General features: G+C 51.5%; 2 protein-coding genes across 2 annotated transcripts; one reads left to right on the forward strand and one right to left on the reverse strand.

Moving 5' to 3' along the window:
- The first annotated feature begins 17701 nt into the window (after positions 1-17701).
- EPHB4 (EPH receptor B4) lies at positions 17702-33869 on the forward strand. Its single transcript, XM_008141422.3, has 17 exons — positions 17702-18199; positions 20837-20907; positions 21143-21430; positions 22068-22464; positions 23458-23613; positions 23790-24122; positions 24445-24569; positions 24922-25087; positions 26170-26272; positions 26463-26527; positions 26640-26753; positions 26855-27102; positions 30023-30238; positions 30515-30664; positions 31055-31248; positions 31441-31596; positions 32802-33869. The coding sequence occupies exons 1-17, from the start codon at positions 18148-18150 to the stop codon at positions 32929-32931; spliced, it is 2964 nt and encodes a 987-aa protein (XP_008139644.1). The 5' UTR covers positions 17702-18147; the 3' UTR covers positions 32932-33869.
- A 2074-nt stretch (positions 33870-35943) lies between these two features.
- ZAN (zonadhesin) lies at positions 35944-59904 on the reverse strand. Its single transcript, XM_054714170.1, has 35 exons — positions 59829-59904; positions 58519-58658; positions 56385-56526; positions 56103-56219; positions 54583-54707; positions 54211-54356; positions 53251-53394; positions 52845-52991; positions 52409-52513; positions 52126-52295; positions 50991-51193; positions 49647-49788; positions 49100-49347; positions 48680-48860; positions 48230-48341; positions 47775-47869; positions 47293-47469; positions 46061-46269; positions 45687-45828; positions 45014-45261; positions 44751-44915; positions 44426-44550; positions 43783-44093; positions 41943-42154; positions 41290-41431; positions 40718-40965; positions 40087-40216; positions 39731-39902; positions 39324-39494; positions 38888-39027; positions 38274-38473; positions 38046-38184; positions 37459-37599; positions 36187-36283; positions 35944-36094 (listed from the first exon to the last, which is right to left on the reverse strand). Exons 1-35 carry the CDS (start codon positions 59902-59904, stop codon positions 35944-35946), a joined length of 5613 nt encoding a protein of 1870 aa, XP_054570145.1.
- Between the last annotated feature and the right edge of the window lie 1044 nt (positions 59905-60948).

Raw genomic sequence — 60948 nt, forward strand, 5'->3', positions numbered from 1 at the left:
AGGTTGAGGTTTGATTCCCTGTTGTGGGGCACGATCACCAGTGGGGGGCCTGTGGGAGGCAGCCCATCGATGATTCTCTCATCATTGATGTTTCTACTCTCTCTCCCTCTTCCTTCCTCTCTGAAATCAATACAAATATACAATATATTTTTTAATTAAAAAAAATGATATCAGATATCTCTCTAAATTGGGCTGGGCAGGCCCAGCAAGGATGGGGGAACGGGGGAGCAGCCAAGGTCAAGACCTAGTCCAGAAGAGGGTTCAGAGGAACCTGACTGAAATTTGGTTAAGGAGAGGTCAGTCCTCGACTTCACTGAATTCCCAATCCATTGATCCTGCCCTCTTTCCACTCTCCCACTCACTTCCTTTTTTGCCCAGCCTAAAGGTCACAGTCAGTGAAAAGCACTCCCTTGCCTCTCTCTCACTTAGTTACACCTCCTGGCAAAACCACAGCCCTGGTAAACAGTGTTTCGTCTACCCTGATCCTGCCCAAGCAGCTGAATGTAGCTGGTGAAAACACCCAACTATGGCAGCCAGTCTCATGTCAAATTCATGACCATGAAACATAACTGGGTCCTTAATGCTGCCCAGCACTCAGACAGGATTTCCCTAGTCCATTTACTCTCCCACACTCCTACATGGCTGTTAAATCTTCACCTCTCTCCTCAACCATCCAGTGCTTCCCCCACTGTTCTCACTCTCAGCTCACTGCCTTCTTTCCCAATTGAGAAAACAGAAGCCATCAGATGATACTCTAAGAGCTCCTATCTGCCCTCCCTCCTGTTACTAAGGATGAACTCATCATACTCCCAGTTAAGGATAACCAGCCACTAGGTCCCATGTCATCATTTTGTTTTCCCTTTCCATTTAGTCATTCCCACTAGTATAAATATGCTTTTATTTGTCTTAAAAGAAAACAAATTTTCTTGAATCTACTACACTCCCCCATCATCACTCTATTTCTTTGTTGTTAATTCCTTATAGCAAAACTTCTTATGAGCTGCCTATACTAGTCATTCCCAATCCCCTCCTCTGTTTCTTCTTAAAATCACTACACTTAGGCTTTTGCCCCCCGCACCCCCCAGCAAAAGGGAAACTGCTCATCAAGTCAACAGTGACTTCCAGTTGGCCAGTCCTCATTTTACTAAACTACCAGCATCATTTGACATACTTCATTACTACCTTCTCCAACACCTTCTCATGTGGCTCATAGATTTCCTCCTGTTCTCTCTCTTATGCTGGTTCTTCCTCAACTCTCCTCCTTTTTAAAAATAAAATAAGGTTTTTAAAAACATATATATATACATATATATTTTTTATTTCAGAGGAAGGGAAAGGGAGAGAGAAAATAGAAACATCAATGAGGAGAGAGAATCATTGATTGGCTGCCTCCTGCATGCCCTCTACTGGGGATCTAGCAGCAACCCAGGCATGTGCCCTTGACCTGAATTGAACCTGGGACCCTTTAGTCCCCAGGCTGAGCCACTGAGCCAAACCAGCCAGGGTAAAAAGCTGAAAGCTTTTCTTCTATCCACTGAGCCAAACCAGCCAGGGTAAAAAGCTGAAAGCTTTTCTTCTAAGACCAGGAACAAGACAAGGATGTCCAGTCTCACTACTCTTATTCAACACTAGAGGCCCAGTGCATGATTGAATCATGCACGTGTAGGGTCCCCTACACGCTTTCCCTTTCGATCACGGGGAGCCGGGTGCCTGTCCGCTGGTGCACCAGGCGCCAGAGGCTTCTGAAAGGCCTGGTGCCTGAGTGGACAGGCACCCAGCTCCCATGCTTTCCTTTCGATCGCTGGTGCACCAGGATCAAAAGGAAAGCGTGGGAGCTGGGTGCCTGTCCACTCAGGCACCAGGCCTTTCAGAAGCCTCCGACACTTTTGCTTTCGATTGGTGTAGTCTTTAGGGTTTTCTATATAAAGGATCATTTGTCTGCAAAAAGTGAGTTTTACTTCTTCATTTCCTACTGGGATGCCTTTTATTTATTTCTCTTGCCTCATTCTTCTGGCTAGGACTTCCAGCACCATCCTACCTATCCGGCGTGGCGGAGGCTTCTGAAAGGCCTGGTGCCTGAGCGGACAGGCACCCAGCTCCCACACTTTTGCTTTCGATTGCGGGGGAGCTGAGTGCCTGTCCGCTCAGGCACTCAGCTCCCCCGCTTTTGATGGTCCGCGCTGCGGGACGTCAGCTCGCTGCCCCAGAGGCCCCTTCTGTGCCGCAGCACAGCCATGGTGCAGACGCTGAGCTCGTGCCGCTGCTGGCAACGCAGCTCAGTGTCCCGCCGGCCCAATCAGCTACCCCGGCCACCCCGAGTCCCGCCCCCCCGTGCCTCCTGGCCAATCATGGGCATAGCGAAGGTACGGTCAATTTGCATATTTGTCTATTATTAGGTAGGATAGTGCTGGAAGTCCTAGCCAGAAGAATGAGGCAAGAGAAATAAATAAAAGGCATCCCAGTAGGAAATGAAGAAGTAAAACTCACTTTTTGCAGACAAATGATCCTTTATATAGAAAACCCTAAAGACTACACCAAAAAAATTATTAGAAACAATAAACAAATCAAGTTGCAGGATACAAAATCAATGTGCAAAAATCCATTGCCTTTCTGTATACTAACAACAAAACTTCAGAAAAAGAAATGGGAGAAAAAATTCCTTTTGCAACTGCAACCAAAAGAATAAAATACCTAGGAATAAATTTAACAAGGAACATGAAAAACCTATACACTGAAAATTATAAAGCATTATTAAAAGAGATTGAAAAAGACACAACAAAATGGAAAAATATCCCATCTTCATGGATTGGAAGAATCAACATAGTTAAAATGGCCATATTACCCAAAGCAATATATAGATGTAATGCAATCCCCATCAAAATCCCAATATCATCTTTTAAAGAAATAGAATGAGAAATCATCAGATTTGGCCTGGGCCAGTGTGGCTCAGTTGGTTGGAGTGTCAACCTGTACACCAAAAGGTGGCAGGTTCGATTCCCAGTCAAGGCATGTGCGGGAGGCAACCGATCAATGTTTCTCTCTCACATTGATGTTTCTTTCTCACACTTCCTCTCTCTAAAAACCAATAAAAAAAAAAAAAAAAAAAGAGGAGCTTGTTTTGCCCTAGCTGGTTTGACTCAGTGGCTAGAGCATTGGCCTGTAGCTTGAAGGATCCCGAGTTGAATTCCGGTCAATGGCACATGCCCGGGTTGCAGGCTCAATCCCCAGTAGGGGTTGTGCAGGAGGCAGCTGATCAATGATTCTCTATCGTTGATGTTTCTTTCTCTCTCCCTCTCCATTCCTCTCTGAAATCAATAAAAATACATTTTTTTTTTTTTTGCTGTACAAAAATATTTTTATTTTTATTTTTTTTAATTTTTTTTTTAATTTCTTTATTGATTAAGGTGTCACATATTTGTCCTCATCCCCCCATTCCCATCCCACACCCCACCCCACGGATGCCCCAACCCCTGTTGAACTTAACCATTGGTTAGGCTCATATGCATGCACACAAGTCCTTTGGTTGATCTCTCCCCCCTCCCCCCACCCTCCCTTATCCTCCCTCTGAGGCCCGATAGTCCGATCGATGCCTCCTTGTTTCTGGTTCTGTTCTTGTTCATCAGTCTATGTTGTTCATCATTTCCCCTAGATGAGCGAGATCATGTGTCACTAGAGATATAAGAACTGAATGTGAGACGAGCAATAATAGTTATGCTGACAGGCAAATGGATCAGTCTGTAGTGAGTTTCTTTCTGGACCAACAGTTCTTTTGAGACCCAATTTCAATGTCCACCAGTTCCTTATGTGTACATGTCAGCACTGACCCCTCAGCTCTGGATGGTGGACAAATGGTGGTAACGGAGGTCCGACTCCCTCTGGTTTGGTCTCAGCCGGACCCAGGGGCATGGCTTCACCCGGACTCAGGGGCACGTGGCCTCACCCAGACCCAGGGGGCACGTGGCCTCACCCGGGCCCGGGACCCAGCCTCACCCGGATCCAGGGGCACACGGCCTCACCCGGACCCAGGATCCAGCTTCACCCGGACCCAGGGTCGCGTGGCCTCACCCGGACCCAGGGTCGCGTGGCCTCACCCGGACCAAGGGTCGAGTGGCCTCACCCAGATCCAGGGGCGCACGGCCTCACCCGGACCTGGGACCCAGCCTCACCCGAATCCAGGGGCACACGGCCTCGCCTGGACCAAAAATACATTTAAAAAAAAAAGAAAGAAAAGAGAAATTATCATATTTCTTCACAAAAGACCCCAAATAGCCAAAGCAATCCTGAGAAAAAAAGAACAAAGCTGGAGGTAATATGCTACCTGATTTCAAATTATACTACAGAGCTACGATAATCAAATCAGTGTGGTATTGGCAGAGAAACAGACACACAGATCAATGGAACAGAACAGCGAGCCCAGCCATAAAACCACATGTATAGGGACAGATCGTTTTCGACAAAGGAGCCAGAAACACGCAAAGGAGTAGACAGTCTCTTCAATAAATGATGCTGGAGCCCTAGCTGGTTTGGCGCAGTGGATAGAGTGTCGGTCTCTGAACTGAAGGATCCTTGGTTCGATGTTGGTTAAGGGCACATGCCCCGGTTGCGGACTTGATCCCCAGTGGGGGGCGCGCAGGAGGCAGCCAATCAATGATTATCACTCATCATTGATGTTTCTATCTCTCCCTCTCCCTTCCTCTCTGAAATCAATAAAAATATATTTTTTAAAAATAAATATAATAATAAATGGTGCTGGGAAAACTGGAAAACCACATGCAAGTGAATGAAATTGGACTGCAGTTTGTTCCCACGTACAAAAGTTAATTCAAAATGGATCAAAAACCTAAATATAAGACCCAAAATAATAAATTATATAGAAGAAAATATAGATACCAAACTTATGGACCTTGGTCATAGAGAACATTTTATGAATTTGACCCCAAAGGCAGGGGAAGTAAAGGCAAACATAAATGAATGGGCTATAACAAACTGAAAAACTTCTGCACAGCAAAAGAAACGGTCAACAAAACAAAGAGGCAGCCAACCAGATGGGAGATGACATTTTCAAGCAGTCGTAGCTCTGACAAAAGTTTTCAATTTCCAAAATATATAAAGAATTCATAAAACTCAACACCAAACAAACAACCCATTCAAAAAGTGGACAGAGGACCTGAAAATACACCTCTCCCAAGAAGACATACAGCCAATAGGTATATGGAAAGATGTTCAGCCTCACTAGCAATCAGGGAAATGCAAATCAAAACTACAATGAGCTACAACCTCACACCTGTTAGAGTGCCCATTATCAACAAGACAAGCAACAACAAGTGTTGGAGAGGTACAACCACTATGGAAAGCAGTCTGGCGATTCCTCAAAAAATTAAGAATAGAGCATAAGACCCAGCAATTCCTCTTCTGGTTATAAATCCAAAAACCGCGAAACATCGTATTTGCAAAGATATGTACACCCCTATGTTCACTGCAGCATTATTCACTGTGGCCAAGGCATGCAAACAACCAAAGTGCCCTGAGATAGAGGACTGGATAAAGAAGTGGTAGCCCTAGCCAGTTTGGCTCAGTGGATAGAGTGTCAGCCTGCAAACTGAAGGGTCCCAGGTTGTGGGCTCCATCCCCAGGAGGGGGCGTGCAGGAGGCAGCTGATCAATGATTCTCTCTCATCATTGATGTTTCTATCTATCCCTCTCCCTTTCCTCTCTGAAATCAATAAAAAAATATTTTTAAAAAAGAGAGAAGAAGCTAAGAACCATATGATTTCACTCATATACCGGATATAAAACTGAAACTCATGAACACAAACCTCAGTGTGGTGGCTGCCAGAGGGAAGGGGTGGGGGGAGAAGTGGGTCATAATATATGGTGACAGGAGAAGATCTGACCTTGGGTGGTGGGCACACAGTGCAATATACTGGTACAGATCTTACACCATAGAAACCCACACCTGAAACCTATATGTTCATGTTGACCAATGTCACCCCAATAAATTTAATTTTTTTAAAAAGCACAACCTTGATCTGCTGCCTCCTGCATGCTCCCTACTGGGGATCAAGCTCACAATCCCAGCATGTGCCCTGACTGGGAACTGAACTGATAACCTTTTAGGTGCATGGGATAATGCACAACCAACTGGCTCACACAGGCCAGGGCCCATCTCTCCTCTTTAACTCAGGAGCACCCCAAGGTGTTGTTGGAGAAATAGTCAAGAGGTCACTGTAGACTGGCAGCTCTATTGAGGACTGAAGCTCAATCCTCAGATTTCTTTTCACCATTTATGCCAAGCATGTCAAACTCAAAGGCTAACACAGGCCAAATAAAAAAGGTTTAAGTTTATGTGGGCTGCAAAAAAACAAAAGCTTCAATTTTCATATAAACATAGTTTTATTTTGATAGAGACATGCTGAATACAAAGGGCTGAAATAAATGAGTAATCATTAACATAAAATAATAGAACATTTTACTAATAAAAATTAATTTTTCTTGAACATTAATTTGCCAGACACTGAATAACTGCACAAATTAATAAGCATAATGCAAATAAACCTATTTTTCTTGTTCTCTGAAAGCAAATACTTCCTGTTGCACACATCAAACAAGTCAGTCCAAGACTAATCGTTTTCTGCTAGTATTAGTGGAGAGAAATGGTGTGCCTGCACATAAGGCGTGTAAGAGAAATGAATGCAACACAATTACTAGTATAGTAATCAGTCATTAGTGAACATTGTAGTTCATTATTAATAATTATGTATAACAGGATATTGTAAAAATTAAGTTACAAATTTTTTATTAAAACATTTCTTACATACCATTATATTGGCTGAGCCACAAAAATATTCGTTGTGGGCCACATGCAGCCCAAGGGCACGAGTTTGACATGCTTGATTTACATCACTTCTGATGATCTCATTCAATCTTATAGTTTTAAATGCTATCTATCTAAATATATAAAAGCCTAAGCGACCATCGCAACCAAATGGACGACTGAACAGGCTGCATGAGGTGACCAGGCCCGCAGGGGGCAGTTGGAGGCGACCAGTCTGGCAGAGGAGGGCAGTGAGGGGTGACCAGGCTGGTGTGGGGGCAGTTGGGGGCGACCAGTCTGGCAGAGGAGGGCAGTGAGGGGTGACCAGGCTGGTGTGGGGGCAGTTGGGGGCGACCAGGCTGGCATGGGGGGCAGTAAGGGGCAACCAGGCCAGCAAGGGGGGGCAATAAGGGGTGAACAGGCTGGCGGGGGGCTGTTAGGGGTGACCAGGCCGGTGGGGGGAGCAGTTGGGGGCACCCAGGCTGGCAGGGGAGCAGTAAGGGGTGACCAGGCTGGCAGGGGGGGGCAGTTTGGGGTGACCAGGCCAGCAGGGGGGCCAGTTAGGGGTGACCAGGCCAGCAGAGGGGCCAGTTAGGGGTGATCAGGCAGGCAGGCAGGTGAGCAGTTAGGAGCCAGTGGTCCTGGATTGTGAGAGGGATGTCCCGGATTGGAAAGGGTGCAGGCTGGGCTGAGGGCCCCACCCCCACCCCCATGCACGAATTTCATGCACTGGGCCTCTAGTCTATATATAGAAAAGCCTAATATGCAAAGTGTCCCCTTGGGAGTTGGACTGACCTAAAGTTCGATCGCTCACTATGACATGCGCTGACCACCAGGGGGCAGCGTGGAATGAAGGAAGGCCCCAGACGGCAGTCGGGGAAAGGAGGACCCGGCCGGTAGCCACTAGGGACTCTACCCATGCACGAATTTTGTGCACTGGGCCTCTAGTCTCTATAATAATGTCCCCAAGAGTATAACTCCAGCCCAGATCTCTACTTTGAATTTCAGACTCTAAGTCCAACTACATACTAACTTCTCTGCTTGGACATCAAACAGGCAACTCAAACTCGGTATGTCCAAAATCAAATGCTTAAACTTATCCCCACAACCTGCTCCTTTTCTGATCCTCCCACCTTAGTTGTGGTTGAATGTTCTTTCTCATGCCCAACATCCAACTCATTAGCAATTCCTTTGCCTCTACTTTTAAAATATAAGCAGTATCCAATATCAAACCACATCCTACCACCCTACTACAAGCCACCATCATCTCTTTTTTTTAATATATATCTTTATTGATTTCAGAGAGGAAGGGAGAGGGAGAGAGAGAGATGGAAACATCAATGATGAGAATCATTGATAGGCTGCCTCCTGCACGTCCCCCAACCAGGGGGATGGAGTCCGCAACCGGGGCATGTGGCCCTGACTGGAATCCAACCTGGGACCCTTCAGTCCACAGGCCCACGCTCTATCCACTGAGCCAAACCAGCCAGGGCCCACTATCATCTCTTACCCGCATTACTGCACTAGTCCCCTAACTGGTTTCCTACTCTACCCTTGCCCCTACAGTCTATTCTCAATAGAGCAATTAGAGTGATGTTATTAAAGCAAATATTAGTCATGACGCTTCCCTTTTCAAAACTCTCCAATGGTTTCCCATTTTCCTCAAAGGAACAGCCAAAGGCCCTTATGCATAGGGTATCCGTACTCACCTCCTGATTCACTGACCTCAGTCCTACTGTAAGTTTGTGCCTGTTGCCTTGTCACATGTATGGACAGCGTTTCCTTTGCTCAGTCATGACCCAGAGTGGTCTATGCATTCCATTATACGGCCAACCTACCCACGAAGCCCTCCCCAAGTCACCTCCTTCCCCCACCTGCTCTGCTCCTCGGCTCCCGCCCCACGGCAGCCTTGGGCCTGTCCCTAGAACATGCTGTGGCTCCCAGGGCGTGAGCCTCCTTTGTCTTTTTTTTTTTTTTTTTTTTTTTCAGAGAAGAAGGGAGAGGGATAGAGAGATAGAAACATCCATCAGCTGCCTCCTGCACACCCCCCACTGGGGATGTGCCCGCAACCAAGGTACATGCCCTTGACCGGAATCGAACCCGGGACCCTTCCGTCCGCAGGCCGACGCTCTATCCACTGAGCCACACCGGTCAGGGCCTCCTTTGTCTTCTGAACTCAAACAGTACCTTTAGTGAAACCTTTGCCGCCAACCCCATTTAAAATGGAGCCATGCTTTCCTTCCTATCCCCTTTCCTACTATTTTTTTTCCCCCCTTGTAGCCCTGGCTTAACACCATCTAAAATATGTCGTTTACTTGTTCATCTTGTTCGTTGACTGCCTCCTCTCGAGGTGGAGTTAAGCCCCACGAAAAAGTAACTTTTGCTTTCCTCGCGGCTGCACTCGGAACAGCCCCTGGCTCTCAGGTGCAGCCCGAATCGCCCGCCCTCCTTCCCGGGCTGCAGGGACCCTGCAGGGCCGGGGGCTCCTCCTCGCGTGAGGGCAGGGGGGCCCCGCCCCGCCTTCGGGGGAGGGAAGATGGCGGCGCCCAGAGGGAGGGCCGCGAACGAGAGGCTGCCGGCCCGCTAGAGCGTCCACGCCGCGCCCACGCTGCGGTGGCGTCCTGGGAAGGCGCGAATTCCGGGCTTCCGTGCTGGTCCTCCTCGTCACCATCGTCCCAGGGCGCTGCGGGGAGCGGAGCTACCCCTCCGCGGTGGCTGGGTCAGACCTGCCTGGCGCCTCCCCGCGATGGGGATCCCCGGGGTCTGAGGCGTGCAGGACGAGCGTGTCCGATTTAGTATCACGGTTTTTCTCCCCTGGTGTTGGCTCCTGGCTCGGACTTGGTGACTTCCGAGTTTCGGTCCAGTCACCGGTTCTAAGGGTCCCCTGACACAGACCCAGTCCGCCCCCCAGGGCCGAGGACGTGCAATGCGCCCACCCCCCGGAGAGCCCCACTCCGAGTGCAGGCTCTAAATGCGCATTCCTGGCGACCCACCCTCCGTGCCCCAGCCGTGAGCTCCCCAGGGTTCAATCCAAGGAGTCCGGACCCCTCCCGCCGGCCCCTGGGGCAGATGAGCCCTCGGCCACCGCCCCTATAATTTCCTGCAGACCCAGCAAACAAAAGGCTCGGGAAGAGAGGCGAGGCTGCGCGGGGCGCCCTTCCTGCAGGAACAGCTGATGGAGCACACGGGCCCTGGAGGGAGCGCAGGGGAGGGTTGGAATTCTAGGGTTCCTGTGGGACCGCAGTGGGAGGCCAGACTCTAGATCTCGGGGAGGTAGGGAGTCCAGGGAAGTGGATGTGGAGGGCCCAGGCATGTCACCTGAGTTTGCTGGGCTCTCCTAGGTGCCCACTGCCTTGTGGGAGTGATGTCAACCTTAGGGAATGGAGGGGGTGGAGGAACGCGGGTTCAGGTGAGTTCTCGGGCCCCGCGGAGGCTGGAAGGGTGGGGGCTGGGAGAAGCCCGAAGCCCTGCGTCATCTCCTCTGGGGCCCAGCCTACAGCCCCCTGGCCTGACCTGCTACCCTCGGTGCTGGCCCCACCCAAGCGTGATTTCCTGCTCCTCCCCAGGCTCAGAGCTTTCCCTTGCCAAGCTCCATGAACCAGCCCAGGAGCTTCTTGTCCCTTCAGGACCCTGATAGCCTATCCCCCAGCCACAAATAGTCCTTCTTAAATCCCCTCCGACAGCCAATGTCCCTGCCCCATTCCTGTCAAGGACACAATGGTAAGGGAAGGGCCACATCCAGTGGGTGGGGGGATGTTGGCATGGAGGGGGGGCTTGGCCTCATATCCTGTCAGGCTGCCAAGGGAAGAGAGGAAACAAAAGACTTCCCCCTGCTGGGACAATGAGCCTCCCACTACCGCTCCCCCTTTCTACTCCATCCACCCCCCCCCCCCCCCCAACAACAGCCTCTCCCTTTTAGCTCTGACCTCCAGCCTCTTTGCCTCCTGCTAACCACCACCTCCTTGCCCTCAGGTAGCCTTGGCCTCTGCTGTGAGCTCTGCCCTTCCCCTTCCCTCCTTCTTATCAGGCCCCTCTAATGCTCATTCCCAGTCCTAGCTGTTTCAGTCCCCTGCTCTCCCATTAGTGCTCAGGGGCCCTTCTTCTATCCCCAGCACCAAGATTAGAGGCTGGATGGGCAAGGCTCTGGTGAATGTGAGGGGGGAGGTCAAACCCCTTTCAAGGCTAGTGGAAAGTAGAAGCTCTGCCCGAGAAAGGCTTCAAGTCTGAGGGAGGGAAATGCCCTCGGCCTGGCCTGGGTGAGAGGAAGGAAAGGGCCTGGGAAGTGGGGCTGGAAGGCTGTCCTGGGTGCAGTGGGAGAGCACCTCAGAGGAGTCAGGCCTACCTGCTGACTACTAGTGAGTGCACTGGGCAGGTCACTTAACCGTTTGAGCCTGTCTCATCTTTAAGTTATTTTTAATCATCACCCGAGGATATGTTTTCATTGATTCTTTAAAGAGAGAGGAAGGGAGAAACATTGATCGGTTGCCTCCCCCACACACCCCAACCAGGGATGGAACCCACAACCTTTTTGGTGTACAGTACAATACTCCAACAAACTGCACCACCAGGGTGCCTGTCTCTTCTTTAAAGAGGATGTCATAATAACACCCATCCTGCCTGTCTAACCAGGTTCTTATGATGATCTAAATATGATAATGTTTGTTTTTTTAAAGGTGAACTAGTAAGGTTTTCCTCAGTCTTCCCAATCTATAGTCTCCTCCACACCCCCATTCCCACTCCCTGAAGCTTACATCACCACATATGCTCAAAACTCCCAAACTTGCATCTCCAGCCAAAAAGCTGTCTCTGAACTCCTAAATAGTACACAGCAATCTCAAATTCAGCAGGCCCATCATCTTCCTCCCCCATGGTCTGGTTCACTAGCTCCTACCAAGCTGCCCAAATCTGAAACTTGAATCATGCTTGATTTCAGCCTCCCCCATCCCCACAGCTAGGTTGTAGTTCTGCCTACTTTAGCTTTTTGATATCTCTTAAATGCTATCCTAAGATACACACACACATACACACCTATGTCCATCCAAAACCTCACTGTCATTTGGAGAACTGCATTTAGTTTCTCTGCCTTTTTCTTTTTAAAAATATATCTTTATTGTTTGGAGAGGAAGGGTGATGGAAAGAGAGATAGAAACATCAATAATGAGAGAGAATCATTGATCAGCTGCCTCCTGCACGCCCCACACTGGGATCAAGACTGCAACTCGGGCATGTGCCCTGACTGGGAATCAAACCGTGACCTCCTGGTTCATAGGTCAGCGCTCAACCACTGAGCCCTGCCTGCTGGGCTCTGCCTTCAGTCTTTATCCCTTTCAATACGTTCTCCAAAGTTGTATAGTGGGAACTTTCTAGACAAATCCACCGATGTTTCTTTTTTTAATTTTATTTTATTTTATTTATTTTTTACAGAGAGGAAGGGAGAGGGATAGAGAGCTAGAAACATCGATGAGAGAGAAACATCGATCAGCTGCCTCCTGCACACCTCCTACTGGGGATGTGCCCGCAACCAAGGTACATGCCCTTGACCAGAATCGAACCTGGGACCTTTCAGTCCGCAGACCGACGCTCTATCCACTGAGCCAAACCGGTTTCGGCTCCACCGATGTTTCTTTGCCTAAAATACTTCAATGGCTCCCAAGGTATTCAGAAGAAGTATATACTTCTGGAAGATCCTATAACGGCCAAGGTTGGCCGTGCTCACCTCTCCAGCTCATCCATTGCCACTGTCCTTGCACTCTACACTCTGGTATTATGAACTCTTGGCAGTTTGGGAGCAATCTCACCATGTTTATGCTTTTGTATCTGCTCCTTCTTCAGCCTTTAAAGCAACTATTCCTGCCAATCTCCTTTATGACTCATTTAGGCTGCATTAGCTTCTCCAGAAAGCTCACCTTCACCCTGCAGGCTGGATAAGGTGTGCTTCCTTCCTAATCCCATAGGACCCTTTGTATGCCACCATTTATGCTCAACACATTTCCTATGTTAGAGGTCCCATGGCTATTTCTATCCCTGGCTGTCAACTAGAAGGCAGAGGATGACTTTGTGTCCCCAATCCTGGCCCCATAGTAAAATGTTCAATAAGTAATTTCTGAGTAGCCCTGGCCAATGTGGCTATGTTAGTTGGAGTGTTGCCCCATATACCAAAAGGTTTCAGGTTCTATTCCAGGTCAGGGCACATGCCCAGGTCGTGAGCTCAATTCCCAGTGGTGGGCGTGCAGGAGACAGACGATCAATGATTCTCTCTCATCATTGATGTTTCTATCTCTCTCCCTCCCTCTCCCAAATCAATAAAAATATATAAATATCCTATATAATAAAATAGCCTATATAATAAAAGCCTAATATGCTAAGTGTCCGGTCATCTGTTCAACCAATCAAAGCGTGATATGCTAATGATATGCTAAGACTGCTCAACCGCTCACTATGACGTGCACAGACCACCAGGGGGCAGGCGCTCCAACCAGTAGGTTAGCTTGATGGTGGGGTTCGGTTGATCGGGACTGAGCGAGAGAGAAGGGCCGGACACACCTTAGAGCCCTCCCGCACCCCTCCCTGGCTCCAATCGTGCACTGGTGGGGTCCCTAGGACTGGCTTGTGCCCTCTCACAATCCAGGACCCCTCGGGGGATGTCAAGAGCCAGTTTCGTTTTGGCCTGATCCCACAGGCCAGGCTGAGGGACCCCATTGCTGCACGAATTTGTGCACTGGGCCTCTAGTATGCATATATTTATTTACTAGTATTTACTATGGGCCAGACAGTTTATGTTGAGGATCTGTTGTATCTGCTTTCATGAAATATAGGGCCACATGCAAGTAAATATACAATCACTAATAAATTAATAAAGGCTTTTATGTGTGTGTCTAATACAACTTTGTATATGATGATTTCAGAAATATTTGTGGTAATAAGATGAGGCCTGGATTCAGATTTTGTCAGTCCTGATGTTTATGTAATTTGGGGAACCCTTATTAAGAAAACAAAATTATGAATATAAAATTAGGTATAAAAGTTAATGTTTATTTAGATTGAGAAATCACAACCAGTTGCAAATGTTAGGTGATAAATACCATAAAAATTACAAAAGCTAGATAAGAACTTATTTATGACTAAAGATGTTAACCATTTGTCATACATTGCAAATGAAATACCATGTGTCTTGCTATCATTTTATTGTGGTGTTTTACATTTTGGTTGTACAAAAGTTGTGTATTCAAATGTAATCACATGTTGCTTTTTAAAAAGCTAGATAAACAACCCTGGCCGGGTAGCTCAGTTGGTTTGAGTGTCAGAAATAACTACTGAATACACCTTTATAATACTTTCATGTACTGCTCTGGCTGGTGTGCCTGGGTTGGGCTTCGTCCTGTGCACCAACAGGTTGCTGGTTCAATTCCTGGTCAGGGCACATGCCCGGGTTTTGGGCTCGATCCCAGTAGGGGATGTGCAAAAGGTGGCAGATCAACGTTTCCCTCTCTCTCCCTTCCTCTCTCTCCTTAAAGAACAATTTAAAATATTCTTTTTTAAAAATATATATATTTTATTGATTTTTTTACAGAGAGGAAGGGAGAGGGATAGAGAGCTAGAAACATCAATGGGAGAGAAACATCGACCAGCTGCCTCCTCCTGCACACCCCCTACCGGGGATGTGCCCGCAACCAATACATGCCCTTGACCGGAATCGAACCTGGGACCTTTCAGTCCTCAGACCGATGCTCTATCCACTGAGCCAAACCGGTTTCGGCTTAAAATATTCTTAAAAAAACATTAAAAAATACTACTTTCACATCCTACCTTTTTCTTACAGGTGTACTCTTTGACCACCTCTTTATATGATGATGATTTTATATTATTATTTTTTATTCTCTCAGTATCTGCCTTCCCTCTAATATGAACAATTTAATTTTCCCTTCCATTATTGAATTTATTTATTTATTTATTTATTTATTCTCACCCAAGGATATGAGGATATTTTTTAAAGAGAGGGGAATTAACAGAGGGGAGGGAGAGAAACATTAACATGAGAGAGACACATCAATTGGTTGCTTCCCACAAGGGGCCAGGACAAACCCTGAAACTGAGGTACTGCCTTTGGCTGGGAACCGAACCCGAAACCTTTTGGTCCAACACTGTAATCTCTGAGCCAAATCGGCCAGTGCCCATTATTGAATTTATAAAATCTTTTGGCTCATCATTGGTGAGATGAAAAGCCTCTATCAAATCCCTTTCCTACAAGAGGTATAAGATTCCAGACCATTTCAAAGGTTCTCATGCAGTGACTCACCTTAAAAACTGTTTAAATAGATGGCACTCATTAACCAGGGCTTTGGGAGGAGCTGGGTAGGTGAGGGCTGCTGAAGTGTAAACTTCAAGAGCTTCCAGATAAATTTAACCTGACAGGCATATAGGGCCAGAGGACGGGGGCTGGGATATGGAAAGAAGAGTGACAATTTCTACAATATATGATGAAATGAGATGATCTGTTGTGGGTTTTTTTAGTATGTATAGGAAAAGTTCTAACTCCAAGACTGCTCCAAACTGTAATGATGTGGATAGCAAAAGGAAAGCCCTGCCAGCTGTTGGGGGGTTACTGGGGGGTGGGGGTGCTCCACATAGGTACTGCCATGGCGATACATGACAGCAGCATACTGATCATAGGCAGGGAATGGGGTGACAGCCTAATATTTGGGGTGGGAAGACAGTGAAGTGCCCGAAGTGCTTTGATAATGAAGAAAGGAGGGCTTGAGGTTTGTTCGGGCTGGTTTAGGTAGTGACATGGCTGCTCACCTGTGTAACAGTGGATATTGAGTTAGCTTGCCTAGGAAGTAGTCTTGGATGGTCAGAGGGTGGAGGAAATGACCTCACACCTACAGCATAGACCAAGGGTGATTCCTTAGCACTGATTGGAGTGAAAATCTTAGCCATCATCTCCATGAAAAGGGGAAGTAATGGGATCTCTGCCAGATTATAAGATCTTTGTGGCCAGAAGCCATGTTTTACAAATCTTGCAAATCATCTGTCACATAGTAGATGCTCATTTTATTCATTCTTTTATTGGTATATACTAGGTACTAAGAACTGGATTACATGCTGGGGGTTGGGAGCTGAGGACCCAATGATATGGGATCTACTGGGTATTTTCTTACTTTAGATGCTCTCTTCTCTCTAGCTGAGGGGGGCGGGGTCTGGTACTCAGGGGTCAGAAATACAGGGTTCAAGTCTACAGTGAGGGTGAGCTATTACACGATTTCACCCCTCTGTCTTATCAGCTCTTCACTCCACCCTGCCTCATTTCTCTGTGCATCTTGGTCTCTACGATTTAAGCCATGCACACCTCCACCCCATCATGATGAATCTGATTCATCCATAATGGTGCACCACCCCACCTCCACCACCAAATGAGAAGAATCGAGCAGAGCCCAGGAGGAGACATAACTTTTAGAGGAGAGAGTCTGAGTGCAGAGAAAAAGCAGGGAAAGGTGAGGGAAGGGGCGAGTGTAACCTGGAGGAGAAGCCGACTTAGATCAGGGAGGGAGGAGGGTGGTATTCCCAGTCCCGGCCTGGTCTGCCTGACTCCAGCCAAGCCGGCTGTTTCCTGCCCTTTGTGACCCCCCCACCCCGGAGCAGGACCCAGGCTGGGCAATGAGGAAGGGCAAGGGTGTGGGGAGCACCACTTGTGGCAGGAAGATAAGTGAGCTGGGACAAGAGGTCACTAGAGGCCTGGCTGTCCTCTCTGGGGTGTTAGAGGCACTTGGCAGCCCCCCAGGCATCAGTGGCTCCTCCTTCCCTCTCTCTGGGCTCCTCAGCTCCTCCAGACCCTGTCCCCCTTTCCTTCTAGTTCTTCCACTGGAAGACTCCTGCAGCACCCTCCATCCACCCCTTGACTCACACTAGGTGCCCTGATGTAGAAGGGGGCTGGTGGGAAGTTCACTGCTTTCCTAGACCCTCCCCTCTAACTGATGATATGGGGGGCGGGGGTGGCAATGAGAGGAAGAGCCCTCCCAGCCATCCCGAGGGCCCCCAGGAGCCAGACAGGAAACAGCTTCAGGAAAGACAGCCGCAGCCGCGGCCCCAGCCCCAAGGGTCAGGGCTGCGGGTGGCGCGGAGCCCTCCCAAACTCGACAGTGAGAATGAGGACGCTGAGTTGGGAATCCATCAGGACCCCTCACTCGCTCAGACCCAGCTACCTTTTATCTACCCTTGCTTCCTAGACTTTTCTATGTTCCTCCCCATCTCAACCCAGTTGCCTCACGTCCTCCCCGCACTTGTCAGTGCCAGGTTGAGGGCATAGTTTAAGTCCCCAAATACTGGACTTAGTTTGTTGAATGATTGTGTGAACGTTCACTCCAGGGTTATCTAAGCTGAGATCGCTGCCTCCAGGCCCCCAGGGCCACCCTCCATCCTCAAAAGCTTCCCCCGAACACGGTCCCCTGCGCCAACTAGGGGGTAGTGGGCTAATCCAGAAGAATCCGAAATCCGCAGGAAAATAATGCGCACCTCTGGGGGGCTCTCCGCGCTGCCGGGTGTGCTTCTCCGCTCCCGGGTCCGCCGGGTTCGGGCCTGCCCCCGGGGTCCCTGGGCCCCGATCCGGACGCGCGAGATCAGGGTTGGAGCACCCAGCCCAGTGCACTTCTGGGCGGCCCCGGGCTGCGCGCCCTCCGCCCCTCCCCCTTCTCCCAACTTTCTCCCAACTTTCCGAACTGCTGCGCTCGGCGCCCCGCTCCGCTTCCCTCATGAATTATTCAGCAGCGCGCGATCCAATCAGCGCGCCCCGGCCCCCCAGGCCGAGCCCGGGCTGGGGGCGGCTCCCCCAGCTCCCGCGCGCCCCTCCCTCCTCCGCCAGGCGCCGCCTGGCCCAGTCCCGGCCCCGGCCAGCCCAACCCGGCGGTCCTGCCCCGTTCCGCAGCCTCCCTCCCGCTCCGGCTTCCACCCTCCCCGCCGGCGCGGAGCGCAGTCGGCCCCGCAGCGCGAGCAGCGCCACTCCAGGGAGGGGGCTAGAAAGCGCGAGACGGGCCCACCCCCAGCCAGCTGGGGCGGAACCCCGAGGCCCCGGAGGGACCCCGACTCCAGCCACGTCTCTCTCTGCTCCCGCCCGGCGCGTCCCCTGCGAGGACGCCCCCCGCCAGCCCGTGCGGTGGGGACGCGGGGCCACACCTGGGCGCCGCCGCCCGGTGCCCGGCGCGCCCGCATGGGCCTGCGCTGAGGCTCCGACCGAGAGTCCCGCGCGGGGAGTCGGCGTCTACCCGCTCAGGGGGGGTTCAGAACTGGGGGGGCTAGCGCCCCCCAAACTCAGATCGGATCCGACCGGAGTGAGGCGGCGCCATGGAGCTCCGGGCTTTGCTCTGCTGGGCTTCACTCGCAGCCGCTTTAGAAGGTGAGTTTCCTTAGCGGCATCCCGCCACCCCTGGGGCCCCCAAAGTTGGGCCTCAGGAGTGGAGGGGCCGACCTCTCCCTACCCTCCCCAGCACCTCAACCCCGAACACTTCGGACCAATAGTACTAGACCGGGCGGGGGGCGGGGAAGAGGCGGCCCAGCGGGGAGTGGAGTTTTCTTTTGTTTGGAAAAGAGATGGAGTCGGGCTCCGTCCTGGGACGTCCCCCAGCCCAGGCTCCCCAAACTCTCACTCCTGACTTCAGACGCTTTTGGTGGCCTTTCCTTTTCTCCCTACTCCAATCTTCAAAACTCTCTTCAAAGTTTCTGACCCTCTTCTCTCCTCGGCAAAAAAGAAGGAAAGGTTTCCGGAGAAACAACTGCAGACAAGGCAGAATTTTGTGCTAGGCCATAAACTGCCCCCGCCCCTCATTCCTTGGCATTTACACCTTGATCCTACAATTTCACACGCCTCTGTCGGGATGGCCACCTTCTGCACTCACACTCTAAACAAATCTCCCAAAGCCACTACCCCTGCCACAGAGAGGCCCCCTTCCTGGTCTCCCAGGCTTGCACCCCAGTCCTTTAAATGCTCTCTAGACCCCAGCCCTGCCCAAGTCCTAGACAAGCTGGCTTTCCTCCAAGGCTGCAGGCCAGCAGAAACTGACCTGTGCAGCCCCGCTAGTCCTGACTCAGCCTAATGACCGCCTACCTCCTCATCTCTCTGAATTTCTAATTTTTCTATATTCTCCCCCAAACTTTCCTCATCCATGAGCCTCTCCCTTTCCTTCACCTCCTAGAGGGGAACCAAGAGCCCTATAAACCCTCCTAATCTCCTTTCAATGAGCTGCACCTCCCCCCCATCTTTTTCACTGGAATCAAAGGGGTCTTTGGGGAGGGGGTTTTAGGGAGGCTGCTGAGGAGGAGGAATCAAAGGCAGTTGGAAACCCCTCTCCCTCAGGCTGGGCAGTGCTGCTCTGAGTTGGGGATCAAAGGCTGGGGAATGGGGAGAGGGAAGACTGGCCTGGGCTCAGAGAAAGAAGGGGCAAGACTGGGAGAGAAAGGAAAGCAGAGTGGAGAGGAAACCCACCCGGATGAAGTGGAGTGAGAGGAAAAGAAGAATGCCAAGAGGAAAAGGGAGTCACTTCTAATTGCGGTTATGAAGTGCTTTCTAGGCCCCAGGCCCATGCTGAGGGCTTTATATTTTCATGGTTCCCACAGCCTTGGGGGTGGGAGGGATTGTTCTCCCATTTTACAGATGAAGAGCCTGAGGCTTAGAGGAGTTAAGTAATTTATCCTAGGCTGGGTGAAAAGTGGGAGACAGAAAGGAGGAGAGAGCTGGCTAGAGAAATGGAGGTGGACAGAGGGGTGAGAGGCAAAAGAACTACCAGATCAAAGAGAGGTCCAGGAGGAGGCAAGACCAGAGAAAGTGAGCCACCCCGCACAGGGACTGCCCTGAAACAGACAGTGTGTAAATTGGAGACAGGAAAACACTATCCAGGCTGGAACAATGGAGGGTGGGGACGGCAGCCTCTATCCACCCCTTTCCCAGAACCCTGGCATCCTGTCCCCAGCATGCTGGACTGTCTCCCGCCACTCATGGGGGCCTGGGCCTTACCTGGGGCTGGCCAGTCCCACCTAATCCCTTGCCTAGGTGGATATCACTTGGTCCCTGGGAAGAGGTTGCCTCACCCACTTGCCCTCCCTTCTCTCCAGCAGCCCCCATGTTGGGAAGTGGGGACCTGGTCCCAGGTGTGCTGCTGGCTGCCCTAGGGGCCGGCGGTCCACATTGCCTTGGCCTCCAAGGGGATTCCCCTACCTTCCCTCCACCCTCAGCTGCGGGGGCCTGTGCAGTTTCCCCTAATCCACCGCTTCCGCCAGAGGCCCACCCCTCTCTGGTGTCCCTCCCCCAGGCTGAGCTGAGCCAGGTGTGTTCACCACCCCGCATACACACACCCCTGAAGTCTCCTCCCCTTTTCCTCCCCATAACCAAATCCAGATGTGAGGCCTCTGCAGGCTGGGGCCAGGGCGGGAACCCAAGCATCCCAGCCTCCAGCACTTCCTCCTCTGACACCAGTGAGCTGAAGGGAGGGGAGGGAGTCGGGGTTCTGGCTGGGCCTCAGGAGCTGAGCCCCACCTTCCTGGATCTGAAGGACTGGAGTGTTGGGTCTCAAAAGGGGTGGGGACAGGGAAGAGGAATAGAGTTGGGGGCAGGGAGGCAGCAACTTGGGGACTGGGGAATTGACCCTGGAGGCCCTGGAGGGGTGTCCCCATGCCAGCAGCCCTTTGCTCACCACAAGGTCAAGGCCAGGTCGGGGCTCTAGTTTAATCCTTTTTGAGCTGTTTGCCCTTCTCCCTCTTCCAGTGTTTGCACCTTCCCCTATCTTCCAGGGTACTCCCATTCAGGGAGGCCTAGATCTGGGAGTCCTAAGAGGGCAGCCAACCTACCAGCGGTTAGGGATGGGGTAAACATTCAGAAAAAGAGGCAAGAAATGGGAGGGCAAGGCTCACTCCCCTCCTCGTCTCTTGAATGACTCCTCCAGCTTGGAGCTAGGAGGACCCCCCACTATCTCCGTTCCCAGGCATCTGGTCTTCCCGGTGTCTCCCCTAAGCCCTGACTGGCTCTGTCTGTCTGTCTTAGAGACTCTACTGAACACAAAATTGGAAACTGCCGATCTGAAGTGGGTGACGTTTCCTCAGGTGGACGGGCAGGTAAGAGCTGGGCCCAGGAGCTGGGGTTCAGAAGGGGAACTGAAGGACGAGCAGCACCAGTGCTGGCCTGCTTCCCATGCCACTGCCCCCCAGGTCACAGCAGCAGGAACTAGTGTCCTCTGAGCTCTTGCTCTCAGAGGTCCCCTTCCCTAGCCACTCCTGCTTGGTGACGAACACCCTCCCACTGACCTTGAAGCCACCCAGCAGCCCCTGTGCTGACCCCTTCTGCCCGCAGTGGGAGGAGCTGAGCGGCCTGGATGAGGAGCAGCACAGCGTTAGGACCTACGAGGTGTGTGATGTGCAGCGAGCCCCAGGCCTGGCCTACTGGCTGCGCACAGGTTGGGTCCCCCGGCGAGGTGCTGTCCACGTGTACGCCACACTGCGCTTCACCATGCTCGAGTGCCTGTCCCTGCCCCGAGCTGGGCGCTCCTGCAAGGAGACCTTTACAGTCTTCTACTTCGAGAGTGATGCCAACACGGCCACAGCCCTCACGCCAGCCTGGATGGAGAACCCTTACATCAAGGTACCCACGCAGGGCACTGCCACGGGCCAGGGTGGGGCAGGCCTGTGGTCTAGGGGCGGTGGCGGTGAACTTCCAAGGTCCTTGGTTGGGGCACTGGGAGCGGGAGCCTCAGGTCTGGAAGGGAAGGAGGTGGTCTGCTCGGTGGAGCAGCAGCATGCAGTTGGGCTGCCGGCCTGGCCGCCAGAGGAGGTTCTCTTGGCTACTCCGCTCTGCTGTACTTGGGCCATCCCGCACTCCCCGCTTTACTTTCCTACCCGTCACCCTGGAATGGCTTCTCTCTGCCTCTTCTTCCCACCTATTATGTCTTCCGAGTTCCAGCTCCTTTGGGTACCTTTGCTGAGGTGCCCCGCTGTGGGGTCCCCCCTGTCATAGCCCTCCTCATACTTGACAGCATATCCGTGTCTCCTTCATTTCTGTTTCCTCCACACTGAGTTCAGGACCGGGCATAGAGGAGATACATTTTGCGTGTTGACACGTTTTTGTAGGATGAGTGAGTGAACAGAAAGGGGGAGTACAGGACGGCGTCCGGACACATCCTAGGGGCTCGGCAAGTGTCTGCGGAAGGACGAGCTAGGAAGAAGAAGACAGTCCTTGGGGAGTGGAGGACAGCAGTTGAGTCTCTTCTTGGACCCGGCAGGTAGACACAGTGGCTGCTGAGCATCTGACCCGGAAGCGTCCTGGGGCTGAGGCAACTGGGAAAGTGAACGTCAAGACGCTGCGTCTGGGCCCGCTCACCAAAGCTGGCTTCTACCTGGCTTTCCAGGACCAGGGCGCCTGCATGGCCCTGCTGTCCCTGCACCTCTTCTACAAGAAGTGTGCCCAGCTGACGGTCAACCTCACCCGCTTCCCGGAGACCGTGCCTCCTGAGCTCGTGGTGCCCGTGGCAGGAAGCTGTGTGGCTGATGCTGTCCCTGCCTCTGGCCCCAGTCCCAGCCTCTACTGCCGGGAGGATGGCCAGTGGGCTGAGCAGCCGGTCACGGGCTGCAGCTGTGCTCCGGGGTTCGAGGCCGCCGAGGGGAATACCAGGTGCCGAGGTGAGGGCTGGCCTGTCCCCAAGAAGTTGTTGCCGATCCATGTGGGGAAGGTCCTGTACCCTTGGTCTTGGACCCACTTTTTGAATTTTCACTTTGAACATTCTTTGCTCTCCTAAGGCACTCAGTTCCTGGAGGGGCTCTCTTTCCCCCCCTGCCCATTCCCAGCACAGTTCCGAGCCTTCCTCGCTTCCACATTCTTCCTGTGTCCACTCTGTGCTGGGCCTGGGAGGCTGTCCAGGGAGGCAGGACCTTATTGGGCTCAGAGGACAAAGGTGTCGTGGTCTCTGCTCTTGTTCATGATGGTTCCTGGCTGTTTTCACAAGCCATTTTGACAGATGGGGCAAGAATGTCAAATGCTGTGTGTGTTCCTCACCACTTCAGTATCCCAGTGGCTGTTAGATCGGCTACTCTATCCTGCTCAGAAAGAAGCATACACATTGCTGTGTCACAAACTTTTCTTCCTACTACGATCATTGTATTTCAACTTGCTTGATTTACTTTATAATCCAGTGTGTTTTGCGGTGTGCATTTAAAATTGTTGTTCTGAGCCTTGGTCTCTGGGTTGTGGGTATTAGGGTTAATCCCTGGTCTGGAGGAGGCTTCCCTCTCATAGATGTGAGATTTCTGAGCTCCTGCCCTGTTTCCCCCTTGGCACTTCATGCAAACTTAAAAGCAGCTGCGTGTTTTTTTGTTGTCACTAATCCTCACCTGAGGATATTTTTCCATTGGTTTTTTTTTAGAGAGTGTGGAAGAGGGGGAGGCAGGAGGAGGGTGAGGAGAAAAACATTGATGTGAGAGAGACACATCCACTGGTTGCCTCCCACATGTGCCCCTTGTAGGGCCAGGGAATGTATAGGTACGCGCTGCTCTTGATGGGGCATCGAACCCAAGACTCTTTGGTCCCTGGGCCGATGTTCTAAACGCTTAGCAACACTAGCCAGGGCCAACTGCATGTTTTTCATGCATGTTTATTGAATGCTTGCTTTCTTTCAGCCTGTGCCCAGGGCACCTTCAAGCCTCTGTCTGGGGAGGGGTCCTGCCAGCCATGCCCAGCCAACAGCCATTCCAACACCATTGGCTCACCCATCTGCCAGTGCCGCGTAGGGTACTTACGGGCCCGCACAGACCCCCGGGGTGCACCCTGTACCAGTAAGTGACCAGTGACCCCTGGGGTGGACCCCCATTCCAGCCTCCACCTGCCCAGGCCTTCCCCTTCTTGACCCTGGCTTGCTGGTGCCCAGCTAAATCAGTGTGGCTGCCTATCTGTCCCACTCCCCACCCCTTCCATTTGCTCAGCCTCTGTCTGATTTCCTGGTTTCCTGCAGCCCCGCCATCGGCTCCAAGAAGTGTGGTTTCCCGCTTAAATGGTTCCTCCCTGCGCCTGGAGTGGAGTGCCCCCCTCGAGTCAGGTGGCCGGGAGGACCTCACCTATGCACTCCGCTGCCGCGAGTGCCGGCCTGGGGGGTCCTGCACACCCTGTGGAGGAGACCTGACCTTCGACCCTGGCCCCCGGGATTTGGTGGAGCCCTGGGTCACCATTCGAGGGCTGCGTCCTGACTTCACCTATACCTTTGAGGTCACTGCCTTGAATGGGGTATCTTCCTTAGCCACCGGGCCCGTCCCGTTTGAGGCTGTGAATGTCACCACTGACCGTGAGGGTGAGTCTGGGACCTGGGGGCAGCCTGTGGTCAGATGGGAGAGATGTTGGTGGGTAGAAGAAGCCAGCGAGGTCTGAAGGGGGGAAAGGCAGAGGCTATGGAGTGGGATCCCCAGGAAGTATGGAGCGTCAGGGCTTTGGGCGCAAGAGGCAGAAAGAGAGTGAAAAAGATGCAAGGCGGGCTGGAGAGTTGAGGATGGAAGTCGGAAGGGATTCTTGGAATATCTGGAGGATCAAGGCAGGTGTAGCCAGCAGAAGCATTGGGAAAGGTAAGGGACCGACATGCTAAGAGGAAGAGCCCCAACATGTCTTGTCCCTCACAGTGCCACCCCCAGTATCCGACATCCGGGTGACTCGGTCCTCACCTAGCAGCTTGAGCCTGGCCTGGACTGTTCCCCGGGCACCCAGTGGAGCAGTGCTGGACTATGAGGTCAAGTACCATGAGAAGGTGAGACCAGGCACCACCCCTGGGGCTGGGGGTGGGCAGTGCGACGTGCTCTCGGAGTGGAACGCTGAATTGCAGACACTTGAATTCCAGCTCTGTGAGAGCTCGGGCCAGCCCCTTGGCCTTTCTGAGCTCGGCATCCCCATCCGTAAAATAGTCGCCTCATCACGCAACTATTACATGAGACAGTGAATGCCAACGCTCAGCACAGTGCGCATAAGTCAGCACAAAGGCCTCGCCTGCTACGTTACAAGACCAAGATGCTCATTATGGGGGTGCAGGGCAGCGGGAGGTCGGAAGAGCATCGGGAACTGGGGGCCTCTACTTATGGCCAGCCCCTCCTCCTCCCGGACAGGGTGCAGAGGGCCCCAGCAGCATTCGGTTCCTGAAGACATCGGACAACAGGGCAGAGCTGCAGGGCCTGAAGCGGGGAGCCAGCTACCTGATCCAGGTGCGGGCACGCTCTGAGGCTGGCTATGGACCCTTCGGCCAGGAGCACCATAGCCAGACCCAGCTGGATGGTAAGCCTGGGACTAGGCATGGGAGGGGGTGCTGTTCCTGAAGGGCCCCCAAAGTCACACTCCCATGCTCCCCTTTCTCTCAGCCGAGAGGTATTTTGGCCTGGTGAAGAGAGCAGAGGGTGCAGAAACCCAAACCAACAACTGAGTGTGACGAGCTGCTTAGCAACCTTCCCTCAACTGTGTGACTGTTAGCAAAAACTTGATCCCTGAGTTTCAGCTCTCTCATCCAAAAAAAATGGAAATATGAGGCCTCTCTCACAGGGCTCCAGGGAATAAATAAGATGACAGCTGTTAGTTATAATATGCTGGCCCCGTGTTTTAATTTTTTAAACAGTTTTATTGAGAGATGATTCATAAACCAGACACTTCACCAATTTAGTGACTTTTTGTTACAATTCGTTGACTTTTAGTATACCCACAGAGTTGTGCAGCCATCACAATTTTAGAACATTTCAGCACCCCCAAAAAAGACCCTATACCCCTTTCATCACCGCCCAGCCTTGGCAAATACTAATCTACTTTCTGATTTACCTGTTCTGGGCATTTCATACAAATGGAATCATACAGTATACCGTCTTTTGTGACTAGTTTCCTTCACTTATAATGTTTTCAAGATTCATCCATATTTTAGCATGTATCAGAGATTCATTTCCTTTATGGCTGAAAAATAATTTCACTGTGTGGCTGTGGCACATTTTATTCATTCATTCATCCATTGATGGACATTTGGGTTATTTCCACTTTGGGGCTATAAACGCTTTCATTTTTATTTAGCCTTTTGAATCTTTCGTTCAAATGGGACTCTTTGTGGTCACCAGTATTTATAACAGAACAAGATCAAACCCACCCTGGTAGTAATACGGCTGAAAACTCCCTCCTTTGCCCTGAGGGGCTCTATAGGGCCGGGCCCACAGCCCATGAGAAGCAGTTTGAAAATCCCACTATGCTTCCCCGACCCTGCCGCTCCTTCGTCCTCCCCACCTGCCACACTGTTCTCAGGGGAGCCACAGCTCATTCAGTTGGTGTAGGTAGGGCCCTCAGTGGTCATCAGGTTTTCCTGATCATGTTTTTTTCTCCCCCAGAAAAGGAGAGCTGGCGGGAGCAGCTGGCCCTGATTGCAGGCACCGCGGTGGTGGGTGTGGTGCTGGTTCTGGTGGTTATTGTCATCGCAGTTCTTTGCCTCAGGTGAGAGCTCTGGGCGCCTGGAGGCCCCTGTGAAACCTGCCCTCTTGCTCCAGGGCAAGCCTCCTCGGATGCCCCAAGAGCCCATTTCCACTTGGAATCTTTTTCGATCCCCGCTCCTCTCTTCCCATCCTGTCCCTCTGGGAACATAGATATGTGACTCAGTTTACCTTTTCTTTCCCATTGGCTATAGGAAGCAGAGCAGTGGGAGAGAAGCTGAATACTCAGATAAACACGGACAGTATCTCATTGGCCACGGTAAGTAGGCCTATCCTGAAGGAAACAGGGCTGGGGCAAGGCTGTGAGCCAAGAATTAGGGCATCTGAGTGCAAGAAGTTACTTGGCTAATGGGCCCCACATGATTCCTCAGGTACTAAGGTCTACATTGATCCCTTCACTTATGAAGACCCTAATGAAGCTGTGAGGGAATTTGCAAAAGAGATCGACGTCTCCTATGTCAAGATTGAGGAGGTGATTGGTGCAGGTGAGAGGAAAGATGACTGGACGCCCAGGAGGGATATGGGGTGGGGAGGGAAGGCAGGGCCAGACTAGGAGGAGAGCTGACTCTTGGCATCCTTCCTAAAGGTGAGTTTGGGGAGGTGTGCCGGGGGCGACTTAAGGCCCCGGGGAAGAAGGAGAGCTGCGTGGCCATCAAGACCCTGAAGGGTGGTTACACAGAGCGGCAGCGGCGTGAGTTCCTGAGCGAGGCCTCCATCATGGGCCAGTTCGAGCACCCCAACATCATCCGTCTGGAGGGCGTGGTTACCAACAGCATGCCAGTCATGATTCTTACTGAATTTATGGAGAACGGTGCCCTGGACTCCTTCCTGCGGGTGAGCCCCCTGCCTCCAGCCTCCCGAGTCCACCTATGCTCCCCCAAAGCAGCCAAGGAGCTCAGAACCCAGGGCAGTTGGTGGGTTCCACATCACTCCCCCTTCTCCCTTCATTCTCCCTTTAGGAAAGGTTGAGTTCCTGGGACTGGCCCTTCCTTAGGCCTCGGGTGGAACTGGCCTCTCTGTGGGGCAGCTGGCCCTGGGCTATAAGGGGTCATCATTCATCCTTTGACAAATATTTTCTGAGCACTTCCTTGTGCACCAGCTACTGTCCTAGGCCCTGGGAATAAAGCCATGAATATCTCTGCTCTTGGGGAAGTGTAATGGGGAAGACTGAAAATTAACAAGTGAACAAGCTTTTATAAAAAGTAATCAAGTCGTTTCAGATGTGAAAACAATTAAGAACATGGAAAGGTGGCTGGAGATGAGGGGAAAGAGTTATTTTTGTCACTTTAACAGATTTTACTGAATTTTATTATTTTGTTAATTTTACACTGCTTTAAAAAATAAATCAAAACGGTTTCCTACATAGCAAAATAACATTACATCTAGCCCTGGCTGGTGTGGCTCAGTTGGTTGAAGAGTCATCCTGTACACAGAAAGGTGGCAGGTTCGATTCCTGGTCAGGGCACATGGCCAGGTTGTGGGTTCAATCCCTGGTTGGGTCTCCTAAGGGAGGCAACCGATTAATGTTTCTCACATCAATGCTTCTCTCTCCCTCTCCCTCCCTCTCTCTCTAAAATCAATAAAACTATCCTCAGTGAAGATTTAGAAAAATAATAACATTAACATTTTTTTTTAAAATATATTTTATTGATTTTTTACAGAGAGGAAGAGAGAGGGATAGAGAGTTAGAAACATCGATGAGAGAGAAACATCGATCAGCTGCCTCTTGCACACCCCCTACTGGGGATGTGCCCGCAACCAAGGTACATGCCCTTGACCGGAATCGAACCTGGGACCTTTGAGTCCGCAGGCCGACGCTCTATCCACTGAGCCAAACCGGTTTTGGCAATAACATTAACATTTAATCAAATTACAATTTCCTGGTATCTTCTAATACTCAGTCGATATCCACATTTCCCCAGTTGTTGCCAAAATGTCCCTTATTACTGGCTTATTCAAACCACCATGCAGTTCAGGAGCAAGCATTATCCCTGATGGTTCTCATTTTCGAGCCTGACATGCTGAAGAACTGGGCTGCTCGTCCCCCTGAATGTCTCACCTTGTGGATTTATCAGATTCTTCCCTGTGGTGTCATTTAGCTTGTTTATCTATATTTCCTGTAAGAGAAGCTATGTCTAATATTTTTTTAAATATATTTTATTGATTTCTTACAGAGAGGAAGGGAGAGGGATAGAAAGCTAGAAACATCGATGAGAGAGAAACATCGACCAGCTGCCTCCTGCACACCCCCTACCGGGAATGTGCCTGCAACCAAGGTATATGCCCTTGACCGGAATCGAACCTGGGACCTTTCAGTCCGCAGGCTGACGCTCTATCCACTGAGCCAAACCGGTTTGGGCTATGTCTAATATTTTGATACATTCAAAATTAAACATTGGTGGCCAGCCTACATTGGGGGTGCTGTGAATTTCACATGACACCCCATCAGGAGACACAGGCCACCTGGCTCCCCCATGAGTGATGATGAGGTGGACTTGGAGTAATATGATGATGGCCTGACCCTCCCTTGTGGACACAGGAGTCTATTCCATTGGTACTCGACAGAGATCCTGTTGCAGGGAGGGGAAGAGGGTCTATTTTAGAAGAGATGACATTTGGGTCAATGGGAAAGAGCCAGCCTTGAGAAGATGGGGGAAGAATCGTGTTGGGGGCAGAGAGTAGAGACCAGAGTGGTCAACAAGAAGCAGAAAGGCCGGTGAGGCTGAACCTGGGGAGCAGAGGAACCTTGGTGGGTCTTAATGCAGGTGGTGGCCCTGCCACAGGGACCTCTTGGCCTTGGTCAGGAATTTGGATTTGATTAGAAGTTCAAGGGCAAGTCTTTGGAGGAGTTTCAGTAGGAGATCCCTTTGGTGGGTGCTGGGGAGCAAGAGTGGAAGGAAGCCAAGAACCAGTGAGGAGACTTGGGGTATGTTTTGGAATCAGGGCCAGCAGAACTTGCTGATGGATTATAAGTGGCGGGTGAGGGGAGAAAAAGGAAGAAATCATGGAGGCACCGAGGTCTATACTGTGAGCATCTGGCAAGTGGTATTTCCACAAACAGATCCAAGGCCGGGGTTGGGGCGGGGTGTTCAGGATTGGAGGATGGATTCAGAATTCTGTTTTGGACTCTTGTGTCCCTGGCCCTGCAGGGCTGCCAAGGGTCCCCTGCATGTTAGCTGAACCCAGAAGATGGGATTAGTTAACCATTTCTGATTGCTTGGTTTGCCTGGTGAGAGCAAACTAAAGGTCAAGGACAGTGTTTAGACCTTGGTTTTGATGCTGTGGTTGCTGATGGTACCTCGATTCCTCACTGTTCTCTTGATACTAGACACAGTCCAAGAAGGCTGAGCTAGATTTTGGCTCACAAGAGTGTGTGGTAGCTCACAGCACACTTTTGTCAGAACTCTGTTGCTCTTAAATAAAAAGCAGTTGTTGAGTATGTCCTGGGTATAAAGCACTGTACTAGATTAAAAGGAAGAAAAAATTTAAATCTCTCCTTACAGTCTAATTGAGAGTGAATGTATATATTTGAAACAGGAACAGTTATAAGCATTGTGTTATGACAGTGTAGTAAGAGCTCAGAGAGCTTGGGATAAGAGAAAGGAGGAGGGCTTTCCTGGGAAGTCTGCAGGCCTGTTCTACAGGTGAACACGAGATGGATCTGAAGTGCCAGATATGGTTTAGAATGTGGAAGGAAGGGGGAATGGAGAGTGAGCTACCCTAATCACGCCCCTCTCTCTTTCTTGGTCTCCAGTTGAACGATGGACAGTTCACTGTCATCCAACTGGTGGGCATGTTACGGGGCATTGCCTCAGGCATGCGGTACCTTGCTGAGATGAGCTACGTTCACCGTGACCTGGCTGCCCGAAACATCCTGGTCAACAGCAACCTTGTCTGCAAGGTTTCAGACTTTGGCCTTTCCCGATTCCTGGAGGAGAACTCTTCTGACCCCACCTACACGAGCTCTCTGGTGAGGCTGAGGGACTGACAGAGGAATTAGGTTTTTAGAGCCAGGTGGGCAGGAAAAGGTGGGAGACTAGGTTGACAGCTCTGATCTAGGGACAAGATGAAGGAGCAGACCACAGGCATGGGGGGATCAGCTTAGGGAATCTGACTTCTGGTTGTGTAGGAAAGAATTGCATTGGGAGCTGGGTCCCAGGAAGAAAGGAGATCTGGGCTAGGGGAAAAGCAAAGACAGATAAAGTGGTTGGGTCCCTCAGCTCATCTTTGCTTTCCTCATCTTTAGGGAGGAAAGATTCCCATCCGATGGACAGCCCCTGAGGCCATTGCCTTCCGGAAGTTCACATCTGCCAGTGATGCCTGGAGTTATGGGATTGTGATGTGGGAGGTCATGTCTTTTGGGGAGCGGCCATACTGGGACATGAGCAATCAGGATGTAAGTGTCCTAGGATCCTACTATGTTTTCTTGAATGTTCTCACCTGGGATATGGGTGGGGGTGGGGTTCCCAGAGAACTCATCACTGCTGGGTCCTTGAGATAATGAGAGTAGCACAAAGAAGAGTTGATCTTTGTGCCCAAGAGCATGTTTGGTCACAGGACACAGGATGGAGGACACAGTTGGGAAGTTACACATCTGATCCACAGCCTAAGAGTGGCTAGGGCTTTGAGTCAGAGCCAGCCTCAACCCCAGCCAGGAGGACCCCTAGATTTGCCATTCTGGAGGGCTGTTACACCCATCCAAGCATCTGCTAAGTCACCATTTCCTTAAGGTCTTGGCATCCTCGTTCTCCCAGGACACCCTCACCCAGTTCTTCTGTCATTCTAGGTGATCAATGCCATTGAACAGGACTACCGGCTACCCCCTCCCCCAGACTGCCCCACCTCCCTGCACCAGCTCATGCTGGACTGTTGGCAGAAGGACCGGAATGCACGGCCCCGCTTCCCCCAGGTGGTCAGTGCCCTCGACAAGATGATTCGGAACCCTGCCAGCCTCAAAATCGTGGCCAGGGAGAACGGCGGGTGAGGACTCCTAAGAATGGGCCCTCCTTGCTGCACTCTGCCACGCCCCCCCTAAAACCTCCAAAAAAAAGTGTGTTCCTTTGTGGGTATGTGGGATTGTCCCTGTCTGCCTCTCCAAGGCTGGGCTCAATGTTGTCGACAACCTGACACAGCCCTGGTCCTCAGCGCATCCTCCCCATCCTTGCCTTCCAGGGCCTCACACCCACTGCTGGATCAGCGGCAGCCTCACTACTCAGCTTTTGGCTCTGTGGGTGAGTGGCTTCGAGCCATCAAAATGGGAAGATACGAAGAAAGTTTTGCAGCTGCTGGGTTTGGCTCCTTCGAGCTGGTCAGCCAGATTTCCGCTGAGTAAGTCATGGCAGGAGCTGGAGGTGGGGGGTAGGGCCAAGCCCGAGGGGCACCTGGGGACCAGAATCCAGCCCACTGGTTCATCAGGGGCCTTTGGGGTCAACTCCTGGTGCCAGCTTTTCTAGAGCTCTCCAAAGCAGTAACAGCTGCTGGGGCTGAGAGCCCAGGGAATCTTCCCAGCCAGCTGTGCCCGCCTCACCCTCTCGCACCATTTCGGCCCTCGGTCATTTCGCTCCCTGCCCGGCAGTCTGTCTCTATCTTTGTGCATCTATCTACATTCCAGACCCTGCTCTCACATTAACAACGTGTCAACTTTGGATGTTTTCCCACCCATAAAAGGAGAAGATTGGACTAGGTTTTGGAGAACCTTTCCAGCTTTAATGTTAAATAGTTTTATTTCAACGCTTCCCAAATACTTTTTTTCCCTTAGTTGGCTCTCTCTGATACTTCTCCTTTCTGCCCTCCCATTTCTCTTCCAAGGACTCTTCTGGCCCCAAATTTGAATAACAGAAATAGAAGAAGTAGAAATCTGGAACCAGAGGGTCCTGGAGGCCCTCTCCCTGGCGGGGCAGGTCACCGGCCGGTCTGCCCCACTGGGACTGGGCACTCCTCACAAACTTGTTCCAACCTCTCCTTGACACAGGTTCTAGCTCTCCGTTTCCCGCCTCTTCTTTTTTCCCTTATCTCAGTCTCCAGGCCTCAGGATGGAGTGGGGAGGCGGTTTGTTTTCCCCCTTCCCTCCCCTTCCTTTCCACCCAGCCCTTCCTCTCCGGCCTTTTCCTTCTGACGGCACCTTTCTCCTCTAAAGCAATCTGTGCATCCCCTTCCCCCATTTTGTGGGCCTTTCTTTCCTTTTCTGATTCTCTGCCTTAATCCTTGCTGGAGCTTCCATCCAGGCAGACCCCGCCCCCAACCTCCCACCTTTAGACCACGCCCCCTCGGCCAGGGGCCTGCTGGATACTTAAGTCCTGTCCCCTACTGGGGCTGCGCTGGACTGCAGCCTAGCTCCTAAATCCTCCGAAACACGTGTGACCCTTCCCCTCCCTCCCACCTCCACCTCTTCCCCCTCCCCCACCCCCACCTCATTCTCCTGATGGCCTTCATGATTGGCTGGCAATCCGGAGGCGGTGACCAGGTTTCTGGAGCTAAGCTAGGAGAGTGGTCCCAGCAGCCTTATGGCCTCACCTAACTCTATTCTTCCTCAGGGACCTGCTCCGAATAGGAGTCACTCTGGCGGGACACCAGAAGAAAATCCTGGCCAGTGTCCAGCACATGAAGTCCCAGGCCAAACCTGGAGCCCCAGGGGGGTCGGGAGCACCAGCCCCCCAATACTGACCTGCACCTCTTCACCTGGCCCCACAGCTCTGGAGCAGCAGGAATTCCCATGCTGGGGACACCGCTCCCCTTCTTTTGGGGGCAGGGTCAGGTGGGGACCCAAGAGGCCCCCATCCCTGCACCCCATTGGATTGCACTTTGAACCTATGGGGGTGGGGAGCTGGCAATTTGGAGAGACAGCATTTGGGGATTCTGCCATATGGGAGTGTAGAAATAACGTTGCCCGAGGGTGGGTGTGCCCCCAGGTGGGTGTGACCAGAGGGAAAGGAAGTGCCCATAATCTGCCAACTCCGCGGGGTGGCTGTGAGCAATCCCTACGGCTTCCCTTTGATCCCCAGTTAGGGCCCCGGTGCCCCCCCTCACCTTGAAGGGCCGCAGACCCTGTAGACCAAAGAGAAGAGGGTGACAGCCTTTCAGCTCGGGAGTGGAGCGCCATAGTGGGAAGCGGGAAGGGTGTCGTGGCCCAGTGACAAAATCATTGGACTTGGATGTCCCAACCTTGCTGCTGTCTCCACCGAACTCAGTTTTCCCTTGTAAATGCCCCTCCCCCATCTGCTGCCTTCATATTGAAGGTTTTTGAGTTTTAATTTTTGTTTTTGGTCTTATTTTTTTCTTCGCTCTTTTTCTTTTCTTTTTTTTTTTTTTTTACTGTCCTTGTCATAACTTTTTGTGTCGGAAGGGACCTGTTTCGTTATCACCTCCTTTTCCCAAGTTGAAACAGGAACCCATTATCGTGTCTATTTTCAGAACAGTGCCTTGGTCCTGCCACAACCCCTAGACCCCTGCCCCGCCAAGTATCCCCAAATTGTGTCCATGAGGGGGTGTGGGGGGCAAGGTGGACGTAGAAACCAGAGACAGACACTGGTGCTTGGAGGGGTTCTTAAATTATATTTAAAACAGGTTTTTTTTTTGTATAAATAAAAGAAAATGGGAAGTTCCCAGCCCCAGGGTGTGTTTGAGGTGGTGGGGTGGGGGCAGTGGGAGATGAGTCATTGGCAGCTGCTTCTAACCGCTCTGGATGGCTCTGCCAAGAGCCTGGGGCACCTCCGGGGTGGGGCCGGCCCCCCTCCCTTGCCCTGGTTCCCTAGCCCTGGAAGGGTGCTTGTTTGAGGCAAAGAGGAGGCCTTGAGCTCATAGTTCTGCTCCATAGCCCCCTGAAGTGGGGGGAGAATCCACTGGGATGGGGGTCCAGTCAGATGGAGACAGATGTAGACCAGATGTTGACAACGGGTTGGTTTAAAGGCAGGGGGAAGTGTCTGTACTGGCTGTGGGGGAGGTGCAGAGCTGGGGTGGAGGGTGCAGGCCCCCACGTGTGTACACATAACACAGATGCTGGGCTGGATCAGGAGGACAATTCCCCCTTTCAAGATGCTGCCCAGGCAGGTTCTCCCAGCCTCTTGGGAAGGGGAGGGGGAAGGACTTGGGTGTCTTCCTCCACTTCTCCCTCCCGAACAGAAGGATGAAGATGGGGTCAATCCCCATTGCTTTTCTCTGCCATCTTCTGTTTCTTTCTTCCCAGTCTGCCCGCCCGCCCGCAGGGACACCTGCAGGGGCAGGCCTGGACTAGGGCCGCTTTGTTTAACTGGAGCAGCTGTTCTTTCTGCATCTCAGCTGCCCCCCCTGTTGTGGTGTTGGGGTCAGTGCAGGATCCTAAATCATAGCTTCTGCCTCTCCCAGCCCAGGGAGCCTCAGGCAGTGATCCCATCTCAGTCATCTGGAATTCTCTGTCTCCTCATCTGATGAGATATTGCCCATATTATACCTCCAAGAGAGGGAGGGACTCAGTTCTGCCAAGGACAAGGGGTCTGGATCCAGGAGGAGGAGGTCTATCTGGAGAACGCTGGCTCAGGCCACTCGCTTCCCCTGACCATCGGACACAGCTGAGAAGGTGGCCTGAGCTGGCTAGGGGAGGAATAGAGCAGGGCACAGATGAAGAACAGAGGCAAAGGGTTAAAGACTGGTAGGGTCTGTGCAGGTATACGGCAGGAAGCCCCGGGCACCCAGATTAAAGCATGGCCAGCCCAGTTCCAGAATTCCTGAGCCTGCCTACCGCACCCTACCCTGTGAGCTGCTTCCTCCAGCAAAGGTTCAGGGTGGTCTGGCCATGGGCACTCCTTCCTCCCCGAGCCCTATCCCCAAGCACGTTAGGTCTTGCTTCCTAAAAGGTAGGTGGCTGCAGGGTCGGTGATCTCAGAGGATAAGCACTGAGTAAGGATATCTTTCTAGAACCCAGTGTCCTGCCTGCTTTGGTACTCAAGCCACTGACCCTTGGGGTCCTACATCCTGATCCCCCCACACCCCAGTTGGGAGCCTTCCTTTCCTTTGAGCCCAAGGAGACTGTCCCACCCCCCTCTCCCAAACAAGGAACTGCCAGGTGCGACGACACAAGACAGGTGGGGTCAAAATGTTTTCCCTTTGACCTCAGGCTGAAGTGTGGGGGTGTTGTCTCTCCTACTAAGATGGAACTTAAGACTCCTCAGCAAGAGGCCCCAAGTCCCACTCTGTTGCCACGGTAACCCTTAGATCCTTTTGGGAAATGGGTGTGTGCATAAGGTGGGGGCCTCCTCAGAGGGTCATAGGCCTGTTCACCCTTTAAAAATAAAGGACACTCCCCATTCTTAGCCTCTGCCCACAAGTCATCGCATCATTAGGAATGTCAAACTCCTCAGGATCACTTCACTACCCCTGGTGGGAAGCACAGGGGTCAAGTCCTCTGAGAAGGAGGATTCCTAGGGGAAAACATGGCGGATGCAATCTTTTCTCCTGTATCCCAGAAGCCAGAGGGCTGACTGCCCATCCAGATGTGGCTTTGCTTAAGGAACAGACCTCACCTCCTCAGACATCCCCTCTCTGGACATTTTGTGGGCCGCTGAGCCTGATGCCCTTACATACCTCGCCCTCCTATTTCTCCCCCCAAGGACCCATCTCACAGACCCACCATGATTATATGGAACTCCACATCTCCAAACAAATAGTTTTATTTTATCTCTTCCTTTTTCAGGACAACTCAAACTAAGTGACTCTGAAGGCAGGTTCCGGAACAAAATCTGGGGGAAGGGAGAAAGCCTGTGTTAGAGGCTGCTCCGCTCCCGGTTCTGGGCGGTGGGGTTGGTTCTCACCTGTGTCTGCCAGCCTGTCTCTGTTCCGGCTCTGCATTTTCTCCCTAGGGGATGGGGAACAGGGAGGGTCAGTGCCCACTCCCCATGTTCACTCACCCCCCAGCTGCCCCTCCCCATCCCCTCTCCCAGAACTCACCTCCTCCTCCTGGAAACACATTCTCTGACCACCGCCAGCACTATGACCACCACGGGCACCAGCATTCCCAACAGGGTGGCCACAAAGTTGGACACTTCTGGAATGGGGTAGGAAGGGGTGGAGGAGGAGACACGTGCGTTTGGTGTTTGGTTGTCATCCTGAAGGTCCTGCATCCCCCCCAAGTCCCTGGTTGTGACTGGTAACTCCTCCAGGGGGCTGTTGCCCCAGGGGCTCCAAGTCCTTAGTGCCACCCCCTCTGCCAGGAACTCTTTCCGTTTCTGGGCACATAGCTCCCATGTGCCTTTTAGGGGGGTGTTCATCCAGTTAATCCCTGGAGTCCAGGGCAGCATCTCCACCAGCACTTCTCAAAGAAGAACCCTAGAATGACTTCCATCAGTCACCTGGGAGCTTGTTAAAATGCAGATTTCTGGGCCCACTCCAGACCTACCAAATCCGAGTCTCTGAGGGTGAGTCTCGGAATAAATGTGTTAAATAAGCCAACCCTCCCAGCCCTGCCCCCTTCCCAATCTTAAGTAAGACAAAGTTGGAGAATCACTGGCCCAGAGGCTCAAGGGAATTGTGGTTTTGGAAGGGGAAAAACAACAAAAGGTCTTGGAGAGGCCTGGAGTGATACAAGCGGGGAAGTAACAGTGGGGGTGAGGCATATAGACCTCAGAAGAGAGCTGGGGATCAGAGAGGTTCCACAGTGACTCATTCTTTGAGAACCCTGTCTTGTTAATCTCTAGGGGTCATATTATAATATTATATATTATTATTTTTTCTACACTATAGATTATATTAATACTATATTACCTATCTGTTACATGTCTGTAATATCTATCAATTAGATGTGAACATTATACACTGAGTGGCCAGATTATTTTGATCTCTGAACGCATAATAAATAATCTGGCCACTCAGTGTGTGTGTGTGTGTGTGTGTGTGTGTGTGTATATATATATATATATATATATATATATATATATATATTTTAGAAGCCCGGTGCATGAATTCGTGCATGGGTGGGGTCCGGCCAACCTGGCCAGGGAGAGGGGACATGGGCGGCTGGGCGGCCTGCCTACTGATTGAACTCCTGGTTGAGGGGACAATTTGCATATTAGCCTTTTATTATATAGAATATATACTGAGTGGCCAGATTATTATGCATTCAGAGATCATAATAATCTGGCCACTCAGTGTATACATGGAATAGTGGCAGTTGCTGGTGGGGCAGGGACCGTGAGGAAACAGGGCCAGAGATGAAATTCTTACCTGGCTTTTCTGGGAGTGGCACATCCCGAAGCTCCGTGCAGAGGTCTCCTCCATAACCAAGTCCACACTCACAGGTGAAGTGGGTGCCCTGCTCCCGACAGTGCCCGTCATTCTGACAGGGGTTCCGCAGACATGGGCTTTCTACAAGGATGAAAGGGGTTGCGGGGAGTGGTTCTGGGAGGACACCCGCAGTCCAGGAGAGGGAATAAAGCAGCAGCTTCCACTCCTGTCTCTGCACTCACTAGCCCTGGCTCTAGGGAAATTGTTCACCTCGGAAGTCCTTGTTTTTTTAACCTGCGAAACGGGAAGATTATGCTTGCTACCAAGTGCTGAGTAAGGACTAAAGGAGATCATGGAAAGCTGATGCTAAGTGCTTGGCAGATAGCAGATGCTCAGGACACATCAGGTCCTTAACCTTTGCCCCTCTTGACAAAGGAAGGGGGTGAGAAGAAGCGGAACTAAATGGCACAAACTTCCTAGCATTGATGGGGAGGAGTCCTAGGCATAGGACTGGGAGAGATAGTCCTCAGTCCTGGGATGCCTGAGGTATGGAGGCAGCTGAAAGCCAAGGGGTGATCTCGGCTCACCTCGGAAGCAGCCACGAGTGAGGTTCCCCAGGGTGCAGATTTCCCCATCGCTGCAGCCGAGGGGCTCACACAGCAGGTGCTCTGAGCTGACACAGGTGCAGCGCTGAGAGCAATCCTCAGTCACAAAGCTGTCACCCCGCTGGGGAGGGAAGAAGGGCTGGGAGGAGAAGGTCCTAGTTTCCTGCCTCCACACTTCCACCCCCCCAGGGCCTCCCACACACCCCTGACCTGGTAGTAGATGCCATTGTTGGTGCAACCACAGAGGGCCAGGGGGAGGCTCTGGGCACCGCTGTAGATGTAGCCTGGGAGGCTGGCACAGCCTTCCACACAGGGGCCCTCACAGTCCCTGGGAGCCGCCAGGTTGGCACAAGAGGCAGGGCAGCGTGTCATGCAGCTCTGATAGATGGTATTGGCTGGGCACGCCAAGGCTGAAGGGACAGAGTCACAGTCAGAGAGTGGCCAGCTGGGGTCGGCCCAACAGGTGTGGGGAGCGTGGGACTGGAGGGGAAACGAGGTCTCCGAAAACTGAGCGTTGTTCCAACTCGGCCAAGAAGGTATAGGCAAGGAAGCCAGAGTGTGGGCTGGCTCGGAGTGTCTCTGTGACATTAAAGCACATGAAGGAAATGGAGGAGAAATGGGGGCATTGGTGAGAAGGAGCAAGATCGGTGACAGGGTGGGGTTGAAGCTTCCCTGGCAGAGGCAGAGAGGGCTTAGGTTGGGAGGACGCTGGCATGGTATTGAGTGATGGGGCACCCAGAGGGGAAGCCCCAGGTAGGAGCATTGTGGTGGCACAGAGCTGAGCTGAAGTAGAAATGGCTGAGGGGGTCAGGTCAGTGCCTCACCGCAGTGAGTGTGGTCCCGCCAGCTGGCCAGGGTGGTGCCTGCCTCCTGGCAGATGATGGCGTAGGCGCTGAGAACATGGCAGCGCAGCTCCTCCTGCTCCTCAGGGTCCCGGGTGGCACACAGATCAAACACACAGTGCCTAGGGGAGCCGCGGGGACAGTTGAAGGCTGTCAGAGACGGGGAGGAGGCAACGACACCCAGCCCTGCAGAATAAGCCTGGAAGCCCCAGCAAAAAGACAGGCAGAGTGTGTGTTGTGTGTGTGCACGTGTATGTGTGCACGGGTGTGTGTGTGTATGGGTGTGTGTGGGGTGGGGGTGGGGGGGGGTGGTCACAAGGTATGGAGGCCACAGAGAAGTGAGCCAAACAGCAAAGTCAGAGACAGGCAGCAGGACCCAGAGAAAGGCAATTCCCAGTGTCCTGGGCTCCTGACTCACTCCTGGAAGGGCTCCGGGGCCACAGTCTGGTGACAGGCGGCAAAGGGGCCCTGGGGGTCCACCAACACCCCGCAGGCCTGGGTGCTGTTGAGGAGCTGCAGCTGCTCTGGGCTGCATTCTGACTCATCGAAGCCTGCCTTCTCCTCTCCCTCCTCCTCCTCTTGGATGGACCTGGGGTAGAGACAGCCACGGGCCAGGGGAGGCTCACAGAAGCCCGTGAATTTAGGGAGAACTGAGGGGAGGGCGTGGGCACAGGTGCCCCTCCACCCCCGGGATTAGGAGAATCAGGCAAGTGCGTCCAGGCATTCGCTGCTGAGAATGTGGGGTGAGCAGGGCGTGGACAGATATTGGGCTGTTGCTCATGCCCTGGAGCCGGGCCTCCCTGCCCCGAGCCCCGACCCTCTCACCTTGAGAAGCGGGGGAGGCCTCCCTTGGTCTTCACCTCCCAACTGTTGCCGAAATTGTTGAGGTTCTGAGTGAGGGCACCACTGGGCAGCATAAATTCATTGTTCTGGTTCTTGTCAAAGTTCCCGCACAGGCCACACACAAGCCCCTGGTACGTGCTGGGCAGGGAGATCACTGCAGAAGGAAGGGGCATCCAGGACTCCCCACCTCTTTGCTTTCCCACCCTCCTGGGGCCTCCACTGGAGCTCGGGGCCCCACTCCCAGGCAGGGGTGCTCTCTCACCTTGCTAGGTCTGTTTAAGATGCAGTCCTCCCCCCGCCCTCCATCCCAGAAACATCCCGTCCCTAGCCTCAGGTACCTGCATTGTCCTTTCCATCAAAGCTGACAGTCAACTCAAAATCAGTGATCAGATGCAGCCGATGGCTCCGAATGGTAACCTGCAGTTGTTTGTTGGGGTTGTAGGGAGTGTCCATCTTCTGGTCGTTGACCTGGAGAGGGAAGACAGGAGCCGGGGGAGCCCTGACTCAACCTGTCCCCCTGCAGCTATGGCCCTGCCTCTCTTGGCACAGCTCAGTGCCTCTCTGTGTCACTGCTCCATGGAAGGAGACACGCCAGTAGGCTTCGCTGTCTGTGTGGCAAAGGCCTCCCAGAGATCTGCTGCCTCTGCAGCCCCAGCCCCTTTCTTGCAAAAACATTAGCAGAGTGGATGGCCCTGGTAGTTCCTCAGGCGGCTCCACCTTCTCATTGCAGGCTTTCTCTTCTCTTTCTCTCTTATTCCCATTCCCGTCTCTCTCCAGCCTGTTGCTTAATCACATGCCCTCCACTGCCTCTCCCCACGACATGAGTATGACACCAACTCCGAGTTCTATAATCAGGCAGCCGCTGACAGAAGCTTCCCAGGGAACGGAGTCCAGGCTTCACCTGCTCCAGGTGGCCTCCCTCGGCCCAGGTGGCCTCCCCAGAGCCTCCCGGCCTGGCCCGCCTCTTACCACAAGCTGCAGTTCAGCCTGGAGCTGGACTGTATAGCCGTAGACTATCACCACGACCTCCTGCAGGAAGATCTGGCTGAGGGGCATATGCATTTTGTTGCGTCCCTCCACGACCAGGGGCACCACACTCCTGGGGAGCGTGTCCACGGTCTTGACCAGAATGTAGGTCATGCGGCCCTGGAAGTGGTAGCTAACACCATCAAATGTGCGGTAATGGGGGTCTCCGAAAATCAAGCAACGTTCCAACTCTGCCAAGAAGGGCCAACACTGAGAAGGCATCCTGCCCAGATATAACGGCCCCCAGAATCCTGCCCTGGTCTTGTCACCCTCCCCCCCTTAGCCCTGAGCCCCCTTGATACCTAAGCTGAAACTTTCCCCTCTCTCAGTCCCATTAAAAACCCGAGAGCATCTCCTCGTCCGGTTCCCTCTTTTTGCCCTTAAAGGAGTGAATCCCACAGAAGGTCATGACTCGCAGGGAGCCACAGAGAACCCAGGCCCGCCCCATGCCTGAGCTTGGCTTTCTCTCTGCAGAGCTTTGCAGCCTCTATCCACCTCCCACATGCCTCCCTTACTGTGGAGGGTGCATGTGCTGCTGCCGTTGGAGCTGGACTGGCAGTGAGAGCCAGAGGGACAGGTGAAGGGCTGGCACTGAATGGTTCCTGCTCTGCAGGTACAGTTCTGGGTGCAGCCATTGGAGAGCCAGGTTTTCCCTGTCTGTGGAAGCCATAGGAAGAGCAAGGGAATCAGGCAGGAAGGCCAGTTCTCCTTCCTCTCGCCCCTTCAGCCCAAACCCACAGTCTAAATAGCTTAATTGGCGCAGGCTAGAGGCAGTTATGGAGCCATCCACACACTTATGTCTCTGTACCACCCCCTGGAGGCATTGTGCTTGGTGTCTTACATATGTTCTTCGGGAGTTAACTACTGGTCCCGTCTTACAGATAAGGAAACTGAGGTAACACAGTCCCCTGAGTGGTACCATTAGGATTCAAACCAAGGCCATGCTCCTCCAATGCACTGTGCTATATCCCAAGTTTTGGATTCCTCAGATCCAAACCCCCCCCTCCCCCCCCCCCAGCCCAGGCGTGGCTGGAGACCGTCCTGCCCTGTTGCCCCAGGTAGGGCCAGCCACACAGACACGGCACCCCAGGCTGATAGAGGCTGAGGAAAGGAGAGAGTACCATCCTCAAGATGTGCTGGTTCCACCCCAACCTCCTTCCCCACTCACGGGGAGGGAGCGGCCCTGGGCATCCCTGCAGCCGCACTGAGATCTGGGCACACACTGCTGCTCACTGAGCACGTAGCCAGACTGACAAATGCAGCCCTCCTCACAGGTGGAGGGAGCTTTGGTGTCATCACACTGGCCTTCCAGGTCCCAGCAGGAGAGTGAGCAGGAGGGAACGCAGGACGTGTAGGTGCTGTGGGTGGGGCATTCCAGAGCTGGGGGGGAACAAGGGGAAGGGGAAGGAGTTAGTGATCGTGGGCGCTGTGCCAGGGCCCCGGGGAAGGAAGGAAAAGAATGGCTGTCCCCGATCAGCACGGGAGACAAAAGAGTGGAAACAACTGGAAAGTCCATTAATAGGAAACTAGTTAAATAAATGATGGTGAATGGGTTATGATAGAATAATGGAACAGTACTCAGCTGCAAAACCAAGTGGGACGTGGCTATCTGACACGGAAGAGAATATCTGATATAGTAGCATCGCCAAGTCAGATTGTCAAGTGAAAAAAATAAAGTGCAGCCGAAACCGGTTTGGCTCAGTGGATAGAGCGTCAGCCTGCGGACTGAAAGGTCCCAGGTTCAATTCCGGTCAAGGGCATGTACCTTGGTTGCGGGCACATCCCCAGTAGGGGGTGTGCAGGAGGCAGCTGATGGATGTTTCTCTCTCATCGATGTTTCTAGCTCTCTATCCCTCTCCCTTCCTCTCTGTAAAAAATCAATAAAATATATTTAAAAATAAAAAATAAATAAATAAAAATAAAGTGCAAAATACTGGGTCTCAAAGGCTATTGGTGAGAAAATAAGGAAAGTAAATTTGTGTGTTTGTATGTGCATAAAGACCTTTGGGAAAATACTGAGGCGCTGATAAGAGCAAGCTAGGCACTCCACCCATGGGGTCAGGGTGGGAGGGAGACTTCACTAGGACTCTTAATACTTTTAAAGTTTTTGAACCATATGAATGCATCGCATACTAAAAACAATTTAATCACTGTTTTAAGTTTCAAAAGTTTCAGGAATTAGATAGTAGTGACAGTTGCAGAAACTTGTGAACATTCAAAAAGCCAGTGGACTGTACACTTTAAAAGGAGTGAAGCCCGGCCGGTGTTGCTCAGTACTTGAGCATGGACCTATGAACCAGGAGGTCACGGGTTCGGTTCCCGGTCAGGGCACATGCCCAGGTTGCAGGCTCCATTCCCAATGTCCGGCATGCAGAAGGCAGCCGATCAATGATTTTTCTCTCATGATTGATGTTTCTACCTCTCTCTCCCTCTCCCTTCTTCTCTAAAATCAATAAAAATATATTTTAAGAAAAGGAGTGAATATTAAGGTATGTGACTAATCTCTTTTTTTGCAATTTTAAAGAAAAGAGCTCCAGAAGGACGCCTAGAAGTCTGCCAGGAGGGGAGGAGAACTTTCTAGGTGCAAGGAGCAGTGTGTATAAAGGCAGGGAGGGTGCGGAAAGCAGGGCTGTGTGGGGAATGCGGTCATTGGGTGCAGGTGATGGCAGATGCTCAGGACAGGGGTGAGCGAGGAGAGGCTGGGGCAGTGTGCAGGATCCCAAACATCTCAGGCAGGAGCTTGGACTAACATTGCAGACAACAGCCACGCAGGGGAGTAACACGATCACATATCCTTCGGAAAGACAGTGTTAGTGAAGCAGATGAGAAGCAGCCCGGCCTGTCCTGGTGGGAGGGGCCTGGGCTAAGAGGTTATTTCAACAGTGCTCCTCAGAGACAGTGAGGTCAGAAATGGGTCAGAAGTTATTGGAAAGGAGAACAGCTTTAAGGGATCCACAGACAGAAACAGGGTTTGGGAACTATTTGGGATAACCACAGAGGACACTCACGGCAGAAACTGCTGTTTCTCCAGATTGGGGGCTTGAGCCCCTGGGCCTGGCAGGCGGCCCCAAAGGCTTGCAGAGAGTCGCAGAGGGCATGGGTTAGGCCTCTAAACTCACAGAGGTTGTGCATACAGTCCAGCAGGAAGGGCGTGAGGGCCACGTGGGCGGCACACTTAGTCCACGCCGGAGTCTGAAAGGCCACTTTGCAGTGCTTCATGGCTCTCATTAGGTGAGACGGCTTGCAGTTTGCAGTCTGAGGCTCCTGATACCCTGCTTTGGTCTTCATCTGCTCGTCTATTAGGTCATCTTTTTGGCAACTGGGAAGGGGAAGGGGTCGTCATAGGGACAGCCACTGCCCCACCCATGAAGATTACTTGGTGCTCCCAAAGGACCCTGAAGGCACCCCTTGTTTTCACTGGGAAGCTGGTTTGAGCTCTGGCCACCTCCATGCAGCCTCGGTTCCCTCCCATGTTTTGAAGCCAAGAAAGGACAACTTGCATGTTATAGGTTCCCAGAACCCAGAAGCCATTCCCGGTCAAATTACACACATACAGGAAGGCCCTGCGCTCTCTGCCCCAGGTGTGCCACAGTATCTAGAATCCCAACTCGTGTTCCTATGAAAAGGCAGAAAGATACTGGGGACAATTACTTTGGGTTGGCCTCCTTATCTTGCCAACTATGCACAAAATCAATGTCATTCTGGGCTAGTTCGTCATTGGGCATCATTAATTCATCCTCTTCCTCATCATTGAAGTTTCCGCATATGCCACAGACCTGGGTGGGCAGAGGGGAGTCTCAGCATGCGGGGTCAGGGCAGGAAAGCACTTCTCATTTAGTACCCCCTTTTCCACTCTAAAGAGAAAGGAGCGCTTGTCATCCCTCTCCTGTTCTGGGCAGGGCCATCTTGGGTCTAGGGCCCCACCCCTTGTGGGGGTGCGGACACTCCTAGGACAAGAGCCAGGTGTTTTCCTCACCTTTCCATAATAGGCTCTAGGGATTTCGATCTCTAAGAACCCGCTGCCATCAAACTTGACTTGCAGCCCAATGTAATGTCTGAGCACGGTGTAGGTGCCACTGGCATAGATGCTGACACCCTTGACCCGGTTGTTGGAGGGAAGGGTGACCTGTTTGCCATTGATCTGCAGAGGAGAGTAGGGCATGCGAGGAGGAAGAAGGACCAGAGAGCCCTCTCCCCAGAGCGTGCTTCCTTTGTCCCTGCCTGTGTCGCCCAGCTCACCAGCACATGATGGTCCTTTTGTAGGGTGATCAGGGAATCAAAGATGCTAATATTGAGCTGCCGGAGGTAGAAAGCAGGGGATTGGCCTTCCCGCTCCTCATTCTCGCCACTGATCTTGAAGAAGGGCAGGTGCATGGTGAAGTGACATGTTTTCACCAGGACATAAGCACAGGTGCTCCTGATGGCATGATAACGGCCATCAAAGCTCACATAGTAGGACTTGTCTTCGATCCGGCACACTCCCATCCCTGCAGGAGGGAGAGGTGGCTGAGGAGTGCTCAGCCTCCATCAAGAACAGGCATTCTCCTCACCTTCAAGGAAAGGGTGTGAAGGCAAGGGGCCTCCAAAGGGAAGGAAGACAAAATAAAAGAATCAAGAAACAAGGGCTAGGCTGGTGTGAGGCTGAGGGGTAGGACGGGTATTATTCTGCCCGGGAGAGACCTCTAATGCCCCATCTAAGTCCACATGGGCTATGGGAGAACCATGAGTGACTGACTTCAAGGAGTCCTTCCCAGCAGGCAGCGCAGTGGTCATCTCTCCCCACCAGAAGCTCTGTACAGCAGGGCCACAAACTGGAGTGCTCCAGATGGCAGTGAGGAGAGTATAAGGGGAAATTGGGGAGAGCTTGTCTTGGTGGCTGGGGGGTTCTCTGGCATGCTCAGTGGCCTCATACCTGAACTCCGGCAGCGTATCAGCCCATGCAGGGCCCAGCACAGTTGTTCAGGCTTGCAGGAGGTGTCGAGGCAGGAGATGTTGTGGGTGGAGCAGGAGCACAGCCTGGAGCAGCTATTGTCCGTGTACCAGCTCTCCCCAACCTGTGGGATGTGGGCATGCAACAGAAACTTGGAAGCCAGAGACAGACTGGCCCCCCACACCCCGAGAACTCCCTGTGAGGCTGGCTTCACTCAGTGTTTACCTCCATTGCGACCCTCTCTCAGCCTTTTGGCTCTGGGCTTACTCCTCAGCCCCCAGGACTGGCCTGCCTTACTCCTTCTGCCCCCAAACTTGTAGAGCTTGGGAGGGCACCCCTTTTGTCTGGCCTCTCACCGGGTAGTAGGAGCCCCGGGAGTCGGTGCAGCCGCACTCGTTGAAGGGCACACAGGAGGCTCCACTCAGGACATGGCCGTTTTGGCACTCGCAGCCCTCGGCACAGGGCAGCGCTACCGGGCAGTCTTGTGGGCTGTTCAGGGTGTGGCAGGTGGCTGGGCAAGGGTTGGCGCAGGGGCTGTAGCTGCTGCCAGCTGGGCACTTCAGAGCTAAGGAGAAACCAGGGTTAGGGAGGGCTGAGTGATTTCCACCTCCCTGCCCTTGGGGCATCAATAGTTCTTGGGAATGTGTATTAGACTAGGGCTGTGGTCGGCAAACTGCGGCTCATGAGCCACATGCGGCTCTTTGGCCCCTTGAGTGTGGCTCTTCCACAAAATACCACGGCCTGGGCGAGTCTATTTTGAAGAAGTGGCGTTAGAAGAAGTTTAAGTTTAAAAAATGTGGCTCTCAAAAGAAATGTCAATCGTTGTACTGTTGATATTTGGCTCTGTTGGCTAATGAGTTTGCCGACCGCTGGACTAGCGGATAAATTAAATGGGGTCAATCCATGTAATGGAATATGATTCAGCCTTAAAAAAGGGAATTCTGGCACATACTACAACATGGATGAACCCTGAGTACATTATGCTAAGTGAAACAAGACAGTCACAAAAAGACAAATACATGAGGTCCCCAGAGCAGTCAAATTCATAGAGACAGAGAAGAAAATGCTGGGTGCCTGGGGTTAGGGGTGGGGGAATGGGAAGTTAGTGCTTAATGGGGATAGAGTTTCAGTTTGGGAAGATGAAAAAGGTCCGGAGATGAATGGAGTTGATGGTTGCATAACAATGTGAATGTACTTAATGCTATAGAACTGGACACTTAAAAATCTTTAAAATGGCATATTTTACATGCAATATTTTTTTTTAAAAAATGAAGTTCCTGGGAAAGACAGGAAGAAAGGAAACAGCTGGCCTAGGTAATAGGGAAAGATGCAGTAACCAAATGAGGGTGGAACTTTTTGGTGAGGTGAGAATCAGGTGGAGGAGGCTCCCGGTGCAGTAGAGGATGAGGGATGGGCTTGGGGAGACTGGAAAGTGGAGAAAGGAGGAGGTCCCCCTTGGGTGCTGAGGACCAGGCTGTGAAGGGAAGATCAGAGGAATAGAACTTAGGGAAAGGAGGAGAGGTCAAGGCTTGGGGCAGCGGGGTGGGGGACTCCTCCAGGCTGCAGGAGTGATGGTCAGGCCACTTACGGCAGAAGGTGCTGTTCCGCCAGACAGGCGGCCGGCCGGCCTGTGCACACTGGGATGCATAGGCCTGCAGGGAGTGGCACAGGGTCAGGGCATCACCCTTGGTCCCACACTGGCCATGCACACAGCTGGCAAAGCTGGAGTCTGGGGGTACCACCTTGTGGCACTGGGAGAAGGGGCCTGGAGGATGAAACCATAGGTGTGTGAGAGAAGAGCAGAAGCCTGGGAAGAGACCAGAACCAGGCAGCTGCTTGGGGCAGATTCAACATCCGTTTTCATCAAAACCTGTATTTACTGAGAACCTACTTCCTGAGGCGTAAAAGCAGCTTGTCCTTCAGGCTCCCTAGAAGGTGCACACTGCCTCTCACACTTCCTCCTGACTTTCTGTCTATTTCATGTCTCTCTTGCTGCCTCCCTGACCAGTCCCCCTCCTCTTTCTCTGGCCCTGGGGGAGGTAAAAAGAGCCAGCAGGGGATGAGGCTTACCCATAGGGTTGATTAAGATATTACAGTTCTTATTCCAGGTGTCTGCCACTCCATTCTCCTGGCATCTGGGAGGCTTGCCACCCGCAAAGAAGCAGCTAACCCAAAAAAAAGGGGGCAAGGATAGGAATTTACGGTTGGAGGAACCTTCCCACAAACTGAAAAGTATAGAGAAAAACAGGGACATGAATAAGAACCAGCGAAGAGAACAAAGCTGTGCCCTCAAGGAGGAGAGTCAGAAGGTACAGAAGGAAGGCTCCTTCTCAGGATAGACAGCCCAAAGGTTCTCCAAAGAGACAGATCAGTAAGCACAGGAGAGGTCAGGAGGCAGGGGCACGGGAGGTCCCAACAACCTTTCATCACATCCAGTATCGGAGAGATTGGGGACACTGAGGACACCTGCAGGCTGCCTGCTGAGGCCCTTTCTCGGGTCCATCTCCCTTCTATTCCCAGCTCACCCAGATTCAGAGTATTCATTTGACTTCCAGGCAACCCCCAGTTCGATGGAGTTGTCTGCAGGCTTTCCATCTGGTTTCAGATTGTCATCGGAGCTGTTGTTGTTGTAGTTTCCTGGAGGAGGGAGCAGTTAACAGAGGCCACAGACGAATCCTGCAAGCAGCCCCAGCCCCAGGACCACCACTTCCCTTCCCCCATGGGGCTCCTTCACTCCGCACTCCACAGACTAAGGTTCCCCCATGGGGCTCCTTCACTCCGCACTCCACAGACTAAGGTTAACGTCTTCTTCACCTTGAGCTTCCCTTAACCCCCACCCTCACGCCGAATGCCCTCCACCCATGCAGCAGTGGACAAGCACTTGGGACCCCTAATTAAGTGTGTGGCTAAGCAATGAATGGGACGGGCTCCTTCCTGTTGTCCTGGCTTTGCCTACAGGCGCCCAAGGAACTCACCACACAGCCCGCAGAGCCGGCCAGCATAGGTGGAGGGCACTGTCACTTTGACCAGGTGGTTCCCATCATAGCGAACTTGAAGCCCCAAATCCGTGTAGAGGAAAATGAAAAAGCCACTGTGCCTAATGCCTACCCGACCTTGGGCAGGCCATACAGGCAGGGTCACCCGGCGACCATTCAGCTGCAGAGGCAGGGAGGACATGGCAAAGAAAGGCATTTGGAACAAGAATAACAACAGGACCAAGACGGGAGCAGGAGGGGGGCAGAGGGTGTGTCTCAGGACCTGGGACTGGACCTGCTGTGGGGAACTCTTAGGGCTCTGGAAGCCAGATAGGCAGGTCTGCAGGCAAGGAGGGGCAGAGGGGAGGTTCTAGCAGACTGGTCAGTGTGGAGCCCCGGGAGGCAGGCAGAGGCACGTACCACAACCTTGTAGCCTTTGATCAACGAGATTCTGAGTTTGAAGACCTGTATGTGGACGGCGGTCACATGGGAGACCTCCACATTCCCACCTCGGAACTCATTGGTGGTGCTCACGACAAAGTAGTTGTCGAAGGACCTTGGCCAGCAAAGCTGGGTGAGGGTGTAGCTGCAGGTGCCCATGAAGTGATGCAGGGCTCCATCGAATGTCAGGTAGTGGGGATCCCCTGAGACAGTGCAGGTGGCAGACCCTGGGAAGGACGAGATGGGGTCAGCGGTGCACTAACCCTGAGGTTCCATCCTGGTGAGTCCACATTGGAGTGGTCCCCATAACTCATTGGGTGGTCAGCTTGGCTTGGAGAGGTCAAGAACAGTGACTACCCCAACCTCACTCTCTGGGTCCTTGAAGATACTGCTTGGTTCTGGGCAACTGCCTTCCAGCCCCTGGATCTGCTCCAGCTCTCTGGGGAGCCTGCTTTAGGGCAAGGTCATGCCCTTGCTTGAGGCTGCATAGGCAGCCCCTCTGCTCACCTTCCACCTGACTGCTCACCTGTGGCATGGCAGCCATAAATGCCATCCTGCTGACTGCAGACCTCCTGAGCCTCGCACCTCCAGAGCACACAGCGAATTTTGCTGTTGCCCTCACAGATACAAAGCTCTTTGCAGTCTGGCGAAAACCACTGCTGCCCTACCTGGGGGAAGGAAGGAAGGAAGGAAGGAAGGAAGGAAGGAAGGAAGGAAGGAAGGAAGGAAGGAAGGAAGGAAAAGAGGTTATTCCCAGGTCTGATTATTCAGTGCTATTCAGTACCCACTGCTATTAAGACCATTGGGCTGCTCATTGCCCAAAACTCCAGGAGTAGTTACAAAAGTCTGGCATTCACTCGCTAATCCAATAATTCCATCACCTGCTTGTTCCTTCACTATTTTGACAGATATTCATGTCTGCAGGGTGCCAAGCATTAGGAATTTAGTAACGAACTGGAGGGACGATGTCCTTGCCATAATGCAACTCGTGGCCCAGTGGGGGCAGTAAACAAATAAAGGGGTGGACCGTGTACTCCAACACAGTGTGCCCCCAAAGAAGACAAGCAGGGCATCCAGTGAGCGTTCCCTGCCTTCAAAACAGACAGTAAGTGCTTGCTATAAGAGACCAGAGAGGTGCTTTCTGATTTTGCCTATCAAGAAGGCTTCTAGGAGGAGGCAGCATTTCAACAGGGCCTCAAAGGAGGTGAAGAATTCCAACAGGCATAGGTGGCTGGAGGCAGAGCAGGGTGAAAGGAGCTGAAAAGAAGGTGAAATTGAGAGGAAGGCAAGACTGAGAGAGAGAGAGTGTTCAGTGGGCCTGGAACCGGGGCCAAGGGGAGGAGATCCAAGTGGGCCTCAGGGGGTAGATGGCTTTGACAGACATCAGTGTCATTTCCAGGACTTGGGGTGATTGAAGGACCGGCAAAGAAGGAAGAGAGAAACGATATAGACGAGGATTTGACTCCAAATGCTGCCTCTGAGAAAAAATGTGGAGACAGGGGCCCAGGAGGGAGCCGAAGTCCTTCAGCAGAGAAAGGGGCCTTGGTAAGAGAGAAGAGTGTTTGGAAAAAGTGCAGGGAAGACACAGATGCAAGAAAATGACTCAGGGACATGGAGGCAGGGAAGATGGGAGGGGAGAACAGCAGGGGTCTCGGGCTCTGCCAAGTAGTGTAAGCAGTAATTGATTTCATCCCTGTCTGCTTAAAAAGTACTAGAGTAAACGAGGAAAAAGGGAAAGGAGAGCTAAGCCAGAATGTCCGTAATCCCAGCCGTGCAGGCCCTACCACACCCCCTTCTCTCTTGCTGTCTCTTCAAATGCCTGAGGAGGGCTGTCGGGCTTCATGGCCAAGAAGCCCAGCCCGAGACTCACCATGATGTAGCGGCCCATGAAGTCAAGGCACCCACATTGGGATTGGGGGATGCACTGGAGACCACTGAGGACGAAGCCAGGGTTGCACTCACAGCCCTCCACGCATCGGTCCTGGCAGGACATGACAGAGAAGTTGGAGTGGCAGGTCTCAGGGCACTGCTTGGCACATATGGTGTACTTGCTGTTAGGTGGGCAGTCCAGAGCTGGTGGAAGGAGAAGCACAGGTAAGAAAGGTATGAGGCCAGCCGAGGACAAGGGACAGAAGGTCCGTATCTAGTTCGTAATCCAGAGTTCAGAAGGCCCACAACTAGAGGCTTCTGCCCGTGTTGAGAAGAAGAGAGGAACTGGGAGCAGCATGACCGAGTAACTCAGGGTCTACCTTAAGCCTGGAAGAGGGTCCTGCAGGGAACGACCAAGAGCCAGGTCTGTGGGAACAGACTGATCCAAGAACCTCAAGAGTGTGCTATGCAGACAAACCCAACACAAATGGTCAAGGTGGAAGGAGAGCTAGGGGACCACCATGTGGCCTTGAACAAGGGCATGGCCTTGCCCTAAAGCATCTCTCCAGAGAGCTGGGTCATCATCAGCAGGTGTGCAGCAGTCATGGTGCAACCTCCCCGCCGCAAGTCTGTATTTTATTTTATTTTTTAAATATATTTTATTGTTTTTTTTTACAGAGAGGAAGGAAGAGGGATAGAGAGTTAGAAACACCGATCAGCTGCCTCCTGCACGCCCCCCACTGGGGATGTGCCCGCAACCAAGGTACATGCCCTTGACCGGAATCGAACCTGGGACCCTTGAGTCCGCAGGCTGACGCTCTATCCACTGAGCCACACCGATCAGGGCACAAGTCTGTATTTTATGTGTGCATCAAGCATACACCCCTAGGCATTGCCCTGCACAGCTCCGGCAGCTGGGAAGGCTTTCTGAGTTTATAAGTGACTGTGGTTTTCTCAGTGGATATTTCTGATTCTGCAGACTTCCCCATCCACACGTGGAAGTGAAGGGGTTAAACCAGGTGCTCCCAAGCCTGTGCTAACACTCTTATATGCTGGCCCTCTGCTCTCATCTGTGTCTGAAGGAAGCACTGCCCACCCCCCCCCCCCGCCCCCGCTTCTTTCTCTGCACAACTCACAGCAGAAGTGGGGTCCTCTCCAGGGCTTCACCATGTAGCCAGCAGCCTGGCAGGCCTCAGTCAAGGCTGCCATATGGACACACAGCATCTGCTGCAGCCCCTGGTATTTACACATGTCAAATATGCAGTTGTTGAAGAAGAAAGAGGCCATGAGGTGAGGCAGACATGTCCTGCAGAGAGAGGCCAGGTCAGAGGGAGCGAGGGGGCAGAGAGGGCAGAGCTTCTAGTCTTGGAAGACCCCTAACCCCCGCCACTCCTCCCCCCATCCTGCCCCCCTTCATACTCAAAGGCTCCATGGAAGACTGTGATCCGTCCACAGAACTCTGGCCCCGATAGAGTGTTCTGCAAGGTTGAATTGCAAGATGGGGGATTTGCCTTGTAATGGCACCTAGAAGAGACACCCCCAAATGCCCTAAGAGCCAAAGTTTGCCTCCATTCGGCCCCTACCCCAGCAGTCTCCCGGTTCTCAGCAACCCTAGTAGAGAATACTTGAACACCAAGCCCTAAGGAAGATGGAAACCTGGGCTGGACAAGCAAGAGGGGGGTCTGAAGAACATTGGAGGTAGGGTGAGCATGTTGGTAATGAGTTCATGGACTTGGCTGGGACAAAAGTGGGGGTGTGCAGAAGGAGAGGAGAAGAGGGGTGATGCCAATCCGAGTGTTTGGTTCTTAAAGGGGCAAAGGAGGCTGCCAACAGAGATGGAGGCGTCTTCACTCACTTCCTTTCCATATTGTCTTCTGCCAGCCAGCTGTTGCCCAGATCCTCGTGTTGTGCTGGCCTGCCATCAGGGAACTGGTTGTTGCTACGTGTGCTACTGTCGCTGTCATGGCTGCCACAGAACCTACAGAGTTTGCTAGAGTAGGTGCTGCGGGGGGGCAGAGAGACATGGGAGCATTAATGGAAAGAAGAGGCCTTCATCATGTGAGGGATCACAGCAGGGTGGGATGAGTGCGCGTGTTGTAACGAGTTCATGGACTTGGCTGGGACAGAAGTGGGGGTGCGCAGAAGGAGGAGGAGAGGAGGAGGAAGAGAAGGAGGAGGGTGATTCCAGCCAGGGTGTTTGGTTCGTAAAAGGGACAAAGGAGCAGGAGGGCGGTGACAGAGATGGAGACGTCCTCACTCACTCCTCCTCCGCATCCTCTATTGTCTGCCAGCTTACGCCCAGTTCCTCCTCATTGCGTGCTGCCTTGCCATCAGGCATCTGGTTGTCGTTGCTACTGTCGCCATCATAGTTGCCACAGAAACCGCAGAGTTTGCCATAGTAAGTGCTGGGGGCGGGGGGGGGGGGGGGAGCGTTAATGGAAGGAAGGGGCCTTAGTGATCTGAGGGACCACAGCAAAGTGGGATGAGTGAGGCGGGCAGAGAGGAAAGAGGTGCAGACTCAGATCAAGGGTTCCAAGTGCCAGACACACAAGGACCTCACAGCCCTCACCCCCAAGCCATCTTTACAGTCTCCTCTCCTCCCCTTCTTTTGCTCACATTTCATATTCCAGCCTAACTAACTCCTTTTTTTTTTCTCATTGATTCCAGAGAGAGGAAGGGAGGGGGAGAGAGAGAAAAAACACACACCAATGTGAGAGGGAAACATCAATTGGTTGTCTCCTGCATGCACACACCTCGACTGGGGACCCAGAATCTGAGTATGTGCCCTGACAGGGAATCAAACCCGCAACCCTTCAGTACACGAGACGACGCTCTAACTGAGCCACACAAGCCAGGTCCATAATAAACCTTTTGCTGGTCCCAAGACATTCCAGTTTTTTCTTGAATTTGCCGATCACTATTTCTATAAAGTCTTTCTTTCTCCTATGAGCCTTCCTTGAAGACTGGGATCAAGTGACCACTCTTCTAAAAGCTCCCACAGCCCATTAGTTACTCCTTCTAGTACATTCCCAAAGCATTGTGAGTATATCCTGCTATTATCCACTGCCCTGAAACCATTTCCTCCTGTCTCCTCATCCAAAGGGAGGCCTGCCTGCCTGTTGAGCTAGACTGAGAATTAGTGCCTGGAATGGAAAGTGAAGAGGACTGGAGGGTCCTGGGAGAAGCAGGAGCGGAGCAGGGAGAAGTGGCAGCTGCCTCACCTGGGCACACTCATAAACAGCTGCTGGTCACCATCCCATCTTATCCGCAAACCAAACGCAGTCTGCAGCTCCACAAATCGCCCACTTGAAATCAGAAAGGTGCCTTTAGAAGGTATGACTGGGAGGTTGACTTGCTGACCCTCAACCTGGAAAGAGAGGCCGAGAAAAGCGACAGAGAGACAGATCCAAGGGTCAGGAAGACCCTCCGGAACCCTCCCACATCCACCCTCACAGCAATCCTAAAGACATCTACACTGGGAGTGCTCTGGAGCCTGTCCCTGAGAGGGTCTGGAAGCTGCAGGAACTGGCCAGGACAAGGCTGCAGCAGCCCCCCCGGTGGCCCCAGCAGAGCTGAACAAAAAATGGACTCACCAGCGTGCGCCTGCCCCTGAGCAAGGTGATGGTGGTCTCCGGCAGCGTCACGTAGATTTTGTTCAGGCAAGACATGCCTTCCTGTGCTCCCTCCTCGTTCTTTCCCGCCACCCTGAAGAAGGGCTCTGGTTGGGGAGAGGAGTGAAAAGCACCCAGGAGCTCATTCAACCAGCATTTCTGAGCACCCCCTGAGGGAGCGCCCCACTCCTGACACTGTGGGGATAAAGGGGTTCAGAGGCACTGACTTTGTAGTTTAAGAGGTAAGCCTGGACCCCATGTGAGTGGGACGTGACTGTCTGCCTCTTCCAGAACAGTCTGTCGAGGTGTGCTGCCAATCCACCTCAGTGGACAGGGATGTCCTCCAGAGGGAGAGCTTGTGTTACTTCTCTTGTCCCTTTATTGCCACTGTGCCAGGTTAGCCTCTGAATAAAAGCTGGCCAAGGAGCAACTGATAAAGAGAAGTGTCTTGGCCAAATCAAGGTTCAGTAGGCCAGGAAGAAATGCGGGGGTGGCTGCAGGGCCACAAGGGACAGTGTCTTCACATAAATGGAAATAAATCTTCAAAAATAAACAAACAAACAAACAAACCTTTAGCTTTTTATATTTTACAATTAGCACATGCTATTTAATTTAGTTATTAGAAGGAAAACATGGGAGATAAATTCAAGAATGGCATTGTGTTATTAACCCATGTCACTTCGATGAATTCAACAAAAAGAAATTGCAAGAAAAAATAAAAAGAATGGCATTGTACATGTTAGGGTTGGAGACTGAAGTATAAACACCATTGGTTTTGTCTGAGGACCAAGCCTAATCTCTTTTCTCACTCTTTTCATAATGAAATACTATATCTCTTGAACAGTGGTTGTTGAAAACTGCCATTCTACTTTATATTTCAACATTAGATTTTGAAATTTTGAAGATATATTTGATTTGTTGTATAAGAACTTTGATCAGATGCATGCAACTTCCATCTGAAGAAGATCCTTTTGATGTAAATGTGCAGATTTTTTACCATTTATGTGCCTCATGAACCTAAATTTTTTCTTTTTTTTTTTTCCTTCTCTTTCTTTTCCTTTGCTATATGTGGTGTGGACGTGAGCACTAATTTTTTGTTTTGAAATAATTTCAGACTTACAGGAAAATTGCAAAAATAGTGCAAAGCATTCCAGGACAGCCTTCACCCAGATTTTGCAAATGTTAACATTTTACTCTATTTGCTTGATCATTTTTTCTCTCTCAATCTTTCCATCACTCCTCTGCCTACTATATCTATCTATCTATCTATCTATCTATCTATCTATCAAACATCTATCTATCAATCCAATCTCCCACCCACCCTAGGTTAAAAAAAAGAGAAGTGTCTTAAGGTGCATTTTCCCAAGTAGTTTGGTTTTGAGAAAATCCTGCTTCTGAGGTGGACATGTCCACCCTTACTTTTCTTGCTCTTCCCATTTGCTCTCATGCCCAACTTTTCTGTCAGATACCACCCCCGCCCCAGACTGTAGGGGTAACCCTACCTGTCGAGTTGCCACAGAATTGGGCCAAGATGTAGGTGCATTTTCCCATGAAGCTAAAGCGCCTCCCGTCAAAGGTGAGATAATGCGGATCTCCATAGACAAAGCAGGTGGCAGAGCCTGAGGGAAGAAAGGGGACCCTGGGAAACAGGTTCACCATGCCAGGTCCACAGCCACCTCACCTGCCTCCCAGTGGCTTTTCTTGTCAAGGGAGGCATTGGAACCCTGGTATCACACCCACGCTGAAAGGGTGGCAGGTGGGACAGAATAAGGGGCGGGTCTCACCATAGGTGTGACATTCATACTGGCCGTTCTTCTGCTGGCACACCTTGTTCCCCTTGCATTGAAAGGTCTGGCACTGAACTCGACCGCCAGGCCAACAGTGACATCGTTCTGCGCAATTGGAGCTGAACCACTCTGCCCCAGGCTGGGAGTAAGGGATCGGGGGTTACAACACTATATGTCATCCCATGCTATAGCCCCCTTCTCCTCCATTGCACCTGCCCTACCCTTTCCTCTTCCCACCCCCTACTAGGTATTCCTGCCCACCACAGCACATTTGCACAGGCTGTTCTCTCATCCTGGAATGCTCTCCCTTATCCCTCTTTTAAGTCGTTCTTAGGCATCAGCAGGTTCAGTTCAAAGGACACTACTTTCCCAGAAAGACTCTCCAGACCTCCCTGACTAGGGATCTGCCTCATAGCTCTGGGTACCTTTCCTTCCCAGGACTTACCACAATTGCACTTTTATATTTACTTTTGGGATTGTTTGATTATAATCCCCCTGTGAGGCACCGTGTCTATCTTCACTCACTACTTAAGCCCCAACACACAGCACAGTGCCTGGCAGAGAGCTCTCATTCAGTCAATACCTGTGGAATGAAGATCCAATGTGTCCCAAAGAATCAGACAGTATTAGGAGAGCAAGGACCATGCCCTATTCATGGTGACTCCAGTGCCAGGAGGGTTCAAAGTACTCAGTAAACATTCACCGAATGCATAAGTGAATATATAATAAGTTAATATATGTCTTCCATGGCAGGGAAGAGATGCTTGATACTGACAGCTATCACAGATCTTTCTACCCAGGCTGCAGCTGAGGCTAATGCTAACACTGACACAGGGACACCCAGGAGACCGGTAAAGGGAGGTGGGCTAGGGAGGAAGTAGCCCCTGAAGAGACAATTAGGAACTCTGACAACCAAAAGGAAGAACACGAGGAGCTGAGAAGAGGCACTGGACACTAATAAATAGCTAAAATGCACTGTTAATTAATAGGCTGCAAACAATAGTTATACACCGTTAATAATCATTATTATCATTAACATGTATTAAGTAATTGGTCTGTGTCAGGATCTAAATTCATCTCACAACCATCTTATGAAGTAGAAAATCTAATTGTGCACATTTTATGGGTATGGAAACAGATTTGAGGAGGTAAAGAACCTTGCCCAAGGTCATCCAGCGAAGTGCTGGAGCCAGGATTCAAGCTCAGATTGGCCTGACTCTAGGGAGGCTCTGTTCAATACAGTGGCCATTAGCCACGTGGCCATTGAGCTCTTGAAATGTAGCTGGTCCAAATTCTGATATACTGTAAGTGTAAAATATACACTGGGTTTTGTAGACTATTAGTAGGGAAAAAAAGGAATGTAAATAATCTTATTAATAAATATTGATTACATGTTGAAATCAGATTATTTGGGATTGAGGTGCTATTGGTATTGGTTTAACCTGTTTCCTTTTTTTTTTTTTTTTAATGTGTTTATTAGGAAAGGTAAAATGATGTGTGGCTTGAATGCTATCCCTTTTGGACAGTGCTGGCCCAGAACCTCTTCCCCTTTAGAGCCTCTGTTCCAGACAAATGTTCCCCCAGGGTGGGCATTGACAAGGGGATATAAGAACAGTAACTCCTCTCTTTTGACCTCTTCTATCAGGATTTGCAAATTCCTTTGGAAGATTCTGGAATACATGCCAGAAGCTCTACTCAACATCCAGGGCTCCCTATGTACTCAGGGACCCCAAACTTCCCTCATGATGGAAATAAGGGCCCTGCATCACCTGGTTGGTCTAGTGTTTAATGCATCAAGGCTGCCAGTATGGAACAGAGAAGTACAGAGAGATCCAGACTGTTAGGCGCACTTAGCACAGAACCATGGGATAATGGAATCATCTGCACAGCTTAGCATCATGCCCAGTCAAAGTGGGTGCTTAACAAATATTTATTATATGAACAGAGATGCCAATCAAAACTACAACCTGAATGAATAACTCCATCATTGTGTTACCACTGCTTGAGAGCTGACACCTTTGGCCTGTTCCGTGGATCCAAATTCACCTCACCAGGGAAGCAGATGGAACCAGAACTCAGGTGTTCCACTAGCAATCTCCCTTGGAGGACCTGGGCATCCCATTGGTCTTACCTTATAGTGATTATTGTTGTAGAAGCAGTTACAGGAAGAGGCGTTGATGCAGTGGGAGTCACTAAACAAAAAGCCGGAATTGCAGACACAGCCGGGCTTGCAGACGATCCCACAATTGGGTGTGGGGTTCTGGCAGGATGCTGGGCAGGCGCAGGATTCGTGGTGGGCATTTGGGGGGCAGCTTGCTAAAGGGGAAACAGTTTCCATCAAGCCTACCCTCTACAGCTTCCCTAGGGGAGACTTCCTGTCTCTCATCTACTTCTTCTCTAAGAAGTAGGTCTGTATTATTCAGCAAAAAAAAGAAAAAGAAAATGGAGTCCTACAACATGAATGAACCTTGAAAACATTACGCTCAGCCCAGCCAGCATGGCTCAGTGGTTGAGCGTCAACCTATGAACCAGGAAGTCATGGTTCAATTCCCTGCCAGGACATATGTTTGGGCTGTGGGCTTGATCCCCAGTGTGGGGCATCCGGGAGACAGCTAATCAGTAATTCTCTCTCATCATTGATGTTTCTATTTCTCTCTCCCTCTCACTTCCTCTTTGAAATCAATAAAAATATTTTTTTAAAACACACAAATATTATGTTCAGTGAAAGAAACCAGTCATATATTATATGGTTCCATTTGTATGTAATGTCTAGAACAAGTAAATCCATAGAGATAGAAAGTAGATTAGTGGTTGCCAGGGGTTGGGGGGTTAAGGGGAACAGGGAGTGACTGCTAACGGGTATAGGGTTTCTTTTGATGGTTATGAAAACATTCTGGAATTAGAAAGTGATAATGTTTGCACAATCTTGTGAATATACTAAAACCACTGAATTGTATACTTTATTTTTTAATATATCTTTTTTATTAATTTCAGAAAGGAAAGGAGAGGAATATAGAGAGATAGGAACATCAATGATGAGAGTGAATCATTGATTGGCTGCCTCCTGCACTACCCCCACTGGAAAATGAGCCCCCAGCCGGGCATGTGCCCTTGACCAGAATCAAACCCGGAACCCCTCAGTTCTCAGGCCAACACTCTATCCACTGAACCAAACCATCCAGGGATGAATTGTATACTTTAAGAGGATGAATAGTAATAATAAGAATAAAGCCCTGCTTGAGTCCCAAATACCCCCATCCACCTGTGCCCTGCTCTCTCTCTCTCACTCAGTGTAGTCAGTCCTCATTATTTTTTCTAAAGTCCCCGTGTCTGATCCATCCTTCTCTAAGACTGTAGTTTTCTACTTGAAGCATCCTTTCCCTAATGCTCTCTCCTAGTCATCGTCTCTTGCTTTTAGCTCTTTATCCAATGATTACATACCTGGAGTAGGTCTAGGGGGTGTAGTGGTGGCCAAAGTCAGAGTAGATGTGGAGGTACTAGTAGGACTCAGAGGCATCATCAAGACTGTAGACCTAGGCGGGGTGTGTGTGGTAGGAGCTGTGGGCCTTTCAGTGGGGAGTGTGTGTTTTTCAGTGGGGAGTGTGTGTTTTTCAGTGGGGAGTGTGTGTTTTTCAGTGGGGAGTGTGTGTTTTTCAGTGGGGAGTGTGTGTTTTTCAGTGGGGACTGTAGGCTTTTCAGTGGGGAGTGTGGGTTTTTCAGTGGGGACTGTAGGCTTTTCAGTGGGGAGTGTGGGTTTTTCAGTGGGTTTTTCCATGGAGAGAGAGGTCTCAGAAGAGCCAGTAAGGGGAACTGGATATTTGGAAGGAAGCATTGTTGGCACAGGTCCTGCAAAGAAAGAAAGAAAAAAATCCCTGAAGTTTAATCAAAATTATACCACTACCCTCTTCATTCACATCTAATTGGAGTGAATGGGATCAAAAGCGTAGCATTCATATTCTTCCTTCTACTCCCAACCTAACCTTCACTCAATAAACACTCAACAAACACTCCTAATATATGTCAGATATTGTGCCAGATACAGAAAACATAAAATGAAGAGGATATTGGTCCTTCCTCTAGGGACCTGTTCCTTAAGTAAGGTGTTCTGGACCCCACCACAGGTGAATGAAAGGAGGGAGGATTAGCTTTTTCTAAAAGGAGGCAAGCTCCAAAAAGTACACCCCCATCTGGAGTCAGAATTGTGGGTCCCAATCTGGATCTTGTGAGCCATGGAAGGCTTTAAGCCAGCTGCAGTTCCACTCCCCAGCGGCTGCTCCGGCCCAGATTACGTACACTGCCCCCTCCTCAGTTTCCTCATCTGTAAACTGGGAACAGTACCCGCATGTTGTAAACTAGATTATGTGTGGGGAGCATCTAGCACAGTGCCTGTGCTCAGTAACTGGTAGCTCCCTGCATCCAGCTTCTGGAATTTTCCTTCCTTTGAATTTGCTCCCCTCACATTTCTAACATCAGCTTAGAGAGCTAATTCTGGATGGATCTGGGGTAGCATCCAGGGTGACCAAACATTCCAGTTTGGCCAGGACTGATGTGCTCCCTGAGA

This window comes from Eptesicus fuscus, chromosome 4 (genome assembly GCF_027574615.1).
Source record: "Eptesicus fuscus isolate TK198812 chromosome 4, DD_ASM_mEF_20220401, whole genome shotgun sequence".
Lineage (NCBI taxonomy): Eukaryota > Metazoa > Chordata > Mammalia > Chiroptera > Vespertilionidae > Eptesicus > Eptesicus fuscus.

Excerpts from the sequence above, each read along its gene's own strand:
- EPHB4 (XM_008141422.3), top strand. The coding sequence starts at position 18,148 with ATGGAGCTCCGGGCTTTGCTCTGCTGGGCTTCACTCGCAGCCGCTTTA. Across the intron at positions 18,200-20,836 it reads ACTCGCAGCCGCTTTAGAAG|AGACTCTACTGAACACAAAA; the intron begins GTGAGTTTCCTT and ends TGTCTGTCTTAG. Across the intron at positions 25,088-26,169 it reads TAGCCAGACCCAGCTGGATG|AAAAGGAGAGCTGGCGGGAG; the intron begins GTAAGCCTGGGA and ends TTTCTCCCCCAG.
- ZAN (XM_054714170.1), bottom strand. The coding sequence starts at position 59,904 with ATGCCTCTGAGTCCTACTAGTACCTCCACATCTACTCTGACTTTGGCC. Across the intron at positions 49,789-50,990 it reads TCATGGGCCGCTACATCATG|GTAGGGCAGCAGTGGTTTTC; the intron begins GTGAGTCTCGGG and ends TCCTTCCCCCAG. Across the intron at positions 39,903-40,086 it reads TGATGGAAAGGACAATGCAG|TGATCTCCCTGCCCAGCACG; the intron begins GTACCTGAGGCT and ends TTCCTTCTGCAG.